The sequence below is a fragment of the Phodopus roborovskii genome, unplaced genomic scaffold (assembly GCF_943737965.1).
Source record: "Phodopus roborovskii unplaced genomic scaffold, PHOROB, whole genome shotgun sequence".
Classification (NCBI taxonomy): Eukaryota; Metazoa; Chordata; class Mammalia; order Rodentia; family Cricetidae; genus Phodopus; species Phodopus roborovskii.
This window is the reverse complement of record NW_026126433.1, coordinates 43,051,373-43,113,884: the sequence shown is the minus strand read 5'-3', so window position 1 is coordinate 43,113,884 and position 62,512 is coordinate 43,051,373. Positions and strand designations below refer to the sequence as shown.

Here is a 62,512-nt window from a genome sequence, read left to right as displayed (position 1 = left end):
ACTTTGGCTTTGTTCTGCTGTGCCTCCACCTGCAGAACTGAACCGAACACACCCGGGTTCCTGCATGCCCCACAACTCACAAAACCTCCCATCAACCGGGTGGGGTGTTTTGTTTTGTTGTTTTTTCTTTCTTGGAGGTTTATTTTCTGAGCTCTTGGTCTCTCCAAAAACCTCAATCTCCCTCCAAACTCTGACCCTTATTCCAACCTAATCATTGAAGGCAGGTGACAAGCTCTGGGGAAATAGAGGAAGGGAGACATGGTTACCTGCCCACCCCCACACCACTACCTCCACCACCACGGCCTCTGCTGCTGCTGTTGCTACTTAATCCAAGAAGATGCAGTGTTCATTCCCTGGATTCCTCCACTCTTGCTTCCCTTGAAATCCGATTATTAACCACACCTCCCTGAGGCAGATATTAGCCCCATAACCAAAGAGAAAGTCCAGGAGAGGCAACTGCAAAGCAAAGCATGTGTTCTCACAACTCAGACTGCCACACTAAAGGAAGAGTGTAAAGGGGGGATGGAGGGATGGGTGGAGGCTGGCATGAGGCACTTAAGGCTCATAGCAAAGCCCTGAGCAATATGTCTGCTTAGTCCCGTATTTGTGCAATGTCAGTTGATTTAAAGAAGCATTTATTCTGGATTTAGTGACACATGTTGGTGTGGTTTCCATCACTTGTGTGTCCAGTTAAGACTCTCCTAGAATAGGAAAACTTCCTGGAATGCTCCTCCTACCAGACTACTAAGTCAACTCACTGGACATCCAGGCAGCCACTTAACAGTCATGTGGCTCCATGTCTGTGTTGTGATGTCTGATGCCTACAGAATCCGAAAATGGAGGGGAAACAAGGCTGGGAATGAACGAAGCTGGAAACCAGAGCCAGAAAATACTTCTCTAACCATCAGTACTAAAGAGCTGTAAGTGGGCATGAGAAGCTGGATCGCTGAAAAAAACGTGTGTCATACAAGCCTGAAGACCAGAATTCAGATCCCCAAAACCCACATAAATGCCTGATGGGAATGCAGGTATGACAGTCCCTAATCCCAGGAGGCAGAGATGGATGGGGTCCCAGAACAATCCAGCCTCCTAGATTAACAGAATCAGCAAACTCTGAGCTTCAGTGAGAGTCTTTACTTCAATATGTAAGGTGGGAAGCAATTGAGGAGGACACTCAACACCAACCTTCAGTCTCCCCATGCATGCACACTCATGCAGTGTATCTGAACACATATGCAAGCACACATACAACATGCATACACACCATGCATACACATACAAGTAAGACTAGGACAAAATGTTAAGTGTGGATTCCATTGATATTAATGCTTAGTAAAAACTGAAGTTCTTCGGGTCCAGAAAGAGACTCAACATGCAACACACAAAGTTACATGTACATCAGATGTTATGTCAGAGAAAAGCTGCCCCCTGGGCACCCAAACTGGCTGGCTACTTGCATTTCTCTTTCGCTGATGTTTTCTCTTTGCATTTGTTTGTTATAGCACCTGAAATATACAAGTTACCCTAGTTTTCCCAAGCACAATGAGGCAATCTTCTCATTTTAAAACTGTCCAAGCCCATGTGTTAGTTTCTCACTACTGCTGTAACAAATCACCATGAACTCAATAGCCTAAATAAACACGAATTTATTAGAGCTTTAAAGTTTGATATGGGTTTCACTAGGCTAAAATCGAAGAATCAGCCTGGAAGCATTCTTCCTAGAGGTTCTGGTGTTTCTAAGGCTGTCCCTTCTTCTTGGCCCATGACCCCTCCCACTATCCACAAAGGCAACAGTGTGGACCATCTTGGGCAGTTCTGCAATAGTCACATCTCCCTCTGCTGGGAAAGGCCCTCTGATTTTTCAGGACTCTGCCTGCCCAGAACATTGAAGATCACCTCCCATCTTGGGCTCCCTAATTTAGTCATTTCCAAAAAGCCGCCTTTGCCATGCACAGTAAATATTCACAAGTTCTGGGGATAAAGAGGTAGACATCTGGGCTGTGTGTTGAAAGGACTCTGTGACATATTTTTGAACACTTTTCTTATCTATCATTTTTATGTACATGAGTACATGTACATGTACAATGATTAAATTGTTCATGCAACACATGTCTGCAGTACCCATGGGGGCCAGAAGATGGCATTGGATCCACGGAACTGAAGTTAACAGAGAGTTATGATCTGTCCTGTGGGTGCTGGGGAGCAAACCTGGGTCCTCAGGAAGAACACACCCTCCACACCCTGCAATATATTTCCAAAGATTTGAAAAATAAAATAAAATTTATTGAATATGCTGCTTTAAACTCCGTTTTAACTTATGTTTTTATTTGAAGCTTCTATTATTGAAAATATTTTTTCATACAATGCATTCTGACCACAGTTACCCTCATCTCCTCCTAGATCCTCCTCATCTCCCCACCCAACTTTCCAATTCCACACCTTCTTTCTTTTTCTTTAGGAAAGAAATAAACTTGATTAATAAAGAAAGAAAAGGAAGAAAAAACTCCATAAGAAACACATACACAAGCAGACACACACAAACACACACCAAAAATAAACAAACAAATAAATAACAAAAATCAGCCAGGAGATAGTAAGTTTGAGGCCATCCTCGTCTACAAAGAGAGTTCCAGAGTTCCAGAACAGCCAGGATTGTTGCACAGAGAAACCCTGCCTCAAAAAAAAAAAAAAAAAAAAAAAAAACCCAGAAACCATAATATATATAATATATAAGCAAAAGACCAGTAAGGAAGTAAAATGTCTAAACCAAGCAACATGAGAGCAAAATGAAAAAATGCCATTGAGTTCATTTTGTGTTGGCCATCTACTATCTACTGATAAACATGGAGTCTGTATACCCAATGAAACTCCACTGGAGAAACTAACTGTTCCTTTACCAGTGTCAACTAGAGATAGCTTCTTGGTTAAGGATGTGAGCTCATGTTCACTTCCTCCACTTGACTTAGACCTGTACAGGCCCTGTATTTACTGCCACGGCCTTCTGGGTCCTGTTGTGTCTGGAAGATGCTGTTTCCTTGGTGTGAGTTCATATGTGTGTCATTCCTGTTGTGTCCAGAAGACACTGTTCCTTGGTGTCATCCATCCCCTCTGGCTCTTACAATCTTTCAGCCTCCTCTTCTGCATAGTTCCCTGTGCCCTAAAAGGATGACATTCCATTTTAGACTGATATTTGTGTTCATGGGATGGAAAGGGGAGGAGACGGATGAGTGTGATTCCCCTGTCTCTGCCTTCCATCTCCATGTAAGAGCACCATGAATACCACATGGGCCGCGACATCCAGGGATCCAGCTCAGGTTGGTCAAGCTTTTTCAGCTAGTATTTTTACCCACTGAGCAATCTCCTTAAACAGAGAATCAAACCCAGGGCCTCAGGCATCCCAGGAAAATGCTCTACCACTGACCTAAATCCCCAGCTTCAAGTCAAATTTAAAAATTTTCTGATTTGTGTACATATGGACAATATATTTTCTTCTTACACCTTTAAGTGTGTATATTTGAAAGACATAAAGTTAAAATGGACAGTTCATGAAACAGAAATAAATAAATAAATAAATAAATAAATAAAATCAAGCCCTGAAATCAGTAGGAATTACTTTGAAATTGAGAAGCAAATTAAAACAATTTTTTAAATTATACCACGAAAAGAGTAATTCCAAAAGAAGAACAGATGAAATTTGAAGGCTAAATTTAGGGTCTGTAGTAATCCACTTACCAAGAGGAGGAAATGATGCAAACATTGGGAGAATGTTAATTCCTTGTTGATTTAATATAAAGCACTGGCATTGATAGAGAATGCATGAAACCCATATTAGCACAACAAGAGGAGACCAGCGACAATCTGATTAATGAGTGTCATCAATTCAAAGGACACTTAAGATTAATTACTGAACAATGTTCTGAAATCCTACGACTCCTATAAGAAAGAAAGTTTGTGTAAATTCCCCAAATTTGACAACAACAACAAAAACCAACATGATGTTGCCTACAACAAACTGTGAAGTGAGATGTTCTAGTCTATCAATAATAACAAAAATACTGATCAATCCACATCCCAGGAAAGACTGGGTTGTCTTGCTCAGGCTATAAAATCATGATCATGTCCAGAGACAAAGAGGTGGAGGTGAAAAGCCACTCACAAAGCATATTACTCCTGGGGTGGAGAATTTTTGTGACATTTTCCAGAGTGCTTAAAGCTTATAATTATTCCAGCTTTGTTTATTATTCCAAGTGTTTCTGTATTTAATTTTGGATTAATAATTTCAGATTGCTTATCTCAATTGGAGCTCCCAAAAAGCTTCAAGCCTCACAAGACCCTTTCTCTCTCTCTCTCTCTCTCTCTCTCTCTCTCTCTCTCTCTCTCTCTCTCTCTCTCTCTCTCCCAGCACAGCAGTATCCTATCCTTGTCTAGTAAGGCTTCAAGCTGTTACCTCCCTCCACCAGACCTGCCCATTCATCCCTCAACACCCTTCTCTTCTTCCAGTTATGTCTACATTGCTCATCTTTGGAGTCCTTTCCCTTCTACTTTCCCCCATATGCAATTTTTTTTTATCTCCTCTGCTTTGTCCCATTTTCATCATGTCCTCACTGTCCAGCAAGTCCAGAGATGAGAGCTATGAGAAGGGCTAAGAGGCTAAGTAGCCAGAAGAAGAGGGAGGGTACTGCGCCACTCACCCTGACCCCACCTCCGGCTGCCTAACCCTTCTTACCATGGCTCCACTCCCAGGGAAAGCCCAGGTTACTAGCCAGTGGTCAGGACAGGGGTGGAGGCAAGAGGCTAGAGCACAGCCTGTCAGTTCTGGTTTGGACTTGGCCCTGGAACAGCCTTCTCATCGCTTGGAGCTTTGAAGGGTGCCTAGCTGGTCACTCCTCGGCTCTTGGGATGCTCCCCACACTGGCTGAGGCAGGAGACATAGGAAGTTTGATGCTATGATGAGTAAGCACTTTTAGCTGGAGGAGCCTGGGAAACACAGTCCAGCAGCTCTATTAAAATAAAGTCTGGCTTCTCACTGAGGCGTATCTCCTGTCTAAGCAATGGGAAGAGAGACTGATGCTCTACCACTTCTTACTCTCCCCTTCCTCTGGCCCCTCTGAAATGCATGGAGGAACCTGGACTCCCGGCCCTAAGGCAACACACTCTGAAGCTAGGCGAGGAAGGAAATAGGATGGGGTAGCTGGGCATGGACAGAGAATGAGACGGAACTCCACACTCCCGTAGAGAACGTTTGTTCTTTGCATGTGGCTCTCCTGCACAGTCTTTCTGAACTATACTCAGACCTGGAGTTCTTGAGGCCAGGAATCACCTCCACCCCCTGGACCTTTCTCATCGCCTTCTCTAGCCTTTGCTTCCATTTTAGGGGTATCCTGTTGCTCCTCGGTAAAGCTGTTTCTTCTCAGTCTGGTTCCCAGCCAAAATCCCATCTTGGAGGGCCTGGAGGAAGCTCTCCCATGCTGTGTTCCCTGAGGGAACAGAATGGAAAAGGACAGCTATGATTTTAGAGTCTCCCAAGGCTTGACCCTGGCCTGGGCCTGGTTTCCTCTTGGGAAAAGATAATTGTCCCCACCCTGAGGGAGGGTGGGTTAAAAAGATAAGACCATGCTCAAAAATCAGTATGCAGTAATTTCTTACCCCCAGCCATGTGGTGAGGAGGGGTGGGGATGGGTATCCCTAGTGTAGTACACACATCAGGACCCAGGAATGGATCTTACCCTGTCTACTAAGCTGCATGAAGCTTGAGAGCTGCGTCACCATCCCTTTTCCTGGAACACTTAAATTCTCCAAACCACCCTAAATTCTTTTGAAATCAAAGGAAAGCTCAAAACATAAATAAATGCTTAAACGCACGAATTACTTTACTTAAATTGCTAACTGCTTTCCATCTGTCTTCAAAACTCCCTTTCTCTTTCCTGTTCTTAACGACTGCCCAGGAGTCCCAGCCGAGGCAAGGAAAGAGGAGAGCCTAAAACACTAAAAACACAGGGAACGAAATCTGGAACCAAACAGAAGTGCATAGAACTGTGGGGGCAGGGATGTCTCTGTGGGGTGGAAGTAGGGACCACGGGGGTCCTTGGGGCTGGAGACTTTGGGTCTAGGGAGGAGAGAAAAGAACACACACCAGAGGGGATGGTGAAAGAAGAGATGGGACATCAGAGTTAGGCCAGAGAGACCCTTGTTAGTCACTATCACCCTTCCTTACATCGCCATTTGGCAGGTACCTCCCAGGCCACAGAGAAAGACATTAATGAAACTGTGCCCCTACCCACCCTCCCAGACTTCTTGAATTTCACAGCACCACCCTCCTACCCACCCAGTACTTGGGCCAGTGTTCCCTTGGTGTCCTGGACATGCCTGGCACCAGCTTCCCCTCCTACGTGACCAGCACATAGCCCTGGACTGGGTGGCGGATGCTGAGATAAGGCTAAGGAGGGGGAAAAAACGCCAAAGTCAGGAAGTTGCAAGGGCTGGTTCCCCTGGCAACCTCACCACAGTCACCAAACAGAGCTGGGGTTGAGGGGGTAGGGACAAGAACTGTTCCTGGCTCAGGCCAGCACTCTTCCAAGAGTGCTTTTCTTGTTAGAGAAACTTTTTCCAGCCTTCTAGGATATACTGCATTTGAGATGCAATTTGATCTCCACCCAGGTTCTGTGTCTATAGCTCTAATAAGTCTACTGAAATCTACATTTCTCACTAGAATCCCATTGAGTCCCACTCTGGAGTGTGAGGATATCGCTGTAGAGGATGGGATGTGTTTAGCAAGTTGGAGCTCATGGTGGTCAGGTTAGAAGAATTCACTATCCTGCGTTCCCTGAAGTCTGTAGCCAGCCCCAGCTCCAAGGGGGCCTGGCTTTCAACATCAACTGATTGACAAGAATTTTAAAACATGGGATTCTAGTTCATGCAGAACCAGTTCAAAATCCTGCACTCTGAGCTCCTTCTGACTGCAGCACTTTTTGGTTCTGAGAACCAGGAGCCAAGGGAAGACAAGTAATGTATGCTTTCTGCTCTCAGGAACCCTAGGACTCTGGGCAAATCACTCACACTCCCTAAGCTTTGGCTTTTCTGTTCTCTCAAAGGATATGAAAATATTAAAGCCTTACCAGGAGGTGACAAACCTCTCTGGGATCAATAAATATCCGAATGTCTTGAAAGCACACCTCTTGGGTTTTGTCTCGGTGGTCGCAGTAGTTTCTGTCGCTGCAGGTAAAAATGGGGCTATCTGAGGGAGGTCTATGAAGGTCAGGCTGCCTTGAGCAGGAAGCCTGCAGAAGCACGTTCCAGGGGCTGTGCCTCAGGCGCTCTTGTAGGTTCCTCCCCGAAGCAGCCAGATCTCCATTTAACTAGAGAGGTGGCTACCGCAAAGCTGAACTTCCTGTACCTCTTGCCAAGCCTGACCTCTCCCTTCCTCCACTGTGGCCCTGAACTCCACTCACAGGAAAACCACAGCTCGAGCCAGCTGTAGGCTGAACCCTTCTTCAGGGTCAGTTACTTCTCAGGGGAACCCCATAACAGGGTGATCAGTAGCTTGGACTTCTGTTACCCAGAGTTTAGGTTTCAGTTGGTTCATTAGTTTATGGATTTCTCAGCTGGCACATGAATTACTTGAGCTAAACAATGTCTTCCTAACCCCTTTCTCTCCCCTTCATGTTGTAATGCTGTCAATAAGAGTCACAAACAACTTCATTATTGTCTTCCAGTCCTCATTACCCAGACCACTGTCACTTCAGCCTGAACCACTGCAGTAGTCCTTTTCCTATTTTAGGCCATTCTTTGCCTTGCAGCCTCATAGAACTTTCTGAACAAAACACAGTTTACAACTCTGTTTTCTGGTTCAGCATCATTCAGTCATGAGGTATGGTGGCAAACACCTGAACCCCACCCAGCATGCCACAGGCAGAGGTAGGAAGACTACCACAAGTTCAAGGCCAACCATAGAAGAACCTGTCTCCAGGAGAAGAATCCAGTAGCTTTTCTTTGAAGTCCTTTGATGATCTGATTCTCACTTCCTTTCTCAACCACATTTCTTAGCATCATCTCTAAATGCAGAGATTTATAGTCCAGTTCGGCATAGCTTCACCTCTGCAAGGGCACTTATCACATTGAGCCTGGGAACCCTCACCATCCCTGGCCACCCTATATGCTTCCAACCATTCTTGTATCTTCAAATGTCACCATCTTCCATACCGAATATATGGTGTAAGATGTGTGTTAGTAGAATTCAGTTTTTTAACTGGTTTTCTAGAAGGGAAATATAGCTCAGTGTGTGGTAGAAGCATGGTGGTGACGGTGATGGTGGTGATGATGACGGTGATGATGGGTCATGGCACCCATCCTGGAGATCCCTTTATGACCTAGACCCTCTTATAATGGTGCCACAAGACATGTTTTATAATTGTCTCTTTACTTTTCTTACCCCTTTTGAGAGAGCAGAGATTGCTTGTCTTGTTAATTGCAGAGCTCCCACCCCCAGACACAGCAGGTGCCACAACCTTGAAAAGATGCTCAGGGATTACTTTTTGAAATAATGAAAGAATAAATCCAAAACATAGAGTTCCTAGCACAGAGTGCACCATCGCCATGCTTCTGTCACTAGAAAACCAACTTCCCTACTGGAAAACCAACTGAAAAGCCAGGCTCTACCAAAAGTGAAGTGAAATAGAATGACAGCCCGGTGTCTGATGGAATGTTTCTATCACCTCTCCACACCCACTTCAGGTTCTAGTGAAGTTGACCTGGCTGCTCCTGCTGACCCTGGTTCTCACCCTTACACCTCTTTGACTGTGTCCTTCACAGACATTCCAAGTCCCCCTGCTATGTTCCTGTATTCACATGAGCAGATTGGGGGGGGGGGAGAAAAGTCCTGATATAGGTGACCTCTGATCCCCATGGCATTCAGGGATTCACCAGGGTATTGAGGAGTTGACAAGACAGTCCCATGGGGTCCATGCATTCCTCATAGGAACGTGTCACTGGCTTTGAGAATCATCACGACTCACATCCATATGTTATTTCCCAACAGGACCACAGTCTTTGAGCAAAGAGGTCATATATCAATAATTTACCCTGTAAGGTCTGAAGTACAATAAGTCTTGAAACACACACACACACACACACACACACACACACGAAAGGAAGGAAGGAAGGTTATCTGAGCATTTCCAGACAGAACTGCCCGTTTTCCTCCATTAGGAAATGAGATTTGTCCTATTATTGAAGACATTCCTTCTGACCCTTGAGAGATCCCAGAGGCTAATAACCTTTAGAGGCAAGAGTATCATTTTTCCTTGTCTAACCTAAATTTCTCTAGATGCAACTTTAGGGCATTTCTCTGTAACCCTCCTCTCCAGCCACCAGGACTAAAACCTGCTTCTTCACAAAGAGACAGTTACTAATTCATTCTTTTAGCCCTTTCTTCAACAAATTTAATCCAGTCTCTTTATTGTTTCCTTCCCTGGGGTCCTATTACCCAGCCCTCTCCCTGTTCCACTGTTCCTTGGGCCCCTTGCCAAGTTCTCAAAGAGCAATAGGGGCCTGGAATCACGCCTATTGTTCTCCAGGGTGGACAAACACACAGATGCCTATGCACCCAGGACCAACATCTCTACCCACCCTTTATCCTCCGTCCTGAGCAGACAGACAACTCACAGTCAGTCTCTCCACACAGATTCATCTCTCCCACCTGGGACCCTGAGCCTTGATCTACTCAGTCCTCACACACCTGGGTACACACTCACACAGGGACAGCACAGACCTTCGCTTTTTCTCACAGGCAAGTCAAACTGGGTGGAGCTTCTGAAACCCTCCTCCTTCCCTCGCTGCCCTTCTCTAATTCCCTCTTCTATTGGCCACCAAGGGCCACGCCCACTTTTTCTACACCTCCAGTGATTTTCCACTTCATGGATGAAGGCAAAGTAAACGAAGGAAAGTTGACTCTTCCCTCTTCCTCCCGTGCTCCTCCTACTCCCCATCCCCCATCCCAAATCATCAGTCAGCTTTCCATTTGCACACAAACACTACCCTCCATCCACTTTGCAGCTTCTCTGGTGGTAAGAAGTGAAGCTTCTTGGGGTTTTGCTTTGTGAAAATTAGCACAAGGGAAGTGTGGGAGCTTGGTCCCATCTCAGATGGGATGAGAGTCTGAATTGCTGTGCCCTGGGGTGGCGGGGCACTATCTTACTAGGCAAGGGGGTTTGAGAGCAAGTAGGTGGTAGGACAGTCGTTCGATTATTCATCTAACAAATATTTATCCAGCACCTGTAGCATGAATGTGAACATGAACAAAACCAATAAAACCCTGCCTCTGTGCAGTGTGGATTCTACGGGTGGGGGCTGAAAATGAGTAAGTAAAGCATATTGGCTCTCCAACAGTCATAAATGGGAGCACAAAAGGAGAGGAGATACAGGCTGAGGTGGTGTGCTGTTTTAAGTAGGGTGGTCAGGAATGGAGATATTTGAACAAAGCTTTGAGGAGATAAAAAGAGCAAACCATGGAGAGACCTCCAAGGAAATTTTTTTTAGGTAGCTGGATTCTCCCTGCAGTATCAGTTACAAAATACATACAGAAAGCCACAAAGAAGGGAGACCAGGAGATGACAAGCGAAGGGGACATGGTACAAAGGAGCTGTTTCTCCTGGCATCAGGGTTCGGACCCATTCTGGGCTCCAGGGCTTGAAAGGACGCCAGGAAAAATTAGAAGAGCCAGTTGTGAAACTGACCCAGCTCAGACCAAAAGCTAAAAAGCAAACAAACAGAAAACGATACCAGATCTTAAGATGCTAGTCCCCAAAGGGTTTTGTCTTAGTTTGCTCTCTGTTGCTGTAGTAAAGATATCAGGACCAAAAGAAACTTGGCAAGAAAAGGATTTATTTGTTATACATGTCCTAAGTCACAGTTCACTGTGGGGAGACAAGGCAGGAACTCAAGGCAGGGACCTGGAGGCAGAAACCGAAGGAGAAGCGATAGGAAAACGCCGCTTACTGGCTTGTTCTTCATGGCTTGTTGAGGCTGCTTTCTATTATCACCCAGGTCTACTTGCCCACTGTGGGCTGGGCCCTCCCACACTGGCCCTCCTGTAGGCCAATCTGATGGAAGTATTTGCTCAATGACATTCCTCTTCCCAGATAACTCATTTGTGTCAAGTTCACACACACACACACACACACACACACACACACACACACACATACACACACACACCCTAACTAGAACAGAGTTGAATGTCTACTGAGAAGGATTAAGAGATAATGAGATTCCTTTCCAAGCTTGGCAGTTGGAAATCACAGCCAGAAGGAAAATGAGCATGTCTTGGACCCCACTGGTGTCTGCCTTGGAAATGTCACTCTAGAGAGTGAGACTGAGCCAGCTGAGGCTTCTTCAATCACATTCATCAGTACAGTGGTGATGGGCTGGAGCACCAATGGGCATCATCAATCTCCCAGTCCACCACGCACACAAAGCCTACTTTTTATCCCCTCACATCCATTTCTTGGGTCTTTACAAGCCTTTACCATGCAAATCCTCTCTATTCTGGGCTTACACAATCCTCATGGGACCTTAGGAGTCATCCTCTCTAGTTTACAGCAGGGACAGCATCCCATTATCCATCCCACCTTACTTCACACTCTCATCATCCCCCTTCTTGTGGCTGAGCCTATAACAATATAGGCTGAACCATACCTTCAGCTAGGCTAACTTAGGGCTCAAATACTTTCTTCTTCATGTGACAGCTAGAGGACCTTGGCTAGGTTTCTTGCCCTTTGTGAGATGCAGAGGATAAAATGGGGGCAATAATAAGGTAATATCCATCTCCTGGACTTCTCTAAGACTCTTCTGGGACCAGGCAGTGTAATGCTAAGGCGTATCACATCCCAGAAAATTTCAGTGTTGACAACGCTTTGTAGCTCTAAATAGTTAAACCAGGGAAGGATGTTTAAAAAAAAAAAAAAAAAAAAAAAAAAAAAAAAAATCAGTGAATTCAGTGTTTTCTCTGCAATGACATCACTCTCTCACACTGGCAGACCACATAGCCTTTCTAAAGAAGAGATAAAGGAGTGACAGCTAACCCCCTGGAGATTTATACAGAGGCTGCAGCCTATCTTATCTGTGCCACAGTCCCTGGGAGTACAGCAAGCAAGAAAATGCTATCTCTTCCATAGTGAGGTGTCAGGATAAGGTTGAAAGCCATGGGGCTGATAGCTATAAACTATGGCATCATGTCTGGCACACAGTAGGTGTTTCTAGGAAGAGATTGCCAGAGTGAGGCAGGGAAGGAAGGGTAAACAAAAGCTCATTGGTTCCAAACTGCTGCATTATCTGCATAGTGTTGTGGCTTTCTGCCTGAAACAGATGGGTAGTACCAAAACAAAAACGGGAAGACCACAGCCCTGAAACTGGCTGGTGAGGGTGGGCAGGGGTTGAGTATTAGCTGGCCTAGAGTCCCTCAGGTCCTCCATGGGAAGACATGTAGCCAGCATAGGAAGCCTTGAGATAATGGGAGGTCTGTCTACAGGCTGCAAGCATTCATTCCTAGGTCGGGCTGGGGACAGAGTGACCCTAAGTTGATTATCTCGTCCATGGCCAAAGTCTAAAGGAAAGCTGCAACAAACTCTCCCTGGAATGCAGCTCACTTGTGCTTAGGGTCAATGGACAAGGCATCTCCACAGAAAACTAACTCATTTTGTTCATTCCCCAGCCTTCGGTTCTGTCCAGCCACTGTGACCCCACCTTCAGCCCCCACGCTGGAATTGCCTACTCCAACATGGGCCATCTTGCCACCTGTCTGCCTCAAGGGCCTCCTGTTTGGTTAGGCCTGTCCTAGTCAAGACTCAGCCAAGAGTAGCCACCTGCCCAGTTCATAGAGATATAAAGGTCTCCTGTCCTGCAATTGAAGCCTACATAAGCTGCATTAAGGCTCCTATCCCAAGTGAGGTCCTATCCCTTCCTAATCCCAAGCTGTCTTCCCGTCAATCAAATGACAGAGAAAGGATGGGGATGAAAACAAAGACAGGGCTCAGCCCTGCAACCTTTCATCTATGCCCTCACTCTTTGCCTGATGATTCCCCCCACCCTCGCCCCCACCCCACCCGAAGTGGGCAAAGTGGCCCTAGACACAGCCTGACTCCATCCAAAAAAGAATGAGATTCTTTATTGAAAATCAGCAAACTCATGTTCCTCAAGCCCCAGACCATAGTGGACAGCTCTTCTGCCTCTGTCTCTGCTGCCCCACCCCTTAGCCACAGTGAGAGGAATGGAAAATAAGAAGTCAAAAGGGCCTGTGCTGGGGAAAGCTGCCCAGATGTGTGCTAAGTACAGCCCAGCTGTGGCTGGAGCGACAGCCGCAGGCCCCTCCCTATAAATTAAATCCCTACAGCCACAGCTGTAAGAGAGGCATACTTGCAGAAGGAAGGTCAGTGCGGCATGGGGCCACAGGGCAACATCTCTGACTCCTAGCCAAGGAATGGAGTGGAAGCACAGAGCTTAGGGAAAGAGAAGCATGCTTTGGGGAGGAGGCTTTGGTCCCAGGGGAAAGTTGGTCCAGTTTTGATGGCTGTGTTGAAGGAATGTATTAGTAAGCCCAGAGAGAGAGAGAATCTTCGGGCACTGCCAGAGGTGATAAGATAGGTTGGACCCTGCCTTGGCAGAGGGGAGCTTAGAGGTCCAGGGGCTCTCAGGGACTGTCACTGCTAAAACATATATATACATATATATTAACCATTCATGGAGGGCAGGGGCAGGGGGGGTGTCTGATCAGAGGATCTGGCGTGGCATCCCATAGCCGGTCATGCCTGCCTGAGATGCTCCACGGTTGGTGCCCATCTGTAGCCCAATCACATTCTTGCCCTCTTGCAACTGGTTGTCTGAGAAGTTGCGGGGGTTCTCCTTGGACTTCCTGGGGTAGAAAGAAAGTACCGATTAGGAGGCAGTCAGAGGCTAGCTACCCCAGTAAATTCTTCCCTGAACATGTAAGCTGATACCCACTCTGCCTTTGAGACCTCTGGGCTTCCAAGAAGCACCTCTTTATCTCTCCAAAAGGACAGTCATTGCCACTGCCACCACCTCCCACCTTCCAGAGTTCTAAAGGTGCTTTGTAATGGCGACATCATTTATTTTCTACAGACAGGAATGGGCAAGAATACTGAACCAGCAGATACTTACTTAGGAAACCAGTTGGGATCCCCAGAGAAGAACCCATCACCCCTGGCTACTGCCAGCCCACCCAGGTTCATTAGTGTCCGCTGCACGCAAGCCATGTTCTTTCCTGGAAGAAAAGCAGTTATGTCGTCTGAGTGGGAGTAGGGTACTGGATGCCAGGATTCTACCTATCAGTAGGTCTACAAACTTGGCATCCAAACTCTTTCATTTGTTGTTCCTATCCTAACCAAGTATGGCCCACCTGTCATCAAACACATGAATACATGCACACACACACACTCACTCACTGGCACACTTGTCCTCAGGAAACCCACCACCTATCATTTTCCTTTAGTAAAGATGGCCCGGCCCAACCCTGGGTCTCCTAGGTTAACAGCCTGGGCCCTGGCACACCTTCCCAGAGATCCACAGTTTGGAAGATGTCAGTGGTGTTAATGCCATAGCGCTCAGCAGCCTGCAGGAACTGAGAGATCTGCTCCATCTGCCTGAAGGCCATTGTGGAGGCCTGGATCTTCTTTACTGGTGCCTGCCCCTCGGGGTGTAGTGAATTGATGAGCTCACACAGCACCTGGAGGAGGTGAGGAGTAAGGACACAGTTGGTAAAGATCAGAAAGAGGCCCAAAGATAGTAAACCAGAGAGGTGCCTTCCCGTGGTGAGCCTCAAGGTGCCTCCTGCCTCTGAACCCAGATGAGGAGCCAGTGTTTAGTCTTTCCTCACTACCCAGAGCATACCTTCTCATTCTCTTTCCAAACAGCTGTCCTACTAGCACCTATGAGTTTTTGTTGCAAGAGTCATGTCCTCCTTGATCTTTACTCCTTGGTGAGGTAGGAAAGCATGGGGGGCTCTAATAGCCTCCAGGAAGCTATTCAGGTTGATGACAAACTTGAATCTCTATATTCTCTCTTCTCTTCTTTGGGTTAAATGGTCCCAGACACCCCAGCACCTGGACCTCTTCTTTGGGTTAAATGGTCCCAGACACCCCAGCATCAGCCCCACACTCCCTGAACCTCCCATCTATCTCTCACCGTGCCATCCTTGAGCCAGTTCTGGAAGTTCTCACGTCCAGGCTGGGGCCGGCCCACATCCTTGCGGCACTGAGTGGTAATCCACTGGATCAGGATCTGCTCCAGGTCTGCATCGTATTGCTTCTCAATCTTCTGCTGCACCTCTCGGCTCAGGCCGTACGCAGGTCCCCGGTTGGCCATTCTGACAGCTGTGGTGATGGTGAAGTGCTATGGAGAGGACATAACCAGGCCCACAGTCAACATTGTACAACACGCAGGGTGCCCATGAGGACCAGAGATGGAATCCCTGCCCAGGACCTGAACTCTGGCTGTTGTGAGGCTGCAGGCACTAAATTTTACTTAAATGAATGGTTTACATCTAGAATGAAGCTCAGGATCCACTGGAATACAGGATAGGTGAAATGCTTTGGGTTCAGCTTTTCCTTGGGATTAATGAAGCTTGACAAAGGCAAGTTGGTCAGTGTAGCCTCCAACCCTGCTCTTTAGAGCCTTAGAAAATGACTTAGAAAATGAGAATACAGAGCACGTGGGAAACCTATGCCAAGAGCAGGAGTGAGTGGAACCAGCTTCCATGAAACACTAGGTTTTTAACTGAGCATCTGTAGTAGGGATTGTAGAAGAGAATGAAGTCCTTGGACCTATACTATCCCCAGAACCATCAAGGGGGCACAAGGGGTAAAGGTGATAGTGTAAACAGTGTACACACTGACTACTAGGCTGCACAGTTCAGATCATATTACAGGAATTAACAGAATTAGTCTGGGTGGGCTTGCTGGAAAAAGCAGGCCCACATTTTAGCAGGCAAAGGGAATTTCCTGTGAAAAACCCAGCAATCAAAACACATTCTTTTCCCTCCCTTCTAGCCATCATGGTAGACAGACTAGCTCCCTTCCTCCTTCTTTACTCTCATCGCCGAAGGCATCCGTGTACTAATTCCCAGAACCGGAGATATATCACCTTACATAGTTTAAAAAAAAAAAAAAAAGGCGTGGAGGGGGCGTTTGCAGATGGAATGATCACGGAGTATCAGCCAAGTGGGCCCAGTAGCATCACAAGAGTTCTCATTTTCAGTCAGCGAAGGGGGAAGACAGAATGGGTGGGAAGGAAGAGTAAGTATCACGCAAGCAATGACTCCAGAAGCTAGAAAAGGAAATGGATTCTCCCCTAGCTCCCCAAGAACACAGCCCCTCTAGCACCTGGACCTCCTCCTGTAAGACACCCCCCCCCCCAACCATCAGAGCAGCCCGTGTGTCCCTAAGTGTGTTGCAGCAGAAACAGGAAATTAATCTAGAGCCTTGGACCTTATTTTCAGGGCCACCTAGAGAGAGCAAGAACCATGGCAGAGTGCACGGCTGGGTTTAACTTCCCTTGAGGATCTTGGTTAGGGTAGACTGGAAGCTTCTGACCACAGGCCTGAGGGGGCAGCATTTCACTGTAGGCAGCCTGCCCCACCCACCACTTTACTGACAGGTCCCACACCCAGAAACCTAGAGAGCAAGTACTGGAGCTGCGGCTGATGTGCAAGGAAGCCAGGAACAGAGAAGGGACACTGTCCCTCACTTGGTGCTCCCAGCCCTTGCTTAGGGGTCCTCCTCTCTGGCCAGAAATAGAGCTGACCATCTCAGAAGCTCAGAAAGCAGGACAAGAGCCTCCATTCAAAGAGAGGCAGGGAGCCCACATCTGGCTGTAGGCCAGGTCAGACTTAAGGGATGAAGTCATGCTGGCTCCCTCTCTCATGCACCCCAGGTTAAACACTCCCACCACCCCCACAATGGGCTCTGGTGCTCTGCCAAAATACAAGAAGCCAGGCAGTCTCCAATAATGTCTGGGCAGAGGTTGTGTGCTGGGTCAGCCTCCCCACCCCCACCTCACCCTCCCCCCTACCCCTCAACATGGCTGCCCCTTTCTGCCCTGGGTTACCCAGCTGCACATTTCCGGCAGGATCGTCCCCATAAATCAGCTATTTTTAAACTCCATTAGGAGACTTCCCCCAGCCAGACCAGATAAATGTCAGGCTGGGTCCCGACCCACATCACACCACAGGCCACACACACAATCAGCTTGACGCTCGCACGCAGGTAAAGGAGTGGAGTGGCTGTGGCCTGGGCAGGAGCGGGCAGGGAGGGGTACAGCACCCTCCTCCTCACAAGTCCAGCCGCAACTGCTCAGCTCCCAGTCTACACAAGACAGGATAGGAAAAGAAGGGGGCTAAAGGCTCCTATCACAAGCAAGCCTCCTTTCCCCGGCCCAATGTTTAGACTTCGCTTCTGGAACAGCTTCTCTTGGAGCTGTTCCCAAGGAGCCGATGGGCCTGAAGCCCGGGCACAGGTAAAGAAAGGGCAAGAGAATGATTAACCCAGATACCAGGGTTAAGAAGAAGTCCAAAGACAGACCCTGCCCGTGTCCCCCTGCCCAGATCTACCTCCGGACGGGTGCCTACTGAGGGGCCTACTGAGGGACCCTCCCGGGGCTCTGGAGCCTGGACACAGCCGGCAAGGTTGTTGGCCTCCAGCTGCACTGTCTCTGTTCCACTCTGAGGCCGTGACCCCAGAACCCCTAAGTGGCAGAGGCACGGGGCGGAGTTCTCAGATGAGGCTATCCCAGCCAGGCCAGCAGCTGTGTCTCTCCCTACTCCACTCAGGCAGGCAGCTGATGGATTGTGGCTGCTGCAGCTGGAGAGACCCACCCTAGTTACACCCAGGAGACCTACCCCAGCCCTCCCTCAGAAAGAGAAAATAGCAAGTCTCCTTCTGGTGTGGGCTAAACACATCTGCCCAGCTGTAACACAGGTGTAGGACATGCCCAAGTGAAGACAACAGCTGGACAGCCTACATGGTGGGCTGCCAGTGGTGGTGGACTCCAGAGCCGACTGTAGCCCTGGGAACAATCCTCACTCAGGCCTACAAGGTTACATACAATAGCTGGGAAAGGAGGAGGGGCCACAAAAGGCCTTCCAACCCTGGGCTCCACCCAACCCACGGCTGGCAGCTTACCTCACACCATTCAGCGTCAATGCTGAAGGCAAGGGGAACACCAAGTTGGGAAGGGTCGGACTTTGGGATTCGTGACTGAATATTTATTGGGAAGACAAGGGGACTCTCCTCTCATTCTGCAGATGTAACATAGGGAAGTTCCCGACTCACTTGTGAGTCGGGGCTGTTCTGAAACAGAAATGCCACATGGGTAGGCAGAAGGCCAGTGGTAGCACTGTGGTTAAGGTGATACCTTGGGGAAGACCCTCCCCCACCAACAGGGGGAAGCCCCCTTTCCACCTAGAGTCCTGAACAGAAGAGAAAGCTAAGTTCCACAAACAGGAAGCCGCAAGGCCTGCTCAGGAGGAGAGGAGGGGGTGGAGGTCGTTGCCATGACTTCTGTGTACCAAACATAAGAATGGAGGCAGGGTGGGGGCCCCCCAGGCAGGAACACCCACTCCACACAGACTTGGGTGGAGGCCCTGGGCAAAGGGGCATGAGGGATCCTATCAGTTCTCAGGGTATAGCCAGATGCAGTTTTGGAGGTCCTGGAAGGCATATGCAGTTTGTGGGTAGAGACGTACAATCAAAGAAGTCTAGAAGACACATCCCGGGTAGGAAAGACGCTTCTGAGCTAAAAAGCCCACATACAACCCCCCCCCCCCCCCCCCCGCCAAACCTCGAAGAGCAAGGTAATGGAGTGAAGACAAACTAGGGGCCAATCCCCTGGGGTGGGGGCGGCATAGACAGTAAAGTCATGGGTGCGCAAGGGGATTGCAAGAGCAAAGATTATTTGCTGGCTCTGGAACCCTTGCCCCACAGTCAGAGGTGTACCCTGAACTGCTGGAAGGAGAAATTGGGAGGAGCTTAGAGATGAGGAGCTGTCCCTGACTACTGCTGAGAGAACAAGGGGAGCCCGTCGAGCCACAGGTCTCCTACACCGCACCTCCTCTTTTCCTCGCCGCTGCTTTTGCTCCACAGATACCTACTGTTCCAGAACCTTTCCCAAACGAACACAGGGAGGCCTGCAGCACCCAGCAAGGAGGCAATCTACTTCCGGTCTGCAGGTCCAGCCCCTTCAGCGGCCGCTCCCACCCCCACGGCCACACCCTGGGCCGTTACTGCGGATGAGTCACCCACCGCCCTCCCGCCACTGGGGTGACGCAGGTCTGGGCAGCCCGCCCGCCCGCCCGCGGCCACCACCAGCTTTCCCAGCAGCAGGGGGCACGGGAGGAGGCAGCGGGGCTCAAGCTAGGGTTGGAGAACTTGGACAAGGGCCAAGCCCTCCAGACAGGACACATCCGAGTGCAGTCAGGGCTGCAGCCCCGAGATGTCTGAGGTCAAGGCACTCCAGGAGAGGAATGGGGTTTCACAGAAGACCAGGCCACTATGCAAGTAACACACGGAGACCCATGACCCCAGGTGGTGAACCCAAGTACCCAGAAAAGCAAACCACCGGGTGTGGGGTGAGGGGCGCAAAAAGGCGGTCTCGAGGGCACAGAAGGCAGGCAGCGCTCACACGTGCTCCTGGACCAGGAAGTAGAAGGGTCGCACAGTAAATTCAGGGACTATGGAGACGCACCAGAGCACGCTCCAGAACCCTGACCTCGCCGCCACTCAACGCCAGCCTGCCTTCCTTCTCCCCCAAGAACTCGACGCTGAAGCAGCCTGCTGGGGCTTGGAACCCGACCCCTCGGGTCGAGATGGACGCCCCGTCTGTGCACCCACCCGCAAGGCTCGCCTTACTTAATTGCCCAACAATGCAGAGCCCAGGCTTGGGAAGCGGACCTGACAGCATGGGGCGGGGCACCCAGTTCGGACCCTTGAGGCAGCCAGTCTACAACTCCCAGGCCCCCTGGAGCAACAATCAAATGTTGGCTTCTTGCTTTCTACAGACCACACACATACCCCCACCCCGCTTCCTTGCTCCCTCAGTCGTGCTCACCGTCCAAGCTGGATGGAGAAGTGCTCACACTCGTCAGGGGCTGCAGTGGTGAGTGGAGCTCAAGACCCGACCGGGCTTAGACTTTTCTGGAGGGTCCCGCCTCAGACGGGGCGGACCAGGGGCGGGGCAAGGGCCGAGAAGGTTTAAAGGCGCAGCCTCGTGGAATGCGGGAAAGATAGGTGGTCAGCAGGCAGGAATGAGGGTAAAAGGACCTACAGGTCTTCCACTCATGAGAACTCAACCTCCACTCAACAGCAGTAGACTTGTAATTTAGTAGGGAACTTTCTGCCTAGGTTAGTTAGCTTAGAAACTGGGAAGGTAAATGGAGGTACAGGAAGAGCCTTCCCCCAGGATTGAGTAGGGTGTGACAGGACTGGGGCTTGCAGGCTGGGACAGCACCCCCACGTGGTTCTGCTTGCCATTTAACTTCAAGCCTGGGCAAAAACTAACAGTGAGGTCACCCCTTGCCCAGGGCCCAAGGGGTGTGGTAGGGCTTAAAACCTGGGGTTCAGACCCAGCTTTTCTCTCTCCCTTCCATCTCCTGTTTAATAACCTGACATTTCTCCTTAAATCTCGGCGGGATCAAAAGGGAGAGGGCTTTAATGGGGGAAGCTGGCAGGCATTTTTCTGCCCCCTAGGGTGGAGAACAATAGTTTAGGGGTGTCCAGGACACCTTTTACTTTTTCTTTCAGGCTTCAATTAATGGATCCCCACTTAAAATCCCACCAGGGTTATTTCTTTCTTCACATTATGGGGGAGGCCTCTGTTGAGTCCGATATTTTAAAAAGTGGCTAGTTCCACATTGACCTTTGCATTTTCTATTCCCAGTCCCACTCAGACCTAAGGAATGCCATTTCGATTGTCCTCTGTGCCTTCAGGCGGTTCCTCTGCCTGGAAGCTTTTCCCTTTTCTCACTGGCACCTCACCGGCTCTGCCTGTTACCTGCTGTGTGGCTGTTGCCCAATTACAAAAGCACCTTCTGCTTATTTGCCCAGTCTACAAAATAAACTCAAAGCTGTGGAGACCTAAACATTGCTTGGAAAGAGTAGGGAGAGCAGTGCTTGGCACAGAGGGAAGGCTGACAATCTTCTGTGAGGGTCCCAGGAAGTCTTTATGCCAATGTGATTACCAGCTTCCGGCTTTATCACAGAATTTGGTCTGCTGTACACATCTGTCTGCCTCACTGACCAGAAAGAATCCCCCAAGGACAAAGCATTATCTCCATGAATTCTGTATTTTCTCCTGGCTTCTAGCCTAACAACAAATCCCTGCTAGATGACCCTACAAGGCACTCAACAACTATTCTTTGAATGATGGTTGAATGTGTCCCATTCACAATCTTCTTTCTCCATTCAGGTCCCGGGACTTTCTCGCTTCTCTTAGACACAAAGACAGGTAACAGAGAAACAGTTTTCAGACTTTTATTCACCAGTTTAAAAAAAAAAAATACTAAACTATAAACTGCACCCATACTATAAACCACACACACACACACACACACACACACACACACACACACACACTTCAACCCCCAGTCTCAACTAAAAGTCAATACATTCATTCAGCACCAAGCTCAATGAAGCCTATCATCAGGCCACCATCAGGGTCTATGCCTGGGTACAAAGGGATGGGGAGCAGTGCCCGAGCTTGGAGACTTTGCAGACCCATACGCCTTTCCTAGCCTCACACTAAGTGTGTTCATAGCAGAGTAGCCTGTTCAGGGTAGGAGATGGACTGCTGATAGGCTGGTAGCCGGGCCCTGGTAGCATCCCTTCGGCGGCGAAAGGCTAGGAATTCCTCCCGAAGGGCAGCACAGCGGGCCTCAGGGCCAGGAGCATGGGCTGTATTCAGGAGACAGCTTTCCTCTGGAGTCTTCATACCTTCAAAGGGAAGGCGGGACCATGTGAGGAGAGGTATGGTGACTCATGGGTGAAGGGCTCAGGTGGGCCGGAGGCTCTCAAGGGCCTTTGCATGCAATAAGCCTTAAGATCGAGAGACGCTCCAGGGCAGGGAGCCTGAGACTCAGGAATTGACTGGGAATAGACAGACCAGCTTGGAACATGGAAGGATGAGTATGGAACAGTTCAGCCAGCCAGGAAGTTCACATACCTAGTTCTGGCTCGAGTTCAGGGCGGGACCGAGAGCTGGCCAAGCCCAGGTGCCAAGGCTCCAGCAGCTCCATGTCCCCGGGGAGTTCTGAGTCCCATTCATAGTTCTCATCCACAGAAGTGTTTCTCCTGTTAAAAAGGACAGCAGAACATATGAACAGAGGAACAGGGGGCACCCAGCAAAGTGTGAACCTGGGGTCCTGGAAATCACACTGATGAGCATCCGGGGCCTTGGTGGAGTTTCTAAGAGGAGTTGTCTGGCCTCAGAGTGGGAGTGGAACATGGAAAGTGAAGAGTGTGGGTGGGCGGGGCGGGGGCGGGATCTGGAATGATCTGGAATGACAGGGCAGGAGAATGGAAGGCCAGGGCAAGAATGGGAGGTATCGCCTTCACCTTTTGCTGACTGTCACAATGTGCTCCCTTCGGGGCCACCTCTCAGGGCCACTGGCCCAGCTGCTGGTATCTCCTGGACCTGGACTGAGGTAGCTTCCCCCTGCAGAGGGGGCTGTGGAGGGGGGCCGCAGGAAGGAAGCGCTTCCTCTCCCGCTGCTCTGGCTGGTGAGGCTGCCACGAGGGGCAGCAGGAAGAAACCCTGGCAACACCCGCTCCCTCAGTGTCCAATCAGCCAAAGCCGTGTAAGGGAGCTCTGAGGAGGCCCCAACCCCCATCAGTGTCCTAGGATGCGCTGCCCTGAGGTTTGCAGGTGAGTCAGGTGGTGGAAGGAAAGAGGAGGGCGCACAGGGCTGAGTATCCATGAAATCTGGAGGTGGAGCAGGTGTGGGCTCCTCAAGAGGTGGCCAGTCACCGTCTACATTCATCTCCCGGAAGAAGGGTAGGCTCAGGTACTGGAGCAGGGGTCCTGGACCTGGTAGGGGGGCCGCAGGAGGCGGTCCCACAGGGCTGATGTCTGCAATGCAGAGGGGCTGTGGGACCCCACTGGGACTGCTACTGCTACAGTCAAAGGACTGGGCCAGGCGTTTGGCTGAGGTCTGAGGATCTGCCCGCTCCAAGCATAACCTTTCTTGTGGAGGGGCCACAGTAGGTCCCATCACAAAGCGGCCATCTGGGCCTCTGCAAATGGGCTCCAGGGGTAAGGGTCCCCGACCAACTGGAGAATCAGGGTGGGGGCTAGGAGGTCGGGCAGGCTCCCCCCAAAGCAGACTCTGGCGTAGGCTGGGGGCTGGGGAGCCCTGGAGCTTCAACTTGGTCACGCTGTCAGGGCTGTCTGAGCCAGGAGCAGAGCTGAGGAATGACAGAAGATAGGGGTCTGGCCTTGCAAGGTTTGTTGCACAACAGAGCAGAGCTAGGGAGGGTAAGCAAGGGTGGGACCAGGTGGTAGGGGGCAGAAGGAAAATAAACATGGGACTAGTCCCCAAGCCAGTGTACAACATGGGAAGCGACGGGAAGGCAGAAGGAAGACAAAGAAATAAAGGACTTACTGTGGACCTGACTTCCTAGGTGGGGAGAAGATCAGCGGTGGTTCTGTAAGGACAGGAGAGCAGCAGGTGGTCCAGGTAAAGTTCCGCCCAGGCTCCAGGGATATAACCCTCAGCCTCATTCCCATCCAACTGGGAAAAGGGTACGTAAGGGCCAGCAGGTATCAGATCTGAAGGCTGCCGCATCAGGACCAAGTAGAAAGCAGCTGGTGGGTGGGCAGCCCTTCATGTGGCCAAGAAGTAATAGGGTCCCTGTGATGAGGGTGGAGGGGTGAGGGCAGCCTAGGGAAGAGAGTGGTGGTACCTACCCTGGCGCAGACGTTTTCTGTGGCGGCGGGCAGCCCTGCGTCGATTCATGAAGCAGGCAGCCAGGATGCTCACAAGGACTGCCACGCCCAAGAAGCAGACCCCACCCACAACACCAGCCAATACGGGCTGGGGCAGGAGACCTGGTAGCTGTGTTCGGGAGGGGTACACCTCCAGGCCTGGGCAAAGGGACAGGAAAGAGAGTCAGTGGACTGTGAATCCCCATATAACCTCCAGCATCTTTCCCTCCCATGGGGTTCTCACCAGAAGTGGAGATATTGGCTGTGTTGCTGGGATCACTGACATAGCTATCAGCAAAGGCCAGGAGGCGGAACTCATAGAGCACGTCCTGGGGATTAGAGGTGGAGGGCCACAGAGCGGGTCAGGGCCAGCACTGCCCACCACAGTCCCTTTTGTAAAGACCACAGTTGGGATGTCAGAATGAGGTAGGACAGGAGGTGAAAATGGCCAAGTCAGGATGAGAAGACGGGACCACGAAAGAAGAGGACACTGTCAAGTCCCTAGGAGGACCTTCCCTGCCTCCTACACACACCTTGATGAGGCCAGGCACCAGCAGCTGGATTTCTGTGCCTGCTACAGTTTGGTCCAGTATCTCCCAGCCTTGGGAGCCTTGCCGTCCTTCAAGGACATAGCCATCCAGTTTCTTAGGGATGAGTTCCGGGGGGTCCCAATGCAGGAGTACCCCCCGGGGAGTCCGTACTGCCACCAAACCTCTGGGAGGGGACAGGGGAGGTGGCATCTCTGTTGGAGGAAGCCTAGAGGCAGCCGGTGTGGTAGGAAGCCCTGGATGGGACAGACGGACAAATGAGGAATAAGAAAGAGTCTCAGGGCCCTTCATCCTACCCCTCCTATGGCCTTCCCCAACTCACACACACTGTGCCATAGCCTTTCTGGACCCTCTCTGGGCCCCAAGTGGCTCAGCATCACTGTGCCATCTCCACCGCAGGTCTTCCCCATGCCTTTCTGTGCCACACAGGGTTGGGGACCTCTTACCTTCCGGTATAGCCAGGACGATCTCACTGAAGGGCCCACTGCCCAGTTTATTCTGAGCAAGGACACTGAACTGGTACTGAGTATGGGGTTGCAACCCTGGCACTAGGAGGTGTGTAGCTCCCATAGGCACAGCCAGAGATACCCAGTCATGGTGGGCTCGGTCAGGACGCTTAGCCCTGGGGAATATAAGGCAATCTCATCAGCAAGAAGATAGGGATGGTGTAGGGTCCGGAGAGCTGACCTCACCCCTCTGCTCAACCACCAAAGTCTTAGGACCTCGGCCCCAATGTTAAGAATCTATGAAAATAGGTAGCAGAGCTAGCACGTGGCTAGACACAGAGGGATGGAAGGAGGAAGGGCAGGGGGCCAGGTAGATCCAGGATGAGGTCAGGGACAGTCACTCACAGTGGGGTATACCAGACACTGAATCTCTGCAGATAGCCACCATCAAAGCCAGGCTCCCAAGAGACATTGGCACCCTTGGGTAAAGGTACCACAGACACATTGGTGACGACATGGGGACTGGTGCCTGGGTAGGGGGAATGGAGGGAGGGATGATGATCAGGACCCTGAAGTAGGGTAAATAAAGAGTAAATCGGAGGTTCTGTCCTCCACCCATTATCCTGGGGGACCCCATACCCACAAATCCCCACTATACCTCCCAAGAACAATACCCCCATCTCCCGTTTCACATGGCTCCCCGAGTCCCAGCCCACTCCCAGGCCGCTAACCTAGCACATAGACGTTGGTAGAAGTGGTCACTCGGGCTACCGCACTGCTGGCACTGCATTCCCATCGTCCATGGGCCTCCTTGGTCAGAGGTCGAAGGATGAGGCTGCTGTTGCTGTCCACCTGGGCCTGGGCCTGCAGCCCCCGGCCCACCTACAGAACCACCAGTCAGCCCTGAGGACACATGCAGCCACCCCTCACCAAGGGGGCCGCTTATCTCTCCAGGTAACTTGTCTCCTCCCCACATTGCCTCTGACAGCCTGTACCTTCACACATCCTCCTTCCCAAAAGACAACCAAGGGGGACAGTGGGCATGGGCCCAGGTAGAGCTGAGCAGGATTCAGGAGCCTTACCTTGGCCCAAGAGACAACAGGAGGGGGGTCTCCCCAAGCGGAGCAGGGGATGAGTAACTCTCGCCCTACTTCTTGGAAATACTCTTCCTTGGGCTGCTCTATAAAAGCCGGGGGAGCCTGCAGGCCAGATCTGTATTGGGAGGGGCCTCTTACACAGCCCTTTTCAACTCTAAGCTTGGATATCCCCCATTCCCAGATCCCTGCCATATTGTCTTAGTCTCTTAACTCATTCTCCATCTCCTCAGTTCTGTGTCTTTGCTCCCTGCAGGTAGGACTGCAGGGCAGTGGTGGGCTGGGGCCAGACTCTCTGAGATAGATGAGTCCCTTCAGACCATCCTCCCTCTCTTCCTTCTCCTTTTCTCCCTCCCCTTCCCTCCCTCCCCCTCCCCTATCTCCTTTCCCTGTAGCAAGGGAGGCAGAATGCTTGAGATGAGACAGATAACTCATTGTGTGAGTGTGTACGTGACTGATGTCCCACTGCCCAGTCTCATCTCTGCATAGTCTGCTGGCTGTTGCTATGACCACCACAAGAAACAGACTTAGGAGCCCCTCCCACACCTGTCTGCCTGACTCCACCCTTAACATGGTTTAGAACGAAGCCACACCACAACAGGTTTGCTGTAAGGCTCACCTTGAGCAGCACCCGGGTTGTAGAGGAGGGTCCAGCAGTACCCAGACTGTTGTAGGGGGTACAGGAATACTCTCCCAAGGCATCCTCATTCCCAAGAGCAATGATGAGTGAGCCCTCTGGGCCCTGAGACCAGCCAGGGAACTGGTGAGCAGAGGAAATAACATGTAGAAAGAGAGACTCAACAGAGGCAAAGCTGGGGTGGAGAGAGGCAACGCAAGAGGGGAGGAGATACAGGAAATTCTCTTGACAAGAGTCAACTCATCAACTCTGGGTCTTGGCCTAACCCTTTCTCGGGACTCTAGATCTCCACTTCTCTCCAGGGTCACTCGAGGAGAAGTGCGTGAACCGCATCCCTAGAGTTGAGCCACATGGGGTTCCCTGCCCGCTGTGAGTTCCCTGATGTCCTCCCAGCACTTTGGTGCTAAATTCTGCATCTCCTCCTATTCAAAATCCTCTTCTATAATAAAGCTCACCACCACCATTCTCCTGGTTGAAGTGCAGCCCCTCACTCTCCATATCTAAATACTTGTCCGTCATTCTGGTCTGAGTATGAAGATTTATCTGTTTTCAGGTCCTCTCTGGCTCAGACTTCATAACCCCTCACCTCACCCGGGCCATCTGAGCTGCCTCACGGCCTTCCAGCTGCCCTCCTAACTCCTACTCACAGTCCTGACACCACACCACCGCCTCCAAAAACTACTGCTGCTATTGCCTTAAGACTTTTATTACCTTTCAACAAAAATTTACCGAAAACTACAATTGCAAACGCCCTGGGGACACTATGATGAAAAGATGTGACACCTCCAGGGATTTACAGTCCCCTCAGACAAACAAAAGATCCCCATCAGCTTAGAATGAGGTCATACGAAGTTGGCATGCAGTTTTTCCTTTAGGACCCAACCTGTCTTTCCAGCCTTTTCTACACCACTCAAGTTCCTACAGGTGCTCACTGTAGCTCCCACCTCACCTACGATTCATTATCTCACCAACACATTATACCCTGCCTGTGCCTGGAATGAGTGCTCACACGGCAAGGTATATCACCAAAGTTCCAGAATTTGTTACTGACCTCTCCTCAACCGGACCTAAAAGCAAACGAAGCCTTGTTCGTTCCTTCTCTGGCCAGACAGAACAATGTCTGTGGCAGCTCTATCTCCAAGGCTACACTCTAGGGATGGATACTTCTTTGTTATACCCCCACATTCACCACCTAGCACAGTATCTTGTAAGAAGTATGAAGTTTCCTAACCATAGCGATGAATTACACTCAGCCACCCATTGCAGCTGGCCCTCTGACCATAATAACACCTAGCTAAGCTCTTCCCCTGACCCAAGTCTATACCTTGTCCAGCTGCAAGGCCTGTCCATCTTTGGTCCAGGTGACAAACAGCAGTGGGGGGTTAGCGCGAACAGGACAGCGGATCACGCCCCGCATGCCAATGGGCAGGGGTGTCTCAGGGGGCATAACTGCCACCTGTGCTGGGTCTGAAAGAAGGCAGAGTCAAATTGAAGGGCAAGGTCTTGGTCTGTCTCGAGGGGTAGCAGACCAGGGGTGCAGGTAGGAGTGGTGGCCCAGACTTACAGAGCACAGTGAGATAGGCATAAGCAGAGGGTGGATGCGGCAAGCCATTGCTGGGCACACAGGTATAGCGGCCAGTGTCCTCAGGCTGAGTAGCCTGTAACCACAGACTTCCATCTACCAGAATCCGCACTCGAGACTGTAGGCGGCTGCAAATGGCAAGTGTAAGGAGGGGCCCAGGCCTCGCCCACACGAGGAATCCCTCAGATACTATTCATCAATCCCCTGACTCCACCACCCAAAAGGTAGGCTACCCTACCTAATGTGGAAGACATTGACGCCATCCTGGAACCAGCTATAGGTGAGATTAGCAGGGTATGCCTCAGCCTGGCAGGCCAAAGAAACGTCCTGAGAGACATTGACCGTAGTGTTGTTGGGGGGCACCAGGATGACAGGAGGTCCTGGGGGCAGTAGAAAGGCAGAGAGATGATGTCCTCGGCCCCTGATCTTCCCAGAACCCTCAGGACACTTCTACGCTTCTTCCTGGTTCTGCCCTTTGTAACAGGCACATGGTTCTACAGGGCCTTGAGGGCCTGAAGCAGGAGATGTGATAAAAACCTATCCCTTTTCCAAGTCTTCCTTGTTTCACTACAAGTGACAGGTAGCCCTATTTACCCTATTCCTCTCTGCTTAGAAACTGTACGTGAAGGAGAGTCAGTTTTAACTCTGTTCATTTACTCTGTCTCTGTCACATCCTTGTCTCCCACAAAGGTACCCATACATCAGCAAAGATACTGTAACAATGCCAGGATCTAGATTTCCCTGTCACCTCAACGCTAATGGCCATTCATGTAGAAAGGACCCTATTTGCTCACAGAAAATTCCCCCCCCCTCCACAGTGCCTACCCATAACCCCCACCTGGCCACCCATGTTTCCATATGTCAGCTTCATCAGGCCAGTCTGGGCACTGGCTGTCCCCATGCCAGGCCGATTCCCTGCCCCTAGTGGGTCTAACCCAACCCTACACCTTCTGCAAACCCGTCTCTAGCTACCAATTGCCTTCTCCATCCTGGGGCCTCAGTGCACAGTGCACAGCCAGTTAGTAACAAGTGGGAAATGACCCAAGGACGCACAGAGAGCACCTGCCACGGGCTATACTGAGCATCTAGCGCTCTGCTTGCTCATCTGTCGAGCTCTCATAAGGACCAGTGAGCCAACCGTCATCTTTGTGCTATGGCAGATGAAAAAGTGATGTTTCGGAGGCAGACACATTAGGAGGGAACTCATCCTAAGTCAAAGAGATAGGCAGGACTTCTCCTTGGGCCTTCCTGATGCCAGGCTCTCTGTCCTTTAACTATTCCCCAGCACTGCTCTTGTCAAGTACCACAGACAATGACACTCCAGTGGTTCACAAATTAATGTTTCCCTCCAGGAAACCAGGTGCTATGAAGACAGAGTCCTGCCTCACACAGCTCCTTTGTGCCTCTTCCGAAGGGGTCAAGCTGAGCACGAATGACTACATGCCACTTTCTGTGCTTGTCAAAGCCCTGAGAGGTTGGTATGAACCTCTGTCTTGAGATGACAAAGCCAGGGCCCAGGAGAGTCCCACGGTTCATGGCCTAACTAACACTAGTCCATGGCCTTTCTGCTGTAATACACTGATGGGCACTAAAATGTTCATTTCCTCAACCTTTCTTTCACCCTACAGGATCCCCTTCCTCAGATATGAGCCCCCCCACCTCCCACCCCGCCATCTTCTGTGTGCTTCCCCCCAACACAGGTCAGGTCTTCTCACATAGCTGGCCCAGGTCCCCAGCCCTCCCACCAAAGAGCACCTAGCACCAGCAGTTGTGTGGTATGGGTGACGCTGCCCTCGGTGCTAGAGGCTTGGCAGGTGTAGTCTCCAGCGCTGCCTCGCTCCACCCGATGGATCCTCAGTGTCCCGTTCTGCACCTAGGTAAGGTGTCTTTAAGAAAAGGCCCTTCCTGTTTGGTCAGTCTCACACCCTGCACTTCCAGGACTCGCCAGCAGAGGGAGGCAGCACCCCAGGCTCAGGGAAGTAATAGAAAGCCCCTCCTCCGACCCATCTCCCAGCTTAGCTTCTGCCCATCCCCTGCCCTCTTAATTTTGCCCTCCCACATTAGGGGGCCCACTCACTTGCACCAGACCCTGGCCCTTGCCAAGGTCCTGTCCTCGGAATTTCCAAGTCACATGAGGCTGGGGACTGCCAAGGGCCACACAGCGCAAGCTAACAGCCTCCAATTCCTTCACTTCCACTTCTAAGGGAGGTGTCTCCTGGAACTGAGGGGGCGCTGTGAGGAAAAGAGGCATCAGGGGCTGCCAGAAGGGCTAACAGCCCACAAAGCAGTGTTCAAAAGCCAGGGAAACCTTATCTCCGTGTGGCTGCCTCCCCAGGCACATCGGAATATTAGCCCAGGGTCACCTGCCTACTGTATCAGGGGCACAGGACCATCCTAACACTGGCTGCATGTCCAGAGGTAGGGGGAGAGCCAAGTGCTCAGGGGAGTCTGGGAAACAGGAGGTGTCTGTCTTAGACTCATCTCTCTCAAGCATTGGTGGCACAAGCTGCCTCTCTACCCAATTCTCTGTCTCAATCTCACCTATAAAATGGGAATGGTTACAACGGTCTCCCTTATCGTGGTGAAAAGGTCTCAGATGAAAAGTGCTGTGCATGGGTGAGCTGCATCACTCAGGGTCCCAAACACCATAATCATGACCTCTACCAAAGAGTGGAAGTCCCTGACTCAGAGCCTAGAGGCTGACTGGATTTTATTTGAAGAACTGAAAGGGTGGGAAGGAGGGCAGAGGTAAGAGGCTAGCACTAAATGAGCAAACACAGTGAGCAAACGCCAGGATGGGTAGGGGATCCACACTGCACTGGGATGCAAACAGAGCTCCCTCTTCTAGTCACTACCAGGGTCCCATCATTCTCCTCCCTCCCTGCACCGCCTGCCCCCCCCCCAGCTTCATACAATTGACTGTCAGGTGCACCCAGGAGCCGTTGGCAAAATCCTGTTCAGGGCTGTGCTGGTCCAGGAAGAGCACACGGCACTCGTACCAACCCTGGTCTTCTACCCGGAGCCCCTCAATCTGGAGAGATGCTCCTGTCTGCAGTTGGACTCTTCCTGTGGGGAGGGAAGTCCCGAATCAAGGGTGCTGAATGGACGGACTCTGCAGGAGCCCCCCAGTCTGGTCCCACGGGCCATTCCCAGAGCTTGAGAATAGCCTAGGCCTGTTATCCAAGAGAGAGGGTCTGCAGAGGAACAGATAGGATTGAGGTCACTGAGGGCAGATTGCTATGCTCAGTCCTTCCAACTGCTCCTGCCTTTCAACAGCTGAGACCCAGACCCAAGAAAATCAACGCGTGGTTAGTGGACAGAATGTTCCTGTCAAATACGCCAGACCTCCCAGACCATTAGGGAAAGGAATGAACGAGATTCACCTCCCCTGAGCTTCTTTATAAGACGGGAGTATGAGTCCCCTGTGGGTACTTCTGCTTTTAGAGGACTCTGTTCCTGGAATCCCCAGCAGTGTTTGGGGCCCTCCCAGGGCCCCAGACCTCAACTCCCAAAGCCCATAATCCCTCGCAGCTATTATCAGCGGCCTAAGCGCCTTACGGTGGCCAGAGTCCAGTGCAGCCAGGCAGCAGTGTCAGCAGCCTTCTCAACACATGCCATCCCCTCTACGACCCAGCTGACTGACCACGTGCAGCCCCTCCCACATGCAGCCACACACCCCAGCACAAAAAGAAGCTTCCTTCCCACCAGGTCAGCACCCACAGCCCACCCCAGAACCACAGATGCCCACCCAGTCCCTCAGTCGCCTCCTCTGACAGCATCAGAAGTCCCCTAGCAGTATGTGAGAAAGGCACATGCTTGGCAGCCCAAAATACCCAGGCATGCGTCCAGCTCAGCTGTATGCTCCTACGGGCAAGTTACCCAACCTGCCAACTTCAGTTTCCTCATTAGTAAAAAATGAGAAAGGGAAAAACTGGAGTGAGGTAGAAGGCAAGAGATAAAAGAGGAGGGGTGTTCATAGCACCTGGCATCAAATAAAGGCTCACTATGAAACAAATGAAGAAGACGCAGATTTGAAATCAGAAGTCTATGCTCAGTCTGATAACATATCCCTCCCTCTCCTCTTCCACACCAGTGAACCGTACCACCATGCACCAGGTTGCCCTATCGGGGAACCTGGTACAACCTGGATTCCTCTATCACCCCCTCCCTTATAGTTATTCATTGCATCTTTCAAATCCTACCTAAGTATCACTATTTCCCTCTCTGCCACCTTCTACCTGGAAACCTGCAGCAACTCTCACCTGGGTTGACCAACTGCTCCCATGCCCTCTACACTTACCAGTGGCCCATCCTCACTTGACCTTTGCTGTGAACAAATGGAATTTTCTAAAGTTCACAAGACAGGCAAATGTAGCTCCCAGATGATGCTTTCAGAGTCCTGCCCATCCCAACCCTCCCTAACAGTAGCAATCCTGAAGCTGTTGGGGACTCACTCCCTCCAAACTGTTTGCACTCTACTCCTAGGGTGGCCTATTTGAAGTAGAAACTCAGCCTGCTTGCCCTTGATGCCACTGGAAAGATGACAGCCATAGGATCTGGGTGGCTAGTAGGCCTTTTTTTCTAACAATTGGTCCCTAGGGTGTGGATTCTTTAAGATGGGTGGACTTGCTTGCAGGACTAGGTGTATAATTCCCCACCCAGAAGATAAAAATGGGCCTAGCGGGTAAATATTTAACATAAGAATACCCTTCCTTGGGCTGGAGAGATGGCTCAGAGGTTAAGAGCTGCTCTTCCACAGGTTCTGAGTTCAATTCCCAGCAACCACATGGTGGCTCACAGTCATCTGTAGTGAGATCTGGTGCCCTCTTCTGGCTGGGTGGAATACATGCAGACAGAACACTGTATACTAAATGAATAAATCTTAAAAAAAAAAAAAAAAAGAATACCCTTCCTCAAACCTGCAGGATTCCTGTCACTCTAATTTGCCAGGCCAGGGCCTAGCAGACCCCAGTCTTCAGCTTATTCCATGCCCCACATGATAGACCTTTTCATTATGTTAATCTCTGAGCTCCAGAGTGAAAGAAGAAAGACTGAGCGTTGAATATGAGCCATGTAATATTAGACAGCCACCATATTTAATCCTCCCCCCAAAATCCATTATTGATGAAGGAACTAATGTTAAACTTCTTTCCAAAATTGCATAGCTATTAGGAGATCAAGTCAGGTCTCCTAAGTCAGTGCACTTTCCACTGAACACTGACATTAGAATCAAATAATGTTCAGGGCACTGAATAGTCTCTGATTTCACTTAAATGTTATCAGCTAATGGCTAGCAGTCCTGACATCTGTTAACTGGAATATCCAGTGCAGCTTGTTGCACAAACTAAACTCCCTAAGAGGTCTAGACTGCCAGGCTACAGTGTTTCTGAACAAGAAGGTGACCAGAGTGGCCGTCCTATACCTTCCTGTCTCCTGGACCCATTTCCTATAAGTCTGTCCTCCACCTGCAAGGCCAAACCTAATGGATTTTAGATCTGCCTACATAGGACAGAGTCTGCTCTCTCGGGCTCTGCAAAGGCAAGAAACCACACCAAATTTAACCATGATCATGGACAAGTGTATGCTCACACAGAAGTTGAGCATGGCAGTGACTGTGTACATACTGTACTATGAAGCCAGAGGCAAAAGAACCATTCTGGGGTGACGTATCAAGGCAGCCAGGTTAAAGGGATCAAAAGAAGAAGGGGAGGGACTCAGCATAGGCATGAAACAGAAGTCCCTCTGCTATGCCAAGCATCCCTGAAACTTAGCGCGGAAACCAAGGGCCAAGAGCCAGTCTCACTGATTCTTAGTCTAATATTCATCCCAGGAAACCTAAGTCAGAATACCTTTCCACAATTCCTGGCCTGCTTCCCACATCCTGGTGCTATGCTTAATACTTTAAATACTGTAGCTAACTTGACCTATTAGTTCTCAATCATTGTATACTGCCTTTTACTCCTTCTATACTAGTTTATACATCTAGGTTCCTCTGCTACACAGCTTCGAGAGCCCTCTAAAACCAGCTTTCCCTTCAGTGCCCTTCCCAAAGCTACTATTTCTCTCATGACTCCTCCTATAATCTAGGCCACCAGCCTCATAGGGTCCCAGGCCATCTCCCCTCCACTTGCCCACAGGGTTTATGACAGAACAGCATTGTCCTCAGCAACCTCCACCTCCTGTTGCTTAGCAACTGCAATTGTGAGTCCCCTGCACAAAGGCTGAGAGGCCCCCTTCTGAACTGTGGAGCAATAAAGGGTTAATGGGCTCAGAGGCCTCCCCTCTGGGGTCTTCACCAGAGCAGGACCCATGTGGCTGGTCAGGAGCTTCAGGCCACTCAGGGGCAAGAGCAGAAACAAAGGGTAGAGGTAAGAGGAAAACTCAAAGGCTTGCAACTCCCAACCCTTAGAACCAGAGAAAAGCCACAGGTAGACAGGGAAGCTAGCCATCTCTGGCTTATCTGCCCAGGCACCAAAAGACAATACAAGACGGATGCTGCAGCGAGAGAGAGAAGCAGAGCTTTACATCTCCCAGGTGGAGTCCCAGGGAAAGCCCTTCCCGCCTCTCCTCCACTCCCCCCTGCCTTGCCTCAGCCTGGCAATAATTTGAATTTGTCCAGCCTCAGCCCTGCAGCCAAAACCCCCTGGGCACAGACAGGCACAGGCAGGGAGGCCAGCTGTGCCTGTGTTGTTTCTCTCTACTTGTGCTAATTGAGGCCCACTTTCTTCAAGCCCCCAGGGCTGTACACACACACACACACACACTCTCTCTCTCTCTCTCTCTCTCTCTCTCTCTCTCTCTCTCTCTCTCTCTCTAACTAGGCTGTTTGCCAATAACTGCCCCCTGTTTGAAAATAAACTCTCTTCTACAGGCACCTGCCAGCACCACCTCCCGTCAGCTCAACCAGCCAGTGACAAGAGCCCAGCCAATCCCAGGATTTCCCTCAGGATTCAAACCTGAAACAGAAAAGGTACCCATCAGCATCTCTCCGGGTGCCCTTTTCTGGATTTCATTTCTGAAAAGGAAGTACCAACGCCCACTCCTGCCCAGCAGCCCAGATCCATCCTACAGGCCCTCTGAGACCTTACAGTAAACCACTCAGATTAGGGGGCTCCATCCAGGGTTAGGAACAAACTAGAGTGCAGTAAGAGAGGTGGTCTTCTACTGGAAGGTCTACACAGTACGTCTGCAACCCCTCACCTGTGTTCATGCTCTCTGAGACTCAGAACCGCTCTGCTCCTGATTCCCACATTCCTACCCACTCTGCTGTCCCTTCAACCCACTCCCTAAGAGCCTGGAACCTCCAAACTGCCATTCTGGACAGCAGGCAAGGGAAGACACAGAGTGGCAGATAATCAATCCAGAGACCAGCGTAGGGCTAAGTGGGGAAACTACAGAAGATCAAGATGGAGTCAGGACGGTTGCGTGAGATGAGGATAGAACAATTAGCAAGTTGGGATGGATACCTGGACTGGGGTTGTAGGATCTCCCGTGCATGTGACACATCACACATAGCTAAAAGATCAAATCTCGAATGTGTGCATGCATTGTGTACAAACAAATGAATCCTTCGGTGAATTAGCATTGCTGGGGAGCACGCCATGCTTGCTAAGCAGTTAGGGTAGTGGAGCAGGAGATGCGACCGGAGAGGACACAGTGCAGCCTGCACAGCCCCTCCTTTGTGGGTGACACTCCCACCTCCCACCTAAGGACAACTCTTACCCACGTAATCAGGGTCAATTCGGGGAGAGTAGAGGCCGAACTGGATGAAGATGGGAAGCAGGAATCCAAAGCGCAGCCACTCGATGACATGCAGAGGGGGGCGGCCAGCTGGGGGCAGCAAGTCACAGCCCAGAACTGCACTCTCCCCAGCCCGGCCCACCACAGAGACCACCTCAGGCTTCCTTCGACCTACGTGGTGGGTAGCATGAGGGAACAGCAAGGGGTCAAAATGAGATATGGAGAGGGGAAACTCCATCAACATCTCTCTAGTTTCCTTGAGACTTTGCATGACAGGAGGAACCCCCAACCTCTCTGAGCCAGCCCTAGCCCTCTCCTACTCTCACAGATAACCCCTTGTGAACAGTCACATCCCAGGGAGACAGAGCTGATAATCCCCGGGGCTCACCGTCAGCCCCCTGGCTGATGACCAGGCTGAGGATGGTCAGACTGAGACACCAAATCATAGCCCAGCTGGCCTGCTCACCCGGCCCCTCCTATCCACAGGAGCCTAGATGGAGGGGCCGGAAGGATGTCCGCTGCCCAGCAATCCCAGAGAGCATCGGTCCTTCTGATCCGCCTCAGGCAACCAGTCTCAGCTCTCACTCTTCCAGTTAATGCCTAGCTCATGCAACACCTGAGGGAGCTGTTCCAGTCTGGAGAGCCACCAGATCTAAATGCAAAATATAAGGCAACAGAAGAGTTGGTCAGTGGAGGAGACCAGAAGAGCAAGGTGCGGGGGGGGGGGAGAACAAAGACAGAGAGGAAAGGAGGGGATGTGCACAGAAGTCTGGGTTGTACTGCTGGGGATCAACTCTGGGACCTCATTCCTGCCAGACACTACCACAGCTATACTCCTAGCTCCCAAACCAGACATCCTGAAGCCCTGAGATTAAGCCAGGATGTGAACAGTAGAGAGCTGTCCGGTTAAGACTACACAGGTAAGGGAACAGATCCTAGAAAAAGCAAAGGAATTCTGGGGATGCCTGGCAAGTGATGCAATGTTCTTAGCAAACTGAGCAAAGAGAACTAAGGGTTCTCACAGGGGAAGTCCTGGAGATGAGGACCACTGTGGTGCGCTAGCCTCCTCACACTTCTTTTTCCTGACACCAACAAGGTAACAGATAACAGATAAGGCCATTATTCACCACCACCCTGTGTGACCAATAGGGACCACAAGGATCTTACTCAGAAGCAGACAGCTAGTCTAGCACAAATCTCAGATAGACTCCAACCCCTTATCCTGTAGAGAGTGCCCCCACAGAGCACCCACATCCAATTCCTCACCCCATTTCCCGCCCTCTGTGTTGAGCCCTGGACCCTGGAGACATTCTCCACTCAATCAACGCTGCTGTTGGCAGTGAGTGAGTCAGGGACCTGGGAGAGGAGGAGCTTGCCCTTCCCCACCTGCAGAAGAATGGGGGGTGGGGGCAGCATCCTTCAGGTCTGGACAGATCCAGGGCTGGCAGCTGTAGTCACTTTCTTCAAGATGCTGCCAAGGAGCCCTCCCCCAAACACCCCGACTTTGTGCCTCACCCTAATTACTCCCACGCACTCCTCTCTAGTATCCTGGGGGTGCCAGGATTTGCCAGGCCCTCCATTCCCTAACCCTAGAGGCATGATCTAAGAGAAATCAAAAAGGCTTTGAGTCCCTAGAATACACAAAATGAACCCCGGAGCATGTAAGCTAGGCACTCCTAACAGTACCAACTCCTCACCATCTAAGGCAGGCACAAAGGGCCAAAGGGCCCTGACCTGGGCCTGGCAAACCCAGTGGACTCTGCTCTGAGGCCTCCACCCTTTTCTGGGCCTCATGCAATTCAGTATTGTCTGTAAAATACCCTCCACGGGGCAGTATCGCCCCTGTATGCCTGAGCCTGGCTACTTAATTCCCTTGCCTCCTGCTGCCCCCATCCCGGTCTCCTGGACTTGCCTGGAAAGCCTTCCAATTGTACCATATAGAAGTCATTATTCTCTTCTGGCTCGACCAAGAATCTTTTGACCCAGGCATCCCCAGAATGTATCCCACTTTTCCTGGAGCCTTTCCAACTCCTTCTCCCCACCCACCCTCCGTCCCTGTGATATTCTCATCCCATCCAGCACTGCCTCGCTCCTAGGACTCCCATCCCAGCCATACACTTTTCACAGTGTCTGCAAAATTCCAGCTTCTCACACCTGATCTCCAATTGCAGCAGGTCCTCGCTTCAAAAGCACCCCTGGCTGGCCTCCTCCAGAATTTCCAGTTGCCCTCCCCCTCCCCACCCTGCTCTCCCGAGAACCCCCCCACCCCCCAATCCTCCAGGACTCAGCCCACAATACACTTCAGATAGTCTATCACAACAATTCTCTTTTCCCTCACATTCTCTGGCTCCTGGAACGCCTTTCTTTTGGAACCCGCCAAGAACGCCCCTAAATTACCTCTAACACTCTTCCAGATCTCGGAGAACCCCCCACTCACCCATCAGTAATTCCACTTCGCTCCCAGAACTACCCTAGTTCTGCTTCCCCAGATAATTTCACTTCTCTCTAGAGCTCCACCGCTCCCCCCTGTCTCCCACAACTCCTCACCGCTCCCCATGTCCCCTCCAATACCCCTTTCAACGCCCCAGGACACCCCCACCCTCACCTGCTTTGCACCGCACAGCTCTGCTCTCGCAGCCACACAATAGGGGGCGGACCCGCCTCCCCGCCTCAGATGCCCCGAGCGCCTCCCGTCGCCCTGGAGACCGCCAATCCCCCCCCCCTCCCGCGGCGTCCAATTGGAGCCAACAGAGGCCGGGCAAGGCGGGTGGGACCCCCGAGCCGCCTGGGAGTTGTAGTTTAGAGACAGAAGGACGCGGTCGCACGTGGGCTCCAGTCGCCCTCTCGTGGAGCTCTGTACAACTAAGCGTGGGAAGGCTGGTCGCCTCTTCCCGCCTCGAGTCGGATGGGCTACTGGGTCAGACCGATCCGTACACCAATAGCCGCAGAAGCCTACCCCCTTTGCAGGCTGCTTGCATACCCTCCTTCCTTCATAACTTACCTACGGCCTTCTCCCCTTTCCGAACAAGCGTTCCACAAAGTAGGCATCGAAGGTTGAAATCTGAGCCAGGGGCAGGAGCACCTGGCGGAGAGCACGATTCCCCGCCCCCTCCCTGGGGATCCACCCAAGTCCGGGACCCATCTGATCTCCTCTGTTTATCCCCACCCCCACCCATTTCCTCTCGCTGGACTGGAAATACCTGTCTGTTTTGGCTAGCTCCCAGCTTTTGCCCTGGCGCCTCCCTGTGTGTAGCTTCCTGAAGACTGATGTCCTAGTGTGTGATTGCTGGGGCAGCTCGTTGCACCAAGGACCTAGAAAAATAAGCCCGGGGGGGGGGGGGGGGAATGACAGGCACCCTAACAACGGACATTGAAAGAGAAAGAATGAAATAACTGATCCTTCACTGAACCCCTTGCAGGGTGCCAACCCCTGGGGTAGATTCATGCTTTCGTTCGTTGCTCCTGTACTCTGCACGGAAAGCCCGCGAAGTGAGTACAGCTCCTTCTGACTAGGGAGAAAACAGCCCATGGACCAGATGGGGGAACTTGCCCAAGAATTGCCACCTAGGCACATTCAGGGTCTGCATTCAGATCCAACCTGAATCATGGAACCCACCCCCTTGGACATTTCTTCCACAGTCATGGAGTTAATGAAATCGGGGTTGGGAGCAGACTCTGGGGAAAGATTGTAAGCACACCTGAATCACTGTCTTAACACACTCTGCAGTGGGCATCGGGATCTGATCCCATTGCTGTAGTTGGCTATCCATCCTTAGTAAGTCCTGAGAGCCGGAACATTCTTAGGTCTTAATGCTTGAGTGTTTTGAGCCACACAAAGAACTTGGATAAGGAAAAGAAGGCTGGAGCAGAAACATGGTCTTTCCTACTACCCCAACAAAGACCTAGAAGACCTAGAACTCCAGGCTTTGCAGTTAGTTTGCATGGTAGGCTGCCCTAACAGTTGGCATGGTGGGTGACATCATGTTAGTGAACAGAACATAAGGGAAGTCTTTGATTTCTTGGTTCCCTACCAGTTAGAAGGCACTGGCCCACCACTGGTCCAAGAGTTTCGTTTCTGCTGTCTGTGGTGGTTTCTGGTAGATAAACTAATCTCATGTGGATGTTAAAATATGTTGTTTATATAAAATGAGATTTCAAATGGTTTTCAAATTTTAAAAATTTATATGTTCATGCTTTTCCCGAAAACTTGGCTGTTGTTGTTATTACTATTATTATTATTTATTGTTGTTGTTGTTGTCTGGTTGGTGGATCTTATGTGTTTGTTTTGGTTTGTTTTTGCAAGAAAGGGAACCTAGTCCTATGACCTATTCCCTTCTTACTCCAGAAGTGAAGTTGATTTTTTAAGATAGTAATCCCTAAAGGTCAAAACTAAAGATTTCCCTCCTGCTTGTCCTTAAGCCATTGTGATTAATCCTCTGGAAAAAAAATGTATCCAAGCCAACCAGAACAGCATCTAATTATCAGCCAGCTTGTATATTTCAATTTCTGGATGAACATATCAGAGAATAGTGGACCTGAAGAGTCTGTTGATAATGTGCCCATGAGCTCTGGTCCTCTCACCTTCCAGGACATGCCTCTCCAGCCTGTTTTCTCACATACCCCTGTGTCACAGCGTGTGACATGGCAGTCACTCGTTGCTATGATCCTTCAAATATGGGCATCTTGGTGTGTACTTTCTGTCTGGCTTGAATGTCCATTCCCCAGTTTGCATTAACCTATTATGAATAATGAGTAAGAGTATCTTACATGCTGCCAGACGACTATCCTGGCTTCTGAGGGTATACGCTCTTCAAAGTCTAAGCCTTCCTTCTCCAGGCTGTTTTGGGCTTTCTCTATTCAGAGATTGGCTCTAAGAATAAGGGATTCTGCCAATTCCAGGGAGATCCCTGGACCAGCTACACAAGGACTATTCATTTCTTTATTTGCTTTCTGTATACCAGCTCCTAAAGACAAGAGAAATGGGCTGCCCTCTATGTGAAAAAATAGACTCCAGGTAGTTTGCACAGGCAGGACCTCCCCTTTTGGAGGACCTCCTATGATGGACATGGGAAGGGGAAGTGTCAGAAGTTGGGGCTACAGACCTTTGTTGAAGACAGGACTGTTCAGTACTTAAAGGAGACCCAGAATCTCTGTAAGAACTCCAAAAAGCTATACCCATGCCTTCTTTTCAAGTATGTGTTCCTTGTGGATCTGAACTGAGGCTCAATGGATGTTGGGTAAACACAGTATCATAGCCCAGAGCAAAGTAGAAGAGTGAAACCTAGGTCTCCCAAGATCTCACCCAGCCCCTCTTTGGTGCATCCTATATCACCTCCACCAATTCATGTATTACTTACTGAATGGCTTCTCTTGTACCTCCTCCTCTGAACCCTGGCAGTTGCCTAAGTAAAATACCCAAGATCTAATTTGGGGAAAACCATATGATAGGAACATCAAACCTAGGACTATGGAAAGAGCAAGAGTAAAGAGCTCTACTTTGACCAAAGATTCCACTCAGAAGAACCCAAACAGAAAATCTATACGGAAAAAACAAACAAACAAACCAGTAAGGCCAACAAAAGCAACTTACACAGGGTTTCTTTGTGTAGCCCTTGATTGTCCTGTAACTTGATTTGTAGACCAGGCTGGCCTCAAACTCAGAGATCCACCTGCCTCCTAAATTCTGGGATTAAAGGTGTGTACCACTACACCCGGCTAAATAATGTCGACCTTAAACAAAATCAAGGGTACAAGATCTTAGTAATTGATCCAATGAGTTGTCACTCCTTCCGGTGAGCAGCAGGGCTCAGAGCAGCTGGTATCAGGGAGACAACAGAAGCCACTAAGCTCGACTATAACCCAGAGAAGGACTGAGCAGGGGCCTCAATCACCTCCCTGTGGAAAAGCTTCTATGTAGACTTGGTACAGTGGGTAGACAAGTTAAGTGAAGTTAACTGTCAGAATGAGGATAGGGGTAGAGTTGGCTTGAATAGAACACTTATGCAGAATTCTGAATGAGCTGCTGTCACAAGTTCCATTTGGTAAGAAAGCCTTTTCTGTAGTTTAGAGTATTACAAGACTTAGGTTAGTGAAGAATGGGATGCATGTAGTAAAAACAAACACTTCACTCTAACGGGGTTTGCAGATTCAGTTTCCTGCCCAAAGGCAAGCCAGAGAAGGGATGTGGGCTTCAGTAAAGATACCCAGACAGGTAGTGAAGGTGGAAAACAGTTTTCCCAAGGCTGCCCAGCACAAACAGAAGCATCAAGCACAGCTCTTCCAGAGAGGTGAGGACTTTATTGCAAGATAGTGTCTCTTGAGGAATATGGCCCTTTCAGATGTTCAACCCTGATCCTCCCTCCCACCTGTCTCCCAGATGATTTCCCTGGAAGCTAAGAGGTAACAAGGGTTCCCAAGGGGTGATCAGACTGGACTAGGGCCAGGCTTCCCCTTCTTCCTTAGTTTGATTCGGTTTCTCTTGAGTTTCCTCACTCTTGACATCTCATAGTTTTTCCAGCCTTGAAAGACACAGAGTACCACAGCTAGAATTACCAAGAGGAAAAGAAGGATCAAGCCCTTAGCCAGGAGGCAGGACATCGAAGGCTTCTCAGGAGAGCCAGGATCTGGGATAGGATGAAGGGAAAAGAGTTCATTAGAAGAACAGTAAATTTGGAAGGCAGACATCTACCTAAAGTGTCACAGGGAGGTTTGTGCGTGAATAATCAGCCCCTGTCTTATAGCAAATATCTCTAGAAATACCTACTCTGCACAGACACTCAAGAACTGAGATCTTAAGAACTGATATCTGGCCATCAGTCTCAAGCCAAGTGCAGAAGAATCCTTTGGAAATCCAGAACAGTTGACTTAGAGAGGGTCCTTCCCCAATCCAGTAGCAACCCTCTACAGGAGCATGCTATATTCTAGAGTCTCTCCTTAAAAGCCCCAGGCATGGGAGGAGGTGGTGTCCTGAAGCACAGAACTTACACAAGCTCAGAAATTGTCCCTTAGGTTCTGGTACCTGCACAAAAGGACCCAACAGGGATGAGACGGGAACTGCTGTTACTGATTGGGTTGCTGGCCCTACAAGTGTAGGAAAGTGCTGTGTCACCAGGCCTCCAAGATGTACTGATGACAGAGTCTTCATGCGAAATGTTAGTGCTGTCCTGTGATGGAAGCCAGGTGTAGGTCACATCCATGCCTGCTCTCTCTACAGAGCATATCAGGGATATGTTACAGGCGCCTTCCTCAGAGATCTTAAAGTTCACAGTGATGTGGGGCTTTGACAGCCGCCCTAAAAGAGAAAAACAAACAAATAACAAAACAAAACACAATGATCTGGTGAACATTCTGAAGTTGGATCTGTTTTCCTGTTTCTCAAGCCTTGGGTATTCTTGCTATCTTGAGATAAAACAAACACATCGTTTGTGGTTTTGGGGTCCCAGAGAATCTGCTTAGACAGATGTACACCAGTGGCTCCTTCTAACTTCATTCTATTAGTTTTATACCCCTCTTTCCTCCAGATCCTCTTCTGTCTCTCTGATTGTACAAAATATTGCTGCCCTCCAAAGACATTTACATTTTAATCATCTCTCCAAGCTCCTAAGTAGATTCAATGTGGCAGGTGGAGAGAAGAAATGTTGGTTCAAGTGGGGAAGAAATTATTAGTAACCCTCAAATCACACAGGGGGATAAAGGGCTCAAGAGCTGTTTATCTGGAGGATGCATAGTCTCCTGAGTGGGAAAGGGCTTTAGATACTCTATACTTGGTCCTCATCTTTCTCACTGCTTTGTGGATGTTTGTGAAAACAGCCTCAGTGCCTAATGCCTCCTTGTTCCACCTCACTCTCCCTGTGGCTAAAGCCCTGGAACAGAGAACACTAGAGGCAGTCTTCCTTCTAGTTTCAGCCTCTTAAAGCTTCCCTCAGCTCCCAAGCTGTCATGCCAAACTCAGGAAAGCCAGAATAATGGGAATCTAAACTTACGGTAGACACGGAGATCGTAAGACTTTGTGATAGAGAGCTGGGATATATTCAAGTTGACTTTGGCTTGGTAAAGTCCAGAGTCCTCCCAGGTCAGATTGCTGATATACAGAGAGTAGCTGGACTCTGAGATGCCCACTCGACCCTGGTAGCGAGGATCCATCACCATGATGATGGCTGGCTGTCCCTCTTTCCCTGGTACCACTGTGGCGAGGTTTTTTTGAGAGAACCAGATGATGTCCTTAACCTCTTCATTGGATGGTATTTCCAGAGAGAGGATGATAGATTCTTGAAGAGCTGCAACCACTTCCTCAGGGTCCTCATCATCTCCAGAAAACCCTTCAACTGAAAAGAGGTGCATATAGCCCAGCTGATATCTCTGGGAAGCCAAGGCTAGTTAGCATGGTAGCTATGGCTTCTCCTCATCTGAACACCTTCTCTAGCTTCCATGCTCAGTCTGACACTCTAGCTACCTCTTAGATTTCTAGATTTCCATTGCAACTGAGTTGACCAGGGTTGGTCCCCATTTATCTCTTCACCATCTAAAAATTTCCTTTTTCCATGTCCTTCTGGAACTGCATTCCCATCCATGTCCACCAGGTATCCTCCTCTTTCATACTGCAATGAGGTCATGCCCCATCCTTTGGAGATGAGAAGGAAGTTCCTCCAAACTAGCCTGGGATCCAGCTATATCACTCCTGAGTACATACTCAGCACAATGCAAGTCAACTACGGTGAGACATGCACATCCACATTTATTGCAGAGCAAGTCATAATAGCCATGCTAGAGAATGAGCCTTGATGCTATCAACAGAAGGATTGCCACATTCATCCCCAAAGGAAAGGTCTCACTAGCCTAAGGCCAAGTAGAGCAGAGGGGTACAGAGATAGTTTTATGCAGCAACAGGCAGCACTCACCTTCCTGAAGGAGCAGAAGGAGTGACCAGAGAAGGGCCCCCATATCAGCAGCTCTTGCCTGGGAAGAGTGACTTGGTCAGCTCCCCAGGCTGTGGACACATGAACCGGTAAGGGGTTCCTGTAGGAAGAATGACTGATTGATATTGACAGGAATCAGACAGGGGAAATACTTCTCACTCCAACTTCCTCTGTCCCCATTAAGCTCCTCCCTGACCCTCATGGAAAGACATTTCTCCCCAGCCTGACAGTCAGATGACTTATCCACTGACTCAAATTGCCCATCCCCCAAACTGAGCTCAAATCTCACTTCCTAAAGAGTGTCTATCTCCAGTGCTCTATATGCACAGATCCCATAGAATTCATACATGGACACACTGGCCTGCTGTTGGCCCTCAGCATGCTCTCCCACCGCCTGTGTTTCGTGTTGCTGTGATCTTTTCTCCTCTGAGAGTCCATTTTCTATTTCTGTATGTTTCACTGTTCCTGGCCCCTGATGAATGCACATTCACAGCATTCGAATGGATGAGTGAGGAAAGTCTTTCTATTTAAAGATATTTGTATCCCATTTGTGATGCTATTTGGGGATGGGGGATTAATCTCTTTTTTTTTTTTTTTTTTTTAAGAAACTGTTACCAGGCGGTGGTGGCATAATCCTTTAATCCCAGCACTGGGCAGGCAGAGGCAGGCAGACCTCTGTGAGTTTGGGGTCAACCTGGTCTACAGAGCAAGTTCCAGGACATGCTCCATAAGCTACAGAGAAACCCTGTATTAAGAAAGCAAAAGAAAAAGAAATTATTTGTCTTCCACCCTACTGTCTTTTTTGCTCAAGTGCCTACAGAACACAATTTATGACTGCTTAGCTGTGATTCCGTCTGATTCAGCATCCTGCACAGTGAGGGCTGCAGACTAGTCCCGTGACTGTCTGAACATTCGGGTCTTCACTAGGGAACTTTTTTGGATGGGCACAGAGGACACCTGCACACCCTCAGACAAGTCTGCCTCCTCCGTCTGGGAGCAGTAGGAGCAGGTGCAGTCCATTCACCCTGACATTCCTTCTTGGTCACAGCCTTTTTACCTGTGCTCCCTCTTCCTTTTCAATCTCTTAGGATCTCTATGGAAATAGGGATCGGGCATGACCAGATGAGCACCACTGATGCTCACCAGAGGCGGTGCTACACATGTGCAGAACTTTCCAAGCCAGCATTCACTGAATGAGCACCCTTGTTCATTGCATGAGATGGCAATGTCAACAGCACAGAGGAGAATCTGTGTTACACAGAGCAAGGGTAGGCAGGTTGACATAAGACACTTTTGGGAGGGGCTGGTGGTCAGCTTTGGGACTGGTCACCACCAGAGGACATCCCTCTCTGAAGTCCTCTCAGATCTGCCAAGTGAAAGTCAGCACATGCACTGGCTCCAGTGGTGGTAGCAAACTTTAGCACAGCTGGCTGGCCCCAGGAGTTCTTGGAGGAGCTGAGGCTGACATTGGCAGGGTTCTCAGTGGCACTGATGGCTAGAGCTGTCAGCAGCAGCTTCTCCTAGGCCCTGCTCAGGTTGCTTGCCTTTTTCCATCTGAACATCAAGGTTGCTGCCACCTGAGTGGATTCCTCTTGCAAGGAATTTGAGGATGTCCTCCTTCTCCACTTGCAGGACAAGGGCTCCAGACACTGTGAGTTTTCTCTTTACAGGATAATGTGAATTGGGAGACTACTCCCTAGGCAGCATGAAAAGGCTGATTCTCTTTTAAAATACTGTTTTCAGGACAGCTTAGTGGTACACACCTTTTAATACCAGCACTCAGAAGGCAGAGGCAGGTGGATTGCCCTGGCCTACATAGTGAGTTCTAGGCAAGCCAGAGCTACCTAGTAAGACCCTGTCTCAAAAAGAAAACAACAACAATAATAAAAACAATGATTTTTAAGAGTTTCAATTAGAGTTGTTAATACCATAGAAAGATTTTAAATAATTTAGACATAGAGAAAATCATATTTGAGAAGAGATTGTAAAGAATAAAGGTGAAAAAAAAATAACCTGAAAAAAAGGAACCCCTATGTTCATTCTTGACACAACTTAGAATCACTTGGGAAGTGTCAATAAGGAATGGTCTACACTGAGTTAGCCTGTGGTTTTGTCTCCGGGGTTGACTGATGAGGGAAGATCCAGCCCACTGTAGGCAGCCCTGTTCCCTAGACAGGGGTCCTGAACTGTGTGAGATGTACTCATAAGCAAAGAAGCAAGCATGCCTGTGTCCCTTTCTCTCTGCTCTTGCTAATCAGAAGTGATTAACTGTCTCCAGCTTCTGAGACTGGTTTCCCTGCTTTGATAGACTATAACCTGGAATCATGAACCAAAATAAAGTTTTCCTCTAGGTTACTTTTAGGGTATTTTATCACAATAACAGAAATGAAACCATATGTAGAACTGAAACACATAGAAATGTAAATTAATTGGGTCACTGTGGAAAATCAGTATGGAGGTTCTTAAAAAAAAAAAAAACTAAAAACAGAACTATCATATGATATACCTATACCATTCCTGGGTAATATACTCAAGAGAATCTAAGTCAACATACTGCAGTGATCCTGAACATTCAGGTTTTTACTGCAACAGTATTCACAGTAGCCTAAATGCTCATCAACAGGAGAATGGATAAAGCAGATGTGATATGTATACAACATAAATATTATTCATCCATAAGTAATGAAGTTATGCCATTTGTAGAAAAGGAAATGGAACCAGAAGTAATCCTGCTAAACAAAATAAGCTGTGGGTTTGGTTTTTGTTTTGTTTTGTTTTTGTTTTTCCTCATATGCAGAATCTAGATTTTTGAAAACATGAAAGTGAAAGGAAGTCTGCTTAAGAATAGGAAAGAACGATTGAGTGGGGATGAGGGGAACACAAGTAACGATAATAGATAGTAAGTAAAATCAGAGTATGTTAGATGCATATATGAAAGCATTATAGGGATACCCATTATGTTGTCGAATATATACTAAGGAAAAAGGTTTTTTTTTTTTTTTAAGAGTTTTTGAGCTGGAGAGATGGCTCAGTCATTAAGAGTACACATATTGTTCTTGAAGAGGACCCAATTTTGATTCTCAGCACCAACATCAGACAGCTCACAGTTGCTTGTAACTCCAGCTTCAAGTGATCTGGTACCCCTCTGACCTCCTTCTGCACTGACACACACACACACACACACACATACACACACACACACACAGGTACATGCACACACAGACACTATAATTGAAAATTTTAAAGTAGTTAAAAAGAAAGAAGGAAAGAGGGAAAGGTTGTAGAGGTGCAATGGGTTGTATTAGATAGCTTTCATTCCCTGTATTCAAGCTAAGACTAGACAGTCACTGATTCAGATGGTCTACAGCATCTCTGACACCAGATGGATCCTCAAACTGGATAGTCTACAGCATCTCTGACACCAGATGGATCCTCAAACTGGATAGTACTCAATTCAACAAGTCCTATGCTATGACAAGGAAGCAAAAGTGGTATTTCATGACTGTCTTAGTTTGAGTTTTTATTGCTGTGAAGAGACATTATGATCAGGGCAACTCTTACAAAGGAAACATTTAATTTGGGTGGCTCTCTTACAGTTTCAGAAGTTCAGACCATTATCATCATGACAGGGAGCATGGGCGTGTGCAGATGTGGTGCTGGCTACATCTTGATCAAAAGGCAACAGGAAGTCAGCTGAGACACTGGGCAGTATCCTGAGCATAGGAAACCACAAAGCCCACCCTCACAGTGACACACTTCCTCCAACAAGGCCATACCCACTCCAACAAAGCCACAGCTCATAATAGTGCCACTCCCTATGAAATTATGGGAGCCAATTACATTCAAACTACCACAATGACCAAAAAGAAAGAAAGAAAAAGAAAATGAAAGAGCTGCCAAGGAGCCAAGTTGAAGTCAGGAGGGTTGAGGAAAAACTCTCAATGAGAAAAGGTATCAAAGACCTGAAGGATGAGAATGGTCTGCATAGTGAAAGAACAGAGTACTACTTCTTGTGCTTCAAATTATGGGTATCGAGCTTTTTTGATTTGGATTTTCTGTACATACAGGTCAGATTTTAATTTGAGTCTGAAAGTTTTTAAAACAAGTCTTCCCATCTATTTGAAAAGAAATTAAATCCAGCAATCCCAACTACTTGTTCTGTATCCAAAGACAATGAAATCAACATATTGAAGATCCATCTTCAGTCCCATGTGTACTGGAGCATTAGTCCCAACAGCCAAGAGAAGGAAGCAACCCATGTAACCATCAGTGGATGAATGGATGGATAAAGCAGATATGGTTCATGCACATGATGGGATACTATTTGACCTTAAAAATAGGAAGAAACTGCATCTTCATCAACAGAGATGAACCAGGATGTGTTGACTAAGTGGAATAAGGTAGCCACAGAAAGTCAAATGCCACGTGAGCTCACATGTAGGGTCTTTAAAAAGTGAACCCATAGAGGTAGAGAGTAGAGTGATTGTTTCCAGGGGTTGGGGCTTAGGTCAGATGGGAAGACAGTGGTCATAGGATGCAAAGTTTCAGATGGACACAAGGAATAAATTCAACAGATCTACTATACAACATGATCTACTCTACGTTAATCACATATACACAGTTAATTTATAGTATCCTCAGAAATAGCTGATAATAGATTTTGTGTTCATAATACAAAAAATTATTTGAGGTAGTTAATAATGTGTTAATTTTATTTAGTCAATCCACACACACATTCATGCTTCAAGGTCACAAGTTGTACATGACAAATGTATATTTAAAAAAAATTTACCAGTTGTTTTTTTTTTTTTAATGAACTATACAAAATTCAAACAAGATAAAAAGAAAACAAGGTCATGGGTATAATGTTGAGAGTTTAAAGAATGCAAAAGTCAAGAATAAAGGAGACTTCATGGAAGAGAAAATACCTGTGAAAAATAATGGAGGAAAAAGCAAGACCAAGTTGGGAGAGTATGGTACCATGACATAGTTATCTCAATCTGCTAGCTCAATAGGAGCTCTGGCTCAGTATTGCCCAGTAGAAGGTGCCTTTGTTAGGCAGAATTTCCCAAGAGCTAGATATTATGCAAGAGTATCAGGTATCAATGCCCACCATGTGTGTAGTTTCTTGGCTGGGGCTGCCCTAGAAGTGGTGGACCTCGGAGGACTGCAGCTGGAGACTGCCAGGTCCTAACACTCCTGGCAGATGAAGAAAAGTTTTCTCTTGAAGGGAAAGCAAAAGGCCATCTCTATTGCTGCTACAGTGAGCATGCTGATAGCCAGAGAAGACTGTACTCACATTTATTGAATATACCCCCATAATTGTAAACATCTGATTACATCTTCAGAAAGAGAAAAATAATTGTTATCTATCTTTTCCACTGAGCTCTTCCAGGCCACTGTGGAGTCACTTTTCCCCATGATTTCCAAAGAAATGTTGCTTTGGCTCATGGATTATGATATAATCCATGATATAAATGAAGCTTCCTTGCTTTCTCTCACTACACTTTGAATCTTACTCATATCTGCAGTCTACTCCTGCCCTGGCTGAGAACATTGCCCTTGATCTCTGGTCTCAGCTCAAAAATGGGAAGTTCTTATCCCATGTGATAAATTAAAACTCCAAACCTAATTCACAGTGAAATAGTCTCTACCCATTAGCATAGGTACATAATGGGAGAAGGAGGTTCCTGTACTGCTCACCCTCAGCCCACCCTCTCTTCCACCCTCTCTTCCTTGGTGCTCCCAGAAATGTCTTCCACTGTTCATGATTCCTGCTCCAGACAGATTGGCGAGTGGGGGATGTCCTTCTGTATACATGTTCACTTATTGATTGATGAATAAAACACTGTTTGGCCAATGGAGGCAGGAAGTTAGGTGGAACGAGGAGACAAGGAGGATTCTGGGAAAGGTAGGCAGAGAGGCATACCGAGAGAGACACCGTGTAGGCTGCCAAAGGAGTAAAATGTATGGGCATTCTCCAATAAGCCAAGACCACATGGAAATACATAGATTAATAGAAATGGGTTAGTAATTAAGACAAAGCTAGCCAATATGAAGCCCTAGCCATCAACCAACAGTTTAATAATTAATATAGTGTCTGTGTGTTCATTTTGGGCTGAAACAGCGGGACCTGCGAGACAAAAGAAACCGCCAGCAACAGGGTGACAAATTGTTCTTCTTTGACTGAGTGATTTTGTATTCTGTATCCTGGGAGATGGTTAAAAGGGACTATTTTCTGTTAAGGTATCTCTATTCCATATGGTCCTTCACAATTCCTCTCTCCATCCCTAGACATCTGGAACATACCTCCCTTTACAAACACACTCATGCACACAGAACACACTACACACACACACACACACACACACACACCTCTTCAAGTGCCCCTATTATAGTGCTCCCTGGGTAACCAAGCAGGCCATGTCTCATTGGTTTGTCACTATAAATATTACTTCCCTGACAGATTCCAGGATCTACAATGTGGTATCATGCTTCTAGCTCCTCATCCACAGACCCTCATCCACAATCAATTTTAACTATTCTGGGCCTGCCTTAGGCTGCTGTCCTCTCAGACTGTCTTCTGCAGGGGACACTTCCAAAGTAATGGCTATATCCAAGGATGTTGCTTTCTCGGTTGCCCTCTCTCCATGGATGAGGGATTCTCAGAGCAGTGATGCAGGTTCTTCTTAATTTCCAATGTAATTCTGCAAGAGGAGATCTGATCTCCCTCACACTGCCTTTGATCCCCTGGCATCTGTCACATTGTCAGCCAAACAGGGAGAGATCCATTCCAACATCTTGTTTATACCATACATTTAGGTTTTCTGCGGAGTCTCTTCTGCGGATTTCTATCCTAGACAGTTTTTTATGATTAAGCCACCCTCCTCCCTACCTTACTTGCTGAAGTTTTCATCCTGGGTATGTTCTGCTTTTCTGTTGCTTTGATTTAACTGCAGCAAAGAGAGGCTAACTCAACCCAAGAACTGGTTCATCTTAGAAGTAGAGGGTGGGTATAAACCAGTCAATAAGTACTGGGTGAATGTCTCAGCCCTCTTGACCTTCCAAAAGACAGGCTTGCTCCCCATGGCTCTTTAAAGTGATGGAGCCCTTGTTGTTCATACCAGCACTCACCTTTGACACACCCTTGACAGGCTTTTCTCTCTCCTCTATCTCATTTTCTTCATTCCTGCTTAGATTACCATCCCCAGAACTATTTCTTCCACCCAGGGTATTTTCGAAGGCTGTATTTTAAGGGGAAAACAGTACTTTTGTAATTTTCTTATCCAGGTGGCCAAATATTGGACAAGAAGCAACCAGAATGTTGTAGAGAGGTGACATCCAGCGCCTAGGAAAAGGGACCCATCTCAGATCACAAGATGATCCTCCCTTAAATCAGAAAGAACGGGCAGAGATGTGGAAGGGTTTGTAGGTGTCAAGTTAGTAAGGGGCTACCCTTGGCTTTAATGAGCAACAAACCACCCTGAGACCTGGAGTGGGCAGCGGAACATATAACAGGGTCAGCCATACAACCAGAACTAAGCCGCTCGGCTCCTTCCTTTGCAGAGCAGGATTCTCACATGCACTCTAAAGGTGAAACCCAAGTTGATACAATGCCTGAAAAGCACTTAGCATAGACCTTGGTCCATGATGAGGTCTCCATGAATGTGAGCTGTGGTGGTTACTAAAGTTAGCCATATGAAAACCAGGGGCCCCTCATTAATCAGCAACTGTCTGTGGTTATTGAAAAGAATATGCCAGAATCTAAAATAAGGAAGGTAAGCCAAGGCACCCATCAGCCAGCACAAGGACCACTGATACTGGGATGCATGGCTCAACTCTGTGTTTTCCATGCCAGCAGCAGCCTGTTCACGGGACTGACCTTTAGGCATACAGCCATGTCACGCCTAAGGCTGTTGCCTCAGCTACACCTCAGAACAACTAAGTCCTTGTTTCATCGGTATCACATATCCTAGAATCCCCAAGTGGCTCCCTCGACTTATCTATGTCCTCTGATCCTCTTATGTTAATTGCTGTTATTAATAAAGTACAGACTTTGTCCCACTGCCTTAGAGTCACACAGAGAGATGGTTATAATGCTGGTGTTGCTTTTGGTCCCAAGTCATACCCACTGAATCGGGATGAAAGTATGGAGGATGGAGTTTAGGAACCCCTGCTCATCATGCGAGGTCCCCAAGTGAATCTGCTGAACACTGGAAAGAAAGCTGCAGGTGAGAGCAGAGAGGAAGCTCCCCAGCCAAGTGATGATGTCCTTTGTCTCCAGTCACAAAAGGTTTGTTTCCCCTGAGCAAAGCCATGAAATGACAATGTCTGTTTTCTTCTTGGGCTGAGCTCTAGGGAGCCCATGAGAGGGGCTCTGCCAGCTCTAACCTGTTCTCCTGGGCTTTGCATAGACCAGCCTCACAGACTGCAGCATGGCTATGGGTACCAGTCCTGAGAACTCTGCTTTTATCTCTTCACACACAGGGGGCTCAGAGGCAAGGCTTGTGAGGAAAAAAAAAATCTACTGAGCTCACCCAAACTCTTATGTTACATATTAAAACCAAATACAAAATCCGCAGGTACAGGATGTAGAACAACTTCAAATCCACAAAATTTAATGCAAAGTTGGGACCAAAATCATGGGGTTTTTTTAGTATTATTTGTTTTGTTTTTTCTTTGTTAAAGAAGTATTTTGGTTAGCATATAAAGTAATAGCTTTCATCATAGCATCTTAACTTCATATGAGCCATTATACTTTGTTGCCAATCTTTTCCCCTTCTCTACTGCCTTCTCCCACCAGTTCCTCCCCCAAATAATTTACATTGCTTTCCAATTACTTATATCCATTACTGTCTCTACTTCCCACCTAGCTTAAAATCTCTCCCTCCCCTCTCATGACAACCTTTCCATTTTTGTGGAACATATGCACACACACACACACACACACACACACACACACACACACACACACACGCGCGCAACTTTAAAGTTAGGGTACGCATATGAGAGAAAACAGAGTGTTTTTATCTTTCTGAGTATGGTTTATTTGGCTCAACAATTTCCAACTTTAGTCCACTTAGTCATGATTTCATCTTTGTTTGCAGTTGTATAAAATTCCATTGTATATATGTACCACCTTCTCTTTACGCCTCCATCTGTTGATGAAGAGCTAAGCTAGCTCCACTTCCTGGATGGCTATTGTGAATAGTGTGCCACAAACAGGTATGTGCCAGGATCTCTGTGATTTGTAGACTTCAGTTCCTTTGAGTACACACCCAAGAATGCTAGTATGGTGGTTCTAGTTTTAGCTTTTTGAGGAATCTCCATCTAGATTTCCACAATGGCTGAAACAGTTTACACTCTTGTCAGTAGCGAAAAGTGTTCCTCTTCTCCCACATCCTCACCAGCATCTGTTGTCATTTGGTTTTGATGGTTGTCATTCCCATTTGGGTGAAATGGAATGGCTTCTGGTATCTTGTTGGTGGGATCTTGCTTGATTAAGTGGTTTTGCAGTATAAGAGTCCAAATCTGGAAATGTTCTGGAGCATAGGAAGTACTTAGTAACTGTCATTACTATATTGGTGTCTTACTAATTACTGTATGTAGTCATTTGTTACTATTGATTTGCATTTGAGCTGGAGGTGTACACAGTAAGAGTTAAAAAACCAAGAGGAATGAGGACAGCCGGCTGGCCACCCAGACAGCTTTGTGCATGCTGACATTTTTCTTAGTTAACACACTACTGTTTAGGCTTCAAGTCTTTGCAGTAAACTTTGTCACTATCCCAGAATTGATCAGAATCTGTGATCATTCTTCATTTTATCAGAACTATCATCAACTGACATGAAATCAGTTATTCATCCTATTATTAAGCTTCATTTAAAAGCAAGACACCATCCCAGGTATAAGATATAGGGGTGAATAGGAAAACATGGGCCTCTCGTTATCACTGGAGTAGAAATTAGTGAAAGATGAGCAATAGTTGGTAAATCTCTATCATAGAGTAATGAAGTACTGTGAGGGAAAACCAAGCAAAATTAAGGAGTAGAGACAAGGGACAAGAAATGCCCTTTGGTTGTGGTGTTCAGGTCAGATATATCAATTGCAGCAGCCCTACCCTGACATTTTCTCCCTGTACACAATGTGGGGAGTTACCACAGAAGGCTGCCTGGGAGCATGGGGCTAAAGCAATGGTTCTCAACCTGTGGTGCATGACACCTTTGGGAGGCCACATACGAGATATTTACATTATGATTCATAACAGCAGCAAAATTACAGTTATGAAGTAGCAACAAAAATAATTCTATGTTTGGGGGTTACCACAATATGAGGTATTAAAGGGTCGCAGCATTAAGAAGGCTAAGAACCATCGGCCAGAGGGGAGGATACTAGTTAAGATTCAACAGTCTATGGTGCTCATCTCTGTAATGTGGCTCCTTCTGCTCTTCATGGACCTTGAATACTGTGGTCTACCCTTGAATATCATGGTGTGGCCAGGGTGTGTTCTTCTGTGGCTGTCATGCTGCAATGTGTCCACAGCCCCTGATCTTAATTTCTCAATAGGTATAAATCTTCATTGACTGTTCACTTATGTGCAAATAATTTCAGTGTCTCAGCATGGATGACCTCAGTCTGGATTTCATACTTTGGTCTGAGAAGGAAACCTTCTTCCTTCCCTGCAGCCTGCAGCTCTTCTGTTATCACATACAAATGCTCTGTCTTCCCTGCCAAGTTCCCCAGAGAGCTTGCCATTTATAATGGCTTCCCAATGCTCCAGGACACTGTTTTCTGGGCTACATCTTTCTTATGAGATTAAAGCTGTGTGGAAGCCTGGATTTGGCTTATTGAGGTGACTTGGAGTCTAGACCAAACATTGTGAGATTTTGAGACAGGTTCTCAGAGAATCTGGATTTCGGAGGTTCCCCCTCGTTTCTCTCAATCTATGAAAATATTTAGGAAGTAGGGAAAGCCTTGGGGATTCCCCACTCCACAAAAAACAAAACATACGCACAACACACACAGAGATGCAAATAAATTACCTACTAGAAATGGAAATTAAGGAAGAAAAGGAAAAGTGGATGATTTAGAGGCATTCAGTAAGCAGGGCAAGAAGGAGAGGGAAGAACTTTTAGACTGGTGATCCCTGCAGTCCTTGTGAATAACTAAATTGGTTAGGGAGGTGCAAGCACCTGGTCCCAACCACTCATTTTTCCTTCCTTCCTTCCTTCCTTCCTTCCTTCCTTCCTTCTTTCCTTTCTTCCTACCTTTCTTTCTCTCTTTTTGTTTGTTTATTTGTTTTATGTTTTTTGTTTTTTTTTTTTTTTTGAGACAGGGTTTCTCTGTGTAGCCCTAGCTGTCCTAGAACTCGCTTTGTAGACCAGACCGTTCCTGAACTCACAGAGATCCGCCTGCCTCTGCCTTCCAAGTGCTGGGATTAAAGGTGAGCACCACCACGGCCTGGCTCACTTCATTTTTCAAAAGATCACATGTATGAAGGCAAAGCACCCATACACATAACAAATAATAAAAATAATTTTAAAATAAACAAAAATGACAAAAGATATGCAGGCTCCCTTCACTGGAAATATTACAAGAACCCCAATTCAATAAAAATTGAACTGCTCTAGCCCATTTCAGCAGTTTAATTAAACCCCATGGCAGTTATTCAGCCCTAAGGGTCCTATGGACACCCTCTGCTCAGGAGTTGGTGGGTGGGACTCCCAGACTTCTATGGAGAATGATGGGTTGCCTTTTATGAAGCCCTCCCCAACTCCACTGAAAATCCTTTAAAACTGTGTTTATTGCCTGTGCTATGACTTAGCCCCACAAAAATGTTATACGCCCTCACACTAACCACAGCCTGCTTTTGCTGAAGCACTTAGCATTGGAGGAAGGGAGGACAGCCCCCACTGTGAATCATTAACCTGTGAGAGCTGGCAGGGTAAGGATGATGCAACATAAGCCTTATCAAAGAGGACTGTGCAGACTTGCCCAGTAAGACATTTTGCTACAAAACTCACAGTGTGTATGAAAGAGTGTGATAAAGCAGGGTTATTCTTTGGAGTTATAAAAAAGATATGACCACGATGCTGTTTGTCACCATTAAGTGTCCTCTTGAGGGGAAAACCGTGCCTCTCACTGGAAGGAACGGCGTTTCTGTGGCCATTCCTGTGCTCTCAGTGTAGTTTGCCACTCTTTCTCAGTCACTGCTAGGAAGCCAGACCACCTCAGGCAGGGAGAGAGCACTAATGGATGCCGCTCAGACCTGACTTCATTCCTTAACTGCAATTGATTTGCCTACTCTTTCTTCAAACCTCACATTCCTAACCAGCTGGTACTTTAGCTTGTCATAATACGTGGACTTTGAACGGTGTGTGAGCTTTTAACCAAGTGTACAGTTAGAAGGAATGAAGTCCACAAAATGATTGCCCTCACTCTGACACCAGTTGCCAAGTCTGAGGGCTTCTGAAATCCAACCACTGTTGCAGTAATTTGCTAGAAGGACTCACCGAACATACTTGAAACAGTTATAGTCCTAGCTGTGATTTGGTATAGGGAAAGGGTATACAGATTAAAATTATCCCGGAAAACCTGAGAGTTCAGAGAAATAGTAAGTATGCACGATATCTCTCATGGGTTAGGACAGCATTTCCTCATGCATTATAAGCCCAAGCCTTGGAATTTTTATTGGAGCTACATCACATGCTGCCACCCACATGGCCAACCTTGATCTCCTAGCCAGTCCAAAGGTTGGACTGATACCTTTAATCACTAGTTCTCTGGAGAAAGAAAGGATCATACTTGGCTCTTAGCCTCCATGGTAAATTGCATTGTTGGATTGTCTGGTGACCAACACCTCTAGGTAAATAGACATTCTTATCATACTTGGCATGTCCCAGTAGCCTAGGGTTAGAACAACCTTTAGGGAAGATTAATTTCTTAGTCTATCACATATAAAATTCATCTTCAGGGGAAGATAAAGATGAAGCAAGTAACTGATTAAATCAAATTAGCAGAGGTATGGCCAGACTATTGATCTTCATTAGTAATGAGATCAAGCCCCCTGAAAAAAAATCAGTGGTAAGGAACTCCAGAAGGGACTCTATGACCAAAGCCAGTGACCACCTTGTGAATTGATTTTACTGCTTGTGGTAGCCTAATGTGGAGACAAGAGCCAGGATGCCCATCTCTTGAGTGAGATGAGAAGGGCTATACTCCAGTGATCTCTAGGACCAAAGAAAGCATGAAGGTTCAGACTGTCTCGGGCTTATTTTATTGCCTCATTTATTTGGATTAGGGTTTACTTGTGTGGTAAAAGGTGGGACTCCTGGCAGATGCTCGGGATCATTTAAGAAAAATACTGGCTTGAGAGTGTACTTGACCCCCAGATTCCAGAGTGTGAGAGCCACTCTGAAGAAACCTTCAGTAGCACCTGAGTCAAACAGCTGCTGTCCCTCCTCTGGCACTCTGAGTCTTGTGGGTTATAACACACACACACACACACACACACACACACACACCCCACATACCTACCTGACTGAGAGGCTGTGAACTCTCTGTGTAGCATGGCATATAGTCTCACATCAGTGGCTCATCCGGTCGGGAAAAACAAAAAATGCTGTCAGCTCTAGAAGACATCTACCAACCTCAGAGAGCAATAGGCATTTGCAGGTCTCCTGAGCTTAATCCCACACAAGACTCCTGCACCTGTGTCTCCCTGTTCACATGCTGGGTGCCTGTCTCTCTTACCCAGCCTGGCAGATGCCCATGTCACAGGCCACAACATGCAGGGCTTAGTATTAGTGAGATCTCAGGAAATCAGTTCTTTAGGGGAAGAAAATCACAACTCCTGTGGTTTTCTGGAACTGTGGTTCCTCTCCCCTTACCTGTCTGCCAACTCCAAGCACTCCATATGCCACCAAGCTGTGAAGTGGAAGATAAGGCCTCCAATGGGAGGTGTAGCCTTATTGGAGTAGGAGTGAACTTATCAAAGGAAGTGTGTCACCGTGGAAGCAGGCTTTGAGGTCTCATATATGCTCAAGCCACGCCCAGTGAGACAGAGCACTTCCTGTTGTCTGTGAATCAAGATGTAAGAACTCTCAGCTCCTTCTCTAGCACTATGTCTGCCTGCATGCCACCACTTTCCACCATAATGATAATGGACTAAACTTCTGAAAATGTAAGCCACCTCAATGAAATGTTTTCCTATATAAGAGTTGGTGTCTCTTCACAGCAATAGAAACTCAACTAAGACAATATCCAATATCTCTTCACTCCTGTGGGGTGTGTCTGGAGCTAGGAGCAGCAGGAGATTAGGAGCATTCTTGGATAAATTCAACCACTCACCCTTCCTCTGTGAGGATCAGATGATCCTAAGGCTTTCTGGCTGTGACTCAGGGATGCCAGAGGGGTTTGGCTGTGGAGAAGTTGTTCTAGAGACTCTGGATAAGGACAAGGCAGGCTCTCTGTACATGAACTTGTCTCTCATCTGGGTTTCATCACTGCAGTCTGTGAGCCATGTTGAAGCTCAGTTCTCAGCTTCCTGGGCTTCACTTTCCAGGACTCCTTTTCTCAACCCTGGGCTTGTGTCTTCTCAGAGCTCTTCCAGACCCCTGTGCTGAAACCTCCATACCTGATGCACTAGCCCCACCTCAGCTGGAAAGAGGGGTCCTGCAAAGAGAGTTACTGACCACTAGAGGCTGTATCCCTGAACAACCTGCACCTCCCTGGAGGGTTAGGACCCCTTACTGTCACTCTTGTGTCATACCAGTACCCTCTAGCTAGTAATTCGCCATGGACTTGATTCACTATGCTTGGTTCAAAGGTTTGTATGGAGTACATCACCTGCCCACTGCAGCTGTACAGGCCACTGTTTTCAATTGCTGCTATTTTTATGAACAGGATTGTTGCATTAGAGAAACTAATGTACCATCTGTCTTTGTAGAACTTGAGTAGGTGCGTACCCCATCCCTGACATTGCAGAGATGGTGTGTCTCCTTCCAACATGGAATTTGACAGAACTTAGAGATGAGCCCCCAGCTGTGATATTCGGGGACAGGACCCACCATGGAGCCACAGCTCCCGTTGGTTTACTGTTCTCTGTACTCTAAGGCTCCTGGGCAGCATCTTTGTAGCTATGCTGAACCAGGATGGAACAGGATCTCTGCTTCCCTTCACCCCTTTCCTTTTCCTTCTCTCTCCTTCCTGTTCTTCTCTTACCTTCTGTGTTTTGTTTGTTTGTTTTGTTTCCTGATAACCTTACTATATCCTGAAAGTTTCTCCTCATTAACAAGTTTGGTTCTAATATGTTAATTCCAAGTGGTAGTTAGTTGCCTTATTCTTCCTGATGACATTCCTATTTGCCTATTTATTCCTGTCTTCATTTCAAGGCACAGACACAATATCCTCACTTGCAGGGTTAGACTCAGGTCTAGACTCTAAGAACCCCAAGATAAGGAAGTTTGATGTGGCGTCTCAACCCTCAGGTCCTGCTCAGAGACTTTTCCAGGTTCAAACACCTTCAATGGCACATTCCAGTACATATTCCCACTAGGACCCTCACTTTCTATCCAGATATGCCGCTGCCTCATTGGTTCTCATCCCAAACAATATCCTCTGGATTTTGGGAAGAAGTCTCCTCCTGGGAGAAGACCCCACACACCCAAGGTATCCTTAAGACCCAGCAGGACAGCTGGTATCTAGGCCTGGAGGCCATGATGAAGAAATGTAGAAATAAGATACACAGAGGGATTCCTATGCCATCTCTGTTATGCGGAAGATAGATACAACTGTACTCAGCCTCCTTTCTGGACCACAGGGTACTTTGCATCACTCCTAAGATATACAGACCTGAAAGTTATGAGCATACTCTCCATTTCCCAAGCCTGGTCTCCCGATCAGGACTAATTACAGAGCTCTTGAATTTCCAAGTATCTGCACTCTCTCCTATAAGCAGTGACATTCATAACTCACTGGGAGTCTTGAGTGTGTCTGTCACAGTGTCTCCTTTCTGACTGATTCACTGGAAAGCAGAGAAACAGGGTTTATTTATTATTAATTCATTGACTTATTCATCCATCAAACATTTATTAAATACATTCTACAGGCTACACACTGAGGAAATGTGCTGCTTCAAGTTTGATAGACAAGAAAAAGAGGCAAATTATATGTGTAAATATATAAAGTAATTGTCCCACTCTACCTGGAGAAGAGATTCAGATAGGAAAGGTCATCTTGACCTTACCTTGATATATAGGCAAGTGTCAGTATGATGGGGAAATCAGGAAATTCCACTTCAAGATGGAGGAGCCAGGAGAATTCTTGGAATCTGGGAAACAAGGCAAGGCTGGAGAGGCAGGCCATGGGGAGGGTGATGATGGAGAAGTACGTCTGGAGAGGCAGTGACCAATGAAGTTTACACTATGCCAGAAGGATGGGAAAAATTAAGGATTGGGAATGACACAATTAGATTTATACTTGAGAGCCTATAGCATCAGTGTGAAGAGGGATCACAAGAGGTGGATAAACAAGACAGCAATTCTACTGCAATTGCTTAAGCAAAAGAGGAGAGCACCAGCTGAGAGACTGGCAAAGAGGTGGAAATTAGAGAATGGGTGTGAGTGTGCTAAGGAGTTAGGTACCCAGCTCTTGATGATGGAGGACAAGGGTGTGGAGACAGAGGAGCTGGGGATGCCAGGAAACTGAGAAAGAACTGATTGTGTGGGAGAAGTGATACATTAAATCAGGTAAGATACTTTTGGCATTACCCGTGGAGATACCCACCAAATTTAGAGTCTATAAACTAAATGTCTGTTCTGGGCTGGAAGATGGATCTGAGAATCATTAACATTTGGTGGTGTATGATGACATTGTATGGGGAGGGGGCTTTAGTAGGTAAGCATGGAGGGTAGAGTGGGGAATATGTGTGTTTAAGTTATGTTCACTCCTTTGTTCTTATATGTAAATACATACGTGTCAGGTTTCTATTGGTATGATAAATATCAAAAGCAACTTGGGAAGGAAAGGGTTCATTTTATTTTATAGCTTGTAGTCCATCATCTAGGGAAGTAAAAGCTGGGACTCAACCAGGAACTGAAGCAGAGGTCATGGAGGATGCTGCTTACTGGTTTGGTCCCCATGGTTTGCTCAGCCTGCTTTCTTATAGAACCCAGGACCAGAGGTCCAAGAGTGGCACCACCCACAATGAGCTGGGCCCTCCCACACAAATCACTAACTAAGAAAATGCCCTGCAGGCTCATCTACAGCTCAATCTGGTTAAAGGCATTTTCTCAGTAGAGGTTCTCTTTTTCCAGATAATTCTAGAATGTGACAAGTTGACAAAAACTAGTCAGGATTGTGTATAATATAATGTGTATAGTTTATAATAGCAGAAAGGTAAAAACACCAAAATGTTTACTATAAAGGGTTAATCAAATTATGATCTAACTATATAATAAAATATGATAGAGCCACAAAAAAGAGAGATAAATCTTGAATGCATATGTAGAATGAGTTCTAAGATTAATTATTGTTGGAGGTAGTAAAATGAGCATGTGATGTTATGTATAT

At 48.1% G+C, this 62,512-nt stretch overlaps 3 protein-coding genes across 3 annotated transcripts; all 3 read right to left on the bottom strand.

Moving 5' to 3' along the window:
• Positions 1-13,133: 13,133 nt before the first annotated feature.
• Tagln2 (transgelin 2) lies at positions 13,134-20,143 on the bottom strand. The gene is made up of 5 exons (XM_051186330.1): positions 20,110-20,143; positions 15,193-15,399; positions 14,560-14,734; positions 14,170-14,272; positions 13,134-13,903 (listed from the first exon to the last, which is right to left on the bottom strand). Exons 2-5 carry the CDS (start codon positions 15,370-15,372, stop codon positions 13,762-13,764), a joined length of 600 nt encoding a protein of 199 aa, XP_051042287.1. The 5' UTR covers positions 15,373-15,399; positions 20,110-20,143; the 3' UTR covers positions 13,134-13,761.
• A 1,536-nt stretch (positions 20,144-21,679) lies between these two features.
• Igsf9 (immunoglobulin superfamily member 9) lies at positions 21,680-39,154 on the bottom strand. Its single transcript, XM_051186333.1, has 21 exons — positions 39,028-39,154; positions 36,415-36,678; positions 36,009-36,197; positions 31,200-31,352; positions 30,364-30,518; positions 30,042-30,159; positions 28,525-28,666; positions 28,269-28,414; positions 28,029-28,171; positions 26,687-26,827; positions 26,056-26,172; positions 25,705-25,855; positions 25,379-25,502; positions 24,974-25,149; positions 24,513-24,763; positions 24,224-24,308; positions 23,962-24,138; positions 23,657-23,699; positions 22,611-23,459; positions 22,219-22,346; positions 21,680-21,989 (listed from the first exon to the last, which is right to left on the bottom strand). Exons 2-21 carry the CDS (start codon positions 36,470-36,472, stop codon positions 21,808-21,810), a joined length of 3,528 nt encoding a protein of 1,175 aa, XP_051042290.1. The 5' UTR covers positions 36,473-36,678; positions 39,028-39,154; the 3' UTR covers positions 21,680-21,807.
• A 3,149-nt stretch (positions 39,155-42,303) lies between these two features.
• On the bottom strand, positions 42,304-45,082 carry Slamf9 (SLAM family member 9). The gene is made up of 4 exons (XM_051186334.1): positions 44,924-45,082; positions 44,009-44,350; positions 43,045-43,317; positions 42,304-42,649 (listed from the first exon to the last, which is right to left on the bottom strand). Exons 1-4 carry the CDS (start codon positions 44,964-44,966, stop codon positions 42,450-42,452), a joined length of 858 nt encoding a protein of 285 aa, XP_051042291.1. The 5' UTR covers positions 44,967-45,082; the 3' UTR covers positions 42,304-42,449.
• Between the last annotated feature and the right edge of the window lie 17,430 nt (positions 45,083-62,512).

Excerpts from the sequence above, each read along its gene's own strand:
- Slamf9 (XM_051186334.1), bottom strand. The coding sequence starts at position 44,966 with ATGGGGGCCCTTCTCTGGTCACTCCTTCTGCTCCTTCAGGAAG. Across the intron at positions 43,318-44,008 it reads TTACGATCTCCGTGTCTACC|GGCGGCTGTCAAAGCCCCAC; the intron begins GTAAGTTTAGAT and ends TTTCTCTTTTAG. Across the intron at positions 42,650-43,044 it reads TGTTGGGTCCTTTTGTGCAG|ATCCTGGCTCTCCTGAGAAG; the intron begins GTACCAGAACCT and ends ATCCTATCCCAG.
- Igsf9 (XM_051186333.1), bottom strand. The coding sequence starts at position 36,472 with ATGATTTGGTGTCTCAGTCTGACCATCCTCAGCCTGGTCATCAGCCAG. Across the intron at positions 25,503-25,704 it reads TACCAACGTCTATGTGCTAG|GCACCAGTCCCCATGTCGTC; the intron begins GTTAGCGGCCTG and ends CCCCCTACCCAG. Across the intron at positions 22,347-22,610 it reads ATTGTGACAGTCAGCAAAAG|GAGAAACACTTCTGTGGATG; the intron begins GTGAAGGCGATA and ends CCTTTTTAACAG.
- Tagln2 (XM_051186330.1), bottom strand. The coding sequence starts at position 15,372 with ATGGCCAACCGGGGACCTGCGTACGGCCTGAGCCGAGAGGTGCAGCAG. Across the intron at positions 14,273-14,559 it reads AACTGTGGATCTCTGGGAAG|GAAAGAACATGGCTTGCGTG; the intron begins GTGTGCCAGGGC and ends CTTTTCTTCCAG. Across the intron at positions 13,904-14,169 it reads GATCCCAACTGGTTTCCTAA|GAAGTCCAAGGAGAACCCCC; the intron begins GTAAGTATCTGC and ends TTTCTACCCCAG.